Raw genomic sequence first — 72,089 nt, 5'->3', positions numbered from 1 at the left:
GCTGACTCAGATCTATGGTCGAAATGTTCAAGCCAAGAAGAATTAGAAGGACCAGAAAGTTTTCATGTGTGTTGAAAAGAAATCCAAATGGGCCGACAGCGATTCAGAGGAGTCTCCTGTTGAAAAAGAGACTGAAACTGTAACATGCTTGATGACAGACGATCAATCCAAGGTAAATGATGTTTCTACACCAGAATTTACAAACGAAGAGTTAACTACTGCACTCAATGAAATGACCATTGAGTACAAGAAGTTATCAGACTCATTTTATGAAATGAAAGTAAAATATGAGGCCAATATCTATTCTTCACATAAAACTTCTGAAACAAATGTTTTTGAAAAGAAAGTTGCAGAGATCTCATCTGAGAATGAGATACTCAAAGAACAGATTCAAACTCTTTCATCTGAAAACAAAAGATTAAACTATGTTGTTAGTGCTTGGACGAGGTCTGGAGAAGCTGTCAAACATCATATTAGTCTATTAAACCTGCTGAATCTAGATCCGATTTAGGATTTGATGGCAATGACCCAAACTAGTCCTACAAAGAGTCAAACTAAGCAAATGACAAGTTTAAACCTATAAACTTTGTCAAAGGGAGTTTAACTGACAATGAATCAGATCAAATTCATGATGAATTAGTTTTGAAGAATGAAATAACTTATGTTCCGCCGACGGTTAGCTGGCTGAAAAACAAGTTAGAAGCAACTAGCAAGTCTGACAATTTAAAACTTGACAAGAAGTCAAGAATTTCTAAGAGAATATCATCTTCAAAGACTAAAGGATCAGTGACTAGCAAGAAGGCGTCTGCTATGTCAAAATCATACGCATTAATCACAACACAAAATGGGAAATCCATCAGAATAACTCAAATATGGATTCCTAAGGGACTAATTGACCGAGGACCCAATTAAATGTGGATACCAAAAGATTGTAAATATTGTTTTGTGTAGGTACAAGTGAATGATGGTCTCAAGGAATCTGTGTGGTATCTGGATAGCGGTTGTTCGAGGCATATGATAGGAAACAGACGACTTCTCACTAAAATAGCAGATTGTTCTGGACCTAAGATCACTTTTGGTGATAACAAGAAGGGTAAGACCATGGGTAATGGTAAGATTATCCATGGTAATCTAACCATTAATGATGTATTACTTGTTGACAATCTGTGCTATAACTTGATTAATATTAGTCAGTTATGTGATAATAGTCTATCAGTTGATTTACAAACTCATGCATGCCTAGTTAAGGATCAACATGGCAATACTTTATTGACCGGTAGTAGAGTAGGAAATTCATATTAAATGAATTGACAAAAAGAATCATCTGATCTTATGTGCATGATTGTCAAGAATGACCAAAAATGATTATGGCATAAAAGATTAAACCATCAACAACATTTGTTCAAACAATTTAGTTATTGGTTTACCTAAATTACAGTTTTCTAAGGACAATGTATGTTCTTCTTGCCAGTTAGGCAAACATGGCAGATCATCGTTCAAAAGTAAAGGGAAATCTCAATCCAACCGTTGCTTAGAATTGTTACACATGGATCTGTTTGGTCCAATTCCTGTAAAGAGCTTAGGAGGAATGAAATTCACCCTAATTGTTATTGATGATTTTTCACGATTTACATGGGTAGCATTTTTTCCATCAAAGGATAAAACTGCTGAAAACTTAATTAGAATATTTAAAAGAATTCAGAATCAAAAATCTTTGAATATTGTTTTCATTAGAAGTGACCAGGGAACTGAGTTCACAAACATATACTTTTATATTATCTCGAGGAGTCTTGGATTAGGCACGAGTTGTCTAGTGCTAGAACTCCGCAGCAGAATGACATTGCTGAGAGAAGAGTGAGAACTCTGAAGGAAGAAGCGAGACTATGCTAGCTGAATCAGACGTACCTTAGAGGTTCTGGGCAGAAGCCATAAACACAGCTTGCTATACACAAAACCGGTCAATAATTAACAAACATTTTGATAAAACTCCCTATGAACAGTATTACGGGAGAATTCCCACAGTTTCATACTTCAAAGTATTTGGGTGTAAATATTTTATTCATAACAATGGACAGGTTTACTTGACCGCTTTTGATGCTAAAGCTGATGCTGGATTCATGCTGGGATATTCCTTAGTAAGCAAGGCTTACAGAGTATATAACAACAAAACACAAATTGTTGAGGAATCCCTTCATGTAGTCTATGATGAACCTGTTGAGAGCAAATCTATTGATCCCATTGACCTTGCTAACAGACTAGAAGCGACGAGTATTGAGTCTGTAAGTGAGGAAGAAGCTCTGGATAAACGGACTTTGTTGACTGACCTTGTGGCTGATCCGGTTGAAATTCAACTAGACGTACAAACTCCTATTCAACAAACTGTTAAGAGTTCGGACGTCGCGGAGTCACTTGTTCAGATGACCAATCCCTTTGGATCCAACTTCAAATGGAACAAGAATCATCCACCAGAATTGATCATCAGAAATCCTTTCTCTCCTCGAAGGACAAGACGTAAATTGATGGATGAAATGGCCAATTCCACCTTTATTTCTCAGATTGAACCTAAGAAAATTAGAGAAGCAGTGGTTGATCCAAATTGGATCAATGCCATGCAGGAGGAGTTAAACCAATTTGTGAGAAATAAAGTGTGGCATCTAATCCCTAGACCGACTAATTAGTCAGTTATAGGAACAAGATAGGTCTTTAGAAATAAGCTTAGTGAAGATGGCTTAGTTATTAGAAACAAAGTCTGTTTAGTTGCTCTAGGATACAGACAAGAAGAAGGTATCGACTTTGATATGTCTTTTGCACATGTAGCAAGACTTGAGGCAATTAGACACTTCTTGGCGTATGCATCATTTAAGAATTTTAAAGTTTTTCAAATGGATGTGAAAAGTGCATTTCTAAATGGTAAATTAAATGAAGATGTCTATGTTGAGCAACCTCCTGGTTTTGTAGATCATACTTTACCAAATCATATTTTTAAACTTGACAAAGCTTCGTATGGATTGAAACAAGCTCCTAGAGCTTGGTATGACACTTTAACTGAATTTCTGTTTGACCATGATTTTATTATTGGAACTGTGGATAAAACATTGTTTAGATTCACTAAAGACTCTCACATTCTGCTTGTTCAAATAAATGTTGATGATATTATATTTGGATCGACTAACCCCAAGTTGTGTGAGAAATTTGCCAAGCTGATGCAGGACAGATTTGAAATGAGTATGATGGGAGAATTAACTTTGTTCCTCGGCCTTCAAGTTCGTCAGCTGGAGAAAGGAACCTTCATCAATCAGGCAAAGTATACCAAAGAGTTACTAAAGAAGTTTGGGATGGAGAACTGCTCTGCTGCAGCCACTCCAATGAACTCCTCTAGTAAATTGGACAAAGATGATGGTGGCCAAAGTGTAGATGTCACGGCCTATAGAGGTCTAATTGGATCATTGCTCTATGTTACTTCCAGTAGACTAGATATCCAATTTGTTGTTGGTGTCTGTGGAAGATTTCAGACTAATCTTAAACTCTCTCACTTTATTGCTGCTAAACGCATTTTGAAGTATTTAAAGGGAACTCAAAATGTGGAACTATGGTATCCGAATGATTCCAGTTTCAATTTAACTAGTTTCTCATATGCAGATTATGCAAGATGAAAAATTGATAGAAAAAGCGCGAGTAGAACTTGCCAGTTCTTTGGAGATCGTCTTATCTCATGGTTTAGCAAGAAGCAGACGTCGGTTGTCACGTCTAAAGCTGAAGTAGAGTACCTTACTGCTGGCAGTTGTTGCTCTCAGCTCTTGTGGGTTCAACAACAGCTTAGGGACTATGGGATTGAGGCTGAAGAATCTCCAATTTTCTGCGACAACACAAGTGCTATCGCAATCACCTATAATTCAGTTCCGCATTCTCGGATAAAGCACATTGAAATCAGCCATCACTTTATCCGATAACATCTCAATCAGAAGAAGATTCGTCTTGAATACATCCCAACAGATCAAACAACAGACATATTCACGAAGCCTCTACCTAAAGCTAAGTTTTCTCATTTTAGAAACATTTTAGAACTTGTTGACCTTGATTGATGTTGTTATGTGCATAAATTGAGGGGGAACATGTTGTTCAAACGTAACTAGACAGACAAGAAGACAGTGGTCTTAATACGTCCAATGGACTAAAAGTTTAAGAAGCATAACTACTTAGAAGTACGTTTACTTAAGTAGTTTTTATCTTCTTTCGGGAACTCATGTCTTGGTCAATTAACCTGCACGGTTAGACGTATACGTCTAATAGACGTTAGACGTTCTTATGACAAGAACAAGTGGTAGCTCACGTCTAACCAAACACACGTGCATCACGTGGTGTTTATGCGTAATTAGACGTCTACTTCTAATAGACGTTAGATGTTTATAAGACAAACTTAATTAGACAACAACGTCTAATAGACGGATTTCCCAATTAGAAGTAAAGAATGTGAAAAGTAGAATAAACATCTAACTACTTGTGTACTTAGACTTTTCATCTTCTGGCTATCTGGACAGCTATCATCTGCATATGTATCTATCTATGTACCTTTTTACCGCCAAAAATAAACCAGTCACTTCTCAAATAAATTGAAGACAAGTGTCTATCAATTTGTCAAAAGTGACTAAAATTTCTGATCACTTTCTTCTATACGTCTAACATTAATTGTGCAGTTTCATGATTAATATTGATTGATAGTTGTGTCCCTTGGGAATCGGTTTCTGAGATTTTTGATGGTTGGTATAATCATTAAACATTTACTACTATACGTTAGCTTTCTATATTTAATGAATGGTGTCACTCAAATGGACGAGTACTCCTAAATCTTTGTCTCTCTCTCTAGAATTCGAATCGCCAAACTCTTGTGTTCGTTTGTTCATCTTGCCAAAATGTCTTTCTTCCCTGCAAAATCCCTGCAAATAGATTTCAAATTGATCTCTACTCTGACGAATCCTAGAATGGTTCAAATGTTTGAATCATTGAAAGCCTCTAGGTTGAAGAGATTCCTTCGCCCTCACTGCATTTATCACGAACAAGTTGTTCGTGAGTTTTTGAAACTGCTAGGTTTTACAACAACAAATACATTTGTGCGAATATTCTTGGCAAAATGATCTACTTCAATGAAGAAACATTCGGTTTGTTCTTCAGACTCCCAACTGAAGGAATCCATGAGTTTCCTTCTTCCTCTAATGAGATTCTGTCTGAAATGATGAATGTCTTTTCAGATGAGATCGTTGAAGGAGAAACCCTTCCTATTGAGTATCACGGAAAGAGTAACTACTTGAAAGTTGACTATGCCCTACTCAACGACATCATCTCGAAATCCCTCCTCGCAAAAGACTCCTCCTACATCTATTGTACGAAGGTCTTTGAAATAATGGTGGCCATCACAAGGGGTGTAGCCATCAATTGGTCAAAATTCCTTTTCAACAACTTAGTAAGAATGATCTCCGCCCGGAAGAAGATCTTCGGCTATGACGGTCCTCTTTGCACTTTCCTTTTCCGTATTTTTGATGAACCTGGTCACGGGTTCCATTCCTCTTCCAAAATCTTGAATAGCGAGAAGGTTCTCGATTACGTTCTTAGGGTAAACAGGCTCAAATTGAAGTAGAGAAACAGGGACGAGCTTAACTCGGCTTTAACTTTAGCCCTAGAGTCAGCTGTTGATTCTCTTCCTAGATGATGTTAAAAAGGGGGAAGAGAAAGGAGGAGGATAGGAATTTTTTTTGGGTTGTCTTGTGTTATTCTGAATTTATTTCTTGTTGTTTTTGAAAGGTGTTTTTGTATTTTCCTATTGAAAAACATTCCTGATTTTGCATTTATCTAATTATGGTATTGATTGCATCTCTCATATAATCTTATTTTATTACCTATGCAAAGTTTTAACATCATCATCAAAAAGGAGGAAATTGTTGGGTTAAATTATTTTGACTAAGTGTCAAAGTATGTTGACTATTGGAATTTTGATGATGAGTGTGTATAAAACTTAATTTATGTCGTCTAATCGTTTTCTGGTGAAGGTGTATCGAAAACAGGTTACATTAGACTAAGTCTGAATGAGGTTCATTAGACTAATTAGCCATTAGATACGTAGTTAGATGTGCAGTCTAACAGATACGTAGTTAAACGTGCAGTCTAACAAATACGTAGTTAGACGTGTAGTGTAACAAATACGGAGTTAGACGTGCAGTCTAACGGATACGTAGTTAGACGTACAGTCTAACAGATACGTAGTTAGACGTGCAGTCTAACGGAGACGTAGTTAGACGTGCAGTCTAATAGATACGTAGTTACACGTACAGTCTAACGGATACGTAGTTAGACGTGCAGTCTAATAGACGTAGTTAGACGTGCAGGCTAACAAACGAAGTTAGACGTGGAGTCTAACTGACTTAGTTAGACGTGCAGTCTAATAGATACGTAGTTAGACATACAGTCTAACGGATACATAGTTAGACGTGCAGTCTAACAGACGTAGTTAGACGTGCAGGCTAACAAACGTAGTTAGACGTGGAGTCTAACCGACTTAGTTAGACGTGCAGTCTAATAGATACGTAGTTAGACGTACAGTATAACAGATACGTAGTTAGACGTGCAGTCTAACAAATACGTAGTTAGAAGTGCAGTCTAACGGATACGTAGTTAGACGTGCAGTCTATCGGATACGTAGTTAGACGTGCAGTCTAACGGATACATAGTTAGACGTGCAGTCTAACAGATAAAAGTTAAACGTGTAGTCTAACTCCTCTAGATTAGTCTGAAGGGATGTGTAGGTAGACGTGTAGTCTAACGCATGAGAGTTAGACGTGCAGACTAACTTCTTCAGATTAGTCTGAAGGGAACCGTAATTAGACGTGTCGTCTAATCCCATTAGACCAGGTGGTCTAATGGATCCTACTATTAGACGTAGGCGTCTAATTTCATTAGACGAGGTTGTCTAAGTGAAATATGTCTAATGCCATGCTTAAGTAGTTGCTTGAAGCTAGCACCCGTTTACCCACGATCGACTAGTTGTACGCTACTCTTGCTCCACTTTCCAGTTAAGATCAGTACGACAGCCAGTTGTAACCAATTGATTAATGCCACGTAAGCAAATATTCTTCCCACTACTTGTTTTTGTAGGAATATCCTAGAAGAATATTTGGCGCACTACCAGATTGGTTCGGCCACGATCCTGGTGCTTAGAGTCTGTTGTGTACTATGGAGGAGTTCCAATAGAATTAGTCACATGTCATTATGGAAGATTCGACTGTTAGTACCTGCTTTTTGTTTAAAGATCCTCAAGGACAACAGAAGAACTACTGGAATTACAAATTAATCGATCTATCGATACTTAGAGAATCGTATGCAAACTTACAAACTGATATACGAAAGAGCTGCTTTCTTGCTTTACTGTGTGTTTATCAAGAGAGAGTTAGAATCAAAGCATCGTTTTAGCTGAGTGATATACTTCTATATTCTGTAAGTTGAACAGAGCATGTTCTGTTCAACAGTGAGCTATTCGTGCAACTGTATTTGATTCTAAGAAACGTATAGTGAATCCTTCCGGTGGTTGGAAGAAGGGGTGACGTAAGAGAGTTTGCTCCAAACATCCATAAACAAATTACTGTGTCATTTACATTTTGTCATATTCTCCTTCTTTGGTTCTTAGCTTCAAACCTGAGCAAACGTTTCCGCACTTGAATCGTTCAAGAGTTTGCAAAGGTTTGTGAAGAATAGAAAGTGATATTAATCCCTAATAGGATTTCTACAAACCGTTTTCCCGAAGCCGTCAACAATAGCCAGACCCCCGTCTCTATTGATTACGCCGATCTTATCACAACACACCCAAAATTCTCTCATTGATAGACTTGTTCATCCTCTCTACGACTCCATTCTGTTAAAGTGTTTTTGTCATAGTCTTCAAAAGCTTGATCCCATGAATTTTACCGTATTCCACAAATGGCCCTCTGTATTCGCCACCATTGTCCGAACGAACACATTTCAACTTTTTCCCAGTTTCTCTCTCCACTTCAGCATGAAACAACTTGAAGTAATCCAATGCTTGATTCTTAGTCTTCAAGCAATAGGCCCACACCTTCCTTGAGCAATCATTGATAAAAGTGATGTAATAATGAGCACCACCTAAAGTCAAGGAATCCATAGAACATATGTCCGTGTGAACCATATCTAAAATATTAGGCTTCCTAGATGGAAAGAAACTTTTGAAAGAAACTCTATGTTGCTTACCAACTAAGCAATCGGTGCATGTCTTCAAATCTGTGGACTTTAAGCCCTAAAGATCGATTGTCTTGGAGAGAACTCGCATGCCATTCTGACTTAAGTGACCAAGTCGCTTATGTCAAAGTTGTGTTGAACAATCATTAACTGCTTTTGCTTCTCCCCCGTAAGACTTAGTCTCTGTCACATAAAGAGAACTGACCTTCTTTCCTTTAGCTATCACCAAAGACACCTTAGTGAGTTTCCATTTTCCTTCACCAAAGTAACTATGATAGCCCTCATCATCAAGAATACTAGTAGAGATTAAATTCATCCGAATATCGGGAACATGTCGAACATTCTTTAAAAGTAGCTTGCACGAAGTGTTAGTATCCAAACAAACATCTCCTTTTCCAACAATCTTACACGTAACATAGTTTCCCAACGTCACTAAACCAAACTGTCCACTAGTGTAAGAAGCAAATATATCACAACGATTGGTGACATGATAAGAAGCACCCGAGTCTACCACCCATTGTTTATCTTGAGAAATAAGGTTGATACTATCATTGTCGTAAACAATATTGATGTCGTTACCACCCACATCTGCAACCTTACTACTTCCATCTTGCTTATTCTCCTTTTGTTTCCGCTTTAAAGATCTGTAATGATACTTCTTGTGTCCTGGCTTGCCACAATAATAACATGTAATCTCTTTTCTCGAGCTGAATGTTCCCCGTGACCTGTCTAAACTGCCACTGATTCTTTGGAGTTTTACTTTTACTTCTACCCCTTTTCTCAGTCACGAACACCTGACTTGGAGTCGAGAAGCTCTGTTCTTTTCTTCTAGCATCTTCATTCATCACGCTCTCTTTCATCATTTTTAAAGTGAGTTTACCTTGTGAAACATTAATAAAAAAAATTAAGAAAGTTAATTTTCAAACCGGCCATACATTACAAGTTTTGAATATTTATTCTAAATAATCAAAAAGGGAGAAATCGATAAGAAAAATTAAGTAAAGTTAGTTTTTGGATCCGGCTAGAAAAACTAAACAATTGTTAACTTCTATGTGCAGGAACAGATCAAATCGTATAAACCGGCTGGAGCCTCATGAACCGGCTGTTGAAACACTTCAAAGAAATCCAGTTCCAAGTGATCGAGTCAAGATCAGAGGAACCGGTTTTAACTCTCTCAAGAGACCGGCTAGCAAAGACAAAGTTTACAGTCCAGACGGACTATATTATGTAAGAAACAAACCGGAAACTACAATCTGCAGAAGTGACGTAATATGACGAAATAGACGTGTCTCGAAGGGATAAAAGAAGATAAGATCCGATCAGAAGCATGCGAGGAAAGCAATGATGATTTACTAATCCGATGTTGACAACCGGAAGGTGCATGCCTGACACGTGTTCGAATCTGCAAACCGGCAACGTCATATTTACCTGAGGAGTCCTTGCATGCTTGCCAAGTGTTGAGGAAGGTGAAACGTGCAAGTAACCTCCCTGCACCGGCGTGATGCTAGAGTAACCAATCCCACGGTGAGAGAAGAATATGACCGTTGGGATCGTCCTTACTATAAAAGGAAGACGAAGCGACCTCATTAATTACTACACACAAGTTACGAAAATCTTAGAGAGATAAAGAAATCTTACGAACGATCCAAAACCGGTGTGTCATAAACCGGAAGCTTTCTGTGTATATTTGTGTTGTGTTATTGTATTACATCAAGAGTGAGTTGGTGTAACCGGCGAGTAGTGAGTTGGGCTCGACCGACATTGTAATTGTTGTAACGTTGAAAGTTAGTGGAGATCCTTCTCATAACCTGAGAAGAAGGGGTGACGTAGGAGGGTTTGCTCCGAACATCGATAAAAAAATTTGTCTCGTGTTATTTCCTTCATTTTACTGCTTACTCACCTAACCTAACCAAAATAAATCTTACTCAGTAAACCGGTCCACTCATATCTCTAAAACAACTCCTTCTAAAACATCATCTAAGTCGCATACGTTGCTTCAGACTGAAACAGACATTTCCGCCCTTGAACCCGGTTCAAAAGTCTGTGACAGCTTGCGAAGTGCTAAGAACGGTCATAGTCTCTAACCGGACTATCACCAAAGTTCTGTGTGTGTTGTAAGAGGCCACCCTTCCTAAAATCGGAAACACCCCGGTCCTCCAAGGGCGTCCCCGATCCTAACAAGTGGTATCAGAGCAAGGTTCTTAGCACTCAAGCAACCGAAGAAGATGGGAAGCATGACCCACAACGACAAGCCGCCAATGCTAAACAGTGAAGCGTTTAGCAGTTGGAAGAAACAGATGTATCTACATCTGATCACGTTAGATGATGAGATGAGTCGAGTCCTGAAAGAGGGACCGATCAAGATAAACAAGGAGTTAGACCAATGGACAAATGAAGATCGAAGACGGAGTAACCTGGATAACCATTGCATGAGGCACATTTATAAGGCTATAGATGATAACACCTTGAACAAGATATTAGACTACGATAATGCAAAGGAAGCCTGGGAAACGATCATTCAGATCCATGAAGGAAACGAAAGAACAAAGGAGAACAAAATCTTGGTGCCTACACAGAAATATGAAAACATCAAGATGAAACCGGGAGAAAATATGAAAGAATTCAGTAACCGGTTCACCAGTGTGGTCAACGAGCTTCAAACACTCGGAAAGAAGTATGACAACCGAGAAGTAATCATCAAAGCCTTAAGATCATTGCCGAGCACTTGGGATATCAAGACCATGGTGATGAGGGAATCAAGCACCCTTGGGCAAATGAAGTTGCATGATGTATTTGAGGATCTAAAAGCCTGCGAGTTCGAGATTGAGTCTCGGATCGAAGATGAAGCATCCACGTCAACCGCAACCAGAGTTTTGGTTACATCGGTGGAACCGGCGGTCCAAGTATCAACCGTTCCGGCTCCAGTCAAAAGCACTGATCAGATCATTGAAGATGTGATGGCGATGCTAGCTCAGAAATTTGGGAGATTCATGAAGAATAGTCAGCCACCATCTAACAACGATTTTAATTATAATTATGTAGATAAATCAAATAAAAGATGCTATAACTGTGACGGTTTTGGACATTTCAGGTCAGAATGCAGAAAACCGAGGAGAGACGACAGAAAACCGGAAAGAAACTTTCAAGGTAATTATCAAGGCAACAACTATCAAAGCAACCGGTACTAGAGCAACAACTACCAAGGGAACAACTACCAGAGAAATGATAACCAACGGAACGACTATCAGAGAAACAATGACCAACATTTCGACGAGGGAAGGAGATTCAGAAAGCACTCATCGCATCCGACGGTGGAAGCGAATGGGCGTACTCCGACAACGAAGACAATGAAGAAAGGGTAACCTGTTTCATGGCAAACGACGAAGAGGTATTTGATTTCTCTTCTGATGAGTTTACTAAAGAAGATTTGATTTCTGCACTCAACGAAATGGTCGCTGAGTTCAGAAACATATCTGCATACATACCGACTCCAGTAGAACCTAAAACCGTAAAGTCAAGTAGTACCGCTGTTAAAACATGTGAAACCGCAATGTATGAACCGGATGAACTATCCTTAGACAATAAGGAGACAGTTCAACCGGTAACTGAAACAGATGAACAAGCATTGTATGTTACGGTTGTGTGGGAGAGATCTCGTCAAGCCGTAAAACAGATGTGCAATTATTAAAGACATCCTAAATGTAGATTTGGTATCGGCTACGAACCAAACAAACAAAACGAATCAAAGCAACCTAACGGGATGAAACTCACAAAAGACAATCTTCCATTTATAAGATTTGTCAAGAGTTCAACAAACGAAAATGATTTAAAACCGGAAGAAGAACTTAAGTATGTAAATCCTACTGAATCAGAAAATTGGCTTCATCCTGAGAGAAGGAAAGTCAACCAGAAACAAAATAAAACAAACAGATCTCGGTCTCAAAGAAACTCACCACAACATAAGGCATTTTTTAGCAACGGTCAAGAAATTAAGTCAAACATTATAAGAACAGATACCGGGAAAGTGATCCGACTTATTCAAGTCTGGATCCCAAAGGGACTAATCAACCATGGACTCAACTGAATGTGGGTACCAAAAAGGTGTAAATAATTTTCTTTTGCAGGTTAGGAGAAGCAACCGGCTAAAGAACTCGGAATGGTATCTGGACAGCGGATTTCAAGACATGACCGGCAACGATGAGCTACTAACCGACATCAAGTATGAAACCGGAGCAGTTATAACATTCAGTGACAACTCGAAAGGTAAAACCGTGGGCAAGGGTAAGATTGTCCATGGTAACCTATCCATAAATAATGTATTACTGGTAAAAGAACTGCGTTTTAATCTATTGAGTATAAGTTAAATGTGTGATGTGGGTTACGAAGTTGAATTTCATAAAAATGCATTTTAGTTAAGAATCAGGAAAATGATATCCTTTTGACCGGTAACCGAATGGGAAATATTTACAAAGTTAATTGGAAAACTGATTTTGAAAAACCCGTGTGCATGATAACCGGAAATGATCCAAACTGGCTGTGGCATAAACGGCTAAATCATTTGAACTTCAAAACAATTAACTTCATATGTTCCAAAGAACTAGTTCATGGTTTTCCAAATATTAAGTTTTCAAAAGACAAAGTATGTGCTGCATGTCAAATGGGTAAACAAATAAAATCATCTTTCAAAAGTAAAGGAAATTATCAATCTGAACGGTGTTTAGAACTTTTGCATATGGATTTGTTTGGTCCGGTTAAAGTAACTAGTTTAGGAGGCATGCATTATACTATGGTAGTTATTGATGACTATTCTAAATTTACTTGGGTAACATTTCTAGCTTCTAAAAACCAAGCAACTCCAAAACCTGATCAAATTGATTTTGAGAATACAAAATGAAAAATCTATTCGAGTAAACAAAATCAGAAGTGATAGAGGAACCGAGTTTATAAATAGCAATTTAACCACTTTTCTTAATGATTCCGGTATTAGACACGAGTTGTCTAGTGCCAGAACTCCTCAACAAAACGGCCTGGCTGAGAGAAGAAACCGAACTCTCAAGGAAGCCGCAAGGTCAATGATAGCTGATTCGGGTATTGCTCAAAAGTTTTGGGCTGAAGCTATCAATACCGCATGCTACACACAAAACCGATCTTTAGTAACTAAACGTTTTTCCAAAACCCCTTTTGAAATATACTATGATCGAATTCCAAGCATACGGTATTTTCGAATTTTTGGTAGCAAATGTTTTGTTCACAACAACGGCAAGAATTACTTGACCGCTTTTGATGCTAAATCCGATGAGGGAATAATGTTGGGATATTCAGCTGTAAGTAAAGCCTATAGGATATACAATACTAGGACTTTAACAGTTGAAGAAACAGCCCACGTTGTTTTCGATGAATCGGTTGAACGAAACACTGCATTACCCTTCGACCTTCACAACAGAATAGAAAACTTCGATATCTATTCTGATGATGAAGACGAGGTTCCGGTTTTTAGACGATTTGTCAATGACCAAGCGGTTGATGCTGAACCTCAGGCTGTTCAAGCTGCCTTACCGTAGAAAGTTGACTCTTCAGTTTCTACTGAAGAAATTGGTCGGTCTGACTCTGTTCAATCTACCGATCAGTATAACCTTGATCAGCTAACCGAAAACTTGATAGACACGTCTCGGATAAACCTCAGAAGGAACAAAAATCACCCTCTTGAACTAGTAATAGGTAACATATCCTCACCCATCCGAACTAGGCAACAAAATTTGGAACACTATGAAAACTCAGCTTTCATATCACAAATTGAGCCGTAAAAGGTGGATGAAGCATTGTCAGATCCCGATTGGATACTAGCAATGCAAGAGGAATTAAACGAGTTTGAGAGAAATAAAGTCTGGTACCTAGTCCCTAGACCGAAAAATAAACCGGTTATAGGAACACGATGGGTATTTAGAAATAAACTCAATGAAGACGGTTTAGTTACGAGAAACAAAGCCCGGTTAGTGGCTCAAAGCTATAAACAGGAAGAAGGCATTGATTTTGAAGAATCATTTGCCCCTGTAGCTAGACTCGAGGCCATCATAATATTTTTAGCATATGCAGCTTTCAAAAATTTCAAATTTTTTCAAATGGATGTTAAAAGCGCTTTTCTAAACGGTAAAGTAAATGAAGAGGTATATGTTAATCAACCTCCAGGTTTCAAAAACCCAGAACACGAAAACCATGTTTACCGGCTGAACAAAGCCCTTTACGGTTTGAATTAGGCTCCAAGAGCTTGGTACGATACATTAACACAATTCTTATTTGATCACAAATTCACAATAGGTTCAGTAGACAAAACACTTTTTAAATTTGAGAGAAAGGAACAGATATTACTCGTTCAAATTTATGTCGATAATATTATTTTCGGATCAACCGATCCAAAATTATGTGATAAGTTTTCAAAGATGATGACTGACAGATTTCAAATGAGTATGATGGGAGAACTGAGTTTCTTCCTAGGACTTCAGGTTAAGCAGATTGAAGCCGGAACCTTCATAAGCCAACCGAAGTATACAGCCGAATTATTGAAGAAGTTTGGAATGGATACATGCGCTGAAGTGACTACGCCAATGAGTCTTTCCGTAAAACTAGACAAAGATAAGGATGGTCAAGTCGTTGACATCACAGCATATCGAGGAATGATTGGATCATTGCTTTATCTAACAGCCAACCGACCTGACATTTTGTTTGCGGTCGGGGTATGCAGAAGATTCCAAGCCAATCCAAAGCAATCACATTATACTGCGGCCAAAAGAATATTAAAATATCTGAAGGGAACTCAAGAAGTGGGACTTTGGTATCCAAAAGACTCAAGTTTCAACCTCATAAGCTACTCAGACGCTGATTACGCAGGATGCAAGATTGATAGAAAGAGTACAAGTGGAACCTGCCAGTTCCTAGGTCACCGGTTAGTTACCTAGAGCAGCAAGAAACAGACCTCAGTTGTAACATCAACCGTAGAGGCAGAGTATATAGCAGCCGGAAGCTGCTGTGCACAACTCCTCTGGATCCAACAACAACTAAGGGACATCGGTGTAGAAGCCAAGGAATCTCCAATATTCTGTGACAACACCAGCGCTATAGCGATCACATACAATCCGGTGTTGCACTCAAGAACAAAGCACATTGATATAAGACACCATTTCATTCGGGAGCACGTTCAGGAAAAACACATCTAGTTAGAATACGTCTCGACCGAGCAACAAGTAGCAGACATCTTCACGAAACCGCTACAGGAAGCTAAGTTTTCTCATTTCAGAAATATTCTAGGAATTACTGATGTTAAGCAACTTATATCATGATCATGCATGCATATCGCTTACACGTAACACTGAAAAACCGGGATATGTGTTCAGGGAGAAGCTCTCGCTTCTCAAACCATATTCAAATAGGCCATTGAAAATTCAAGAATGCTAACTGGGAGGAAGTCTCCGGTTACGCCTGATCACTTCACGATGTCAAATCACGTGTATACTTACTATACGGTTGAAATGACCTGTTTAAAATTGGATATACTTAATCCAAAGTTGAACAAATGTTGATGTGACTCAACGTTTCTTCACAATCGGAACAAAATAACCGCTCAGTACAAATGCACTCTGGTTTTGATGGAATGAACTTTTCCGGTTAATCTGAGATAACTAACCGCGTTTTCATGCATACCTTGAGAAATGAAGCATGTAATAAACAAAAACAGTCTACCGCAATCGAGATGACGACATGTGTCCATCATCAAGAGAGGGAGACTCACATTTTGTCAATAGATTTTTGTCATCATGAATATCTTGGTAATAATTAGTTTTGCATTGGAAATAAACATTATACACTTCAACAAGTTAAAGCCTATTAACTAATTGATGACATCATCGAGCATGCTTAACTTACTGATCTAGCCGAACCCCTGGCTATATAAACCACCCTTAAATCCTCACAAATCTTCACAAAGTTCACTATTCACAAAAACAGTCTTGAGCTTAAACTATTTCAAGAACATGAACTCCAACTCTCTAGCAAAGAAAATTCTATTGGCTGATTTCAACTCAATCTACCAATACGAAGATCATGAGGTTAGAGAAATGTTCTTAGCCGTTGAAAGAAGCGGGCTAAAAGGATTTCTCGAAAACAAATTCATTCTCGACTACCTAGTAGTCGAAGAATTCTTCCAGACCGCAAAGGAGGTGCATCGAGACATAATCGTTGCACAAGTTTACGGTCAGTCATTTCTATTCAGCGAGACGGATTTCGCTGAATACTGCGGTTTGCCCACTGAAGGGGTAACCGATTTAACCTACTCTCCGGTGACCATGGAAGAAATGTGTCATCGGTTCTCCAACTCTGACATCCCGGTTAGACCCTGGGGTGCTAAAAGCCAACTCTATCACAAGTACCAGCTTCTTTGTGAGATTCTGGGAAAGTCAATCTTGGGCAGAGAGAAAAGCTATTACTACACCCAAAGCCTTTTCGAGATGATGATCGTTGTTACGGTTGGGACGCCGGTTAACTGGTCCTGGATCATCTTCAGCAACCTGAAGAAGATGCTCCTTTCAAACAAAACCGGCTACGCTCCTAAGCTAAGCGGTTTTTGTGCCAGTCTGGAGATCCACTCCAGACCCTTCGTAACTCTCTATCCAAAGCATGTGCTCACTAAGAAGAGAGTCCAAGAGCTGATCGACCGATGGGAAGCAGCCAAAGCAAAGAGGAATCAAGCGGCTGGGTCATCCAATGTTTAAATCATCTCTCGTCCTTTGTCTATTTCCCAAACCGGTAATTTTGTTGTACTACCGGTTTTGTACCATGAATTAATGAAGATGATCATTTCCTTCCATTTTAGTCTAAAATCAAAAATCATAAATGATCAACATTTAATGCGCCGTATCAAACCAAATCGAATCACTCTTGGAAACAGAAATCTTCATTTTCAAGAAGCATGCCTGATCCGATTTGACTAGACATGCCTTTATCCTCTTGAAAATTGATAAATTTATGACCAGACATAAACGGTCTGATTTTTTCAAAATATCCTCATTTAATGCATCCAACCGCTCAAGCTATAAAAAGGGACTCAATCCTACATCTTCAAAACACGCCTCCTTCACTTTTCTCTCTAAAGCTTGAAAATTCAAAAAGAACTCCTTTCGATTTCTCATTCTCATTCTTCCTCAAAAATGTCTGCTGAGCTAAGAAACACACTCATCGTCAACTTCGAAGAAGTAAAAGATAGCAGGTTTCACGATACCATCTTCCAACCGATCATAGAATCGGGGCTTCGAAAATTCCTTGAAGGCTCAAACACCATCCTCGTAGAGGAGGTGTGCGAGTTCTTCAACAATGGGCACATTCTTGATGATGGTAGTATAAGGACCATCGTTGACAGAAGATTTGTCTAGATTACCGAAGAGCACTTTGCTACTTTCTTCAACCTTCCAACCGAAGGGTTCTCTAACTTCCCAACGCCATTCTTTCCGGCTAAGGAAGACTTCGGCTTTATCTTCTCCTCTTCCATCGAACCGGTCGAAGACCACGGGAAGAAGGAAAAACTCGCCCTCACTACCAAATCTTTCATGATTTGGTTCAGCAGTCCATCATGGGCAAAATGCCAAATCAAAACTACAGCCGGGAGGCATTCGACATCATGATAGCCGTCATCCGCAAATCGACAATCAACTGATCCTCCTATCTCTTCAAAAACCTGAAGCAGCTCATAACCGCTTCAAGAGGAAGGGTCAGTTTCGCTCCACAAATCTCTCGGTTTCTGGAGGCTCAACGCCGTAACCTTGGACCCAGTGTTCCTGTCGGACCGGCCAACACTATGACTTTATCCATGCTAAATGGATGGATATCGAGGATTGAGGAACAGACACCCGACAACACCGTGGACAAGTGGCTTGACAGAATGGTGGAAGGGGATTTGGTCGATCTAAACTAAGTTGTGTGTCTTTCTTTCCGGTTTTTGGTCATTTTGATGTACGACCGAAAACCGCTTAATCTCATATTTCAGACTTATTTAATTTTCTAATTTTAAAGTCTCCGGTTTTTCTTTCCATATCCTTCTTTCCGGTTTTAAGTTTAAACATAAGACTTCATGTTAAACGAAACTTCCGGTTAACAAAGCTTCCAGTAAATCAAAATCTCAATCAAATAAAAAGTTTGAAAAACTTACCGCTCACGGTTTTACCGCACAAAATTTACCGCCCATTGTTTTCTCCGCATTTACCGCCGAAAGTTACTATAGTAACTTTTGGAGGGAAAATTGGTGCCAAAATACTATCAAGTGACGGTTCGTCTTCCAACCGTTCGAAACCGCCTCCTATATAAGTTCAGATCAGTTCACTTTCTACATACGCTTTCTCTCTCTAAAAACTCTCAAATCTTCAAAGGCTCTCTAACTTCCGTTCATCGTTGTTCTTCATCTTTCCTTCACAAATTTATCATGGCTCTAGGTAAAGCACCCTTTCATTGGATGTTGCGGGTCGATTTCAACGACATCGACGAACACGCTGGGGAGAAAAACAAGGTTGTGCTTCAATCTCTAAGAGATTCGGGATTGGAGGTGTTCTTGTCTGGTCCGTTCGTCGTGTATCCGACAGCAGTTATGGAGTTTCTGGCGACGACGACTTTGACGAAGAGGAAAGTCTCTGCCACCGTCAACGGCAAAGAAGTTCATATAACGGAGGAGCTTTTCTCTGAAGCCCTCAGTTTGTCTAACACCGATTTGGACTTCAAGACTGACCTAACCGCTGCAGAATCTAATGCGGTCTGGTTAGTGATATCGGCTGACGATCAGGATCTGGTGATTCACTCAAGCCGGAAGAACAAACTGAAACCGGAGTTCAAGTGACTGCTGAACATCATCTCTCGTTCGATTCAGGGTAGAGGAGTTAACTTCGATAACCTGACCAAACTTAAGCTTAAGATGATGATGGCTATTGTCCGGGGTGACAAGATAGATTGGGGAGCCATCATCTTCGAACAGTTCTGTGAAATGGTGATACAGAAGGATGGCGGGGTTCAGGCATTCACAATGCAGATCGTCAAAATTCTCAAGTTCCTTAAGATGGAACTTGGTGAAGGTGAACCGCTCCCACCCAACAACATTCTCAACTCCGAGCAAATGAGTGAGAAGACTGACAAAGCGGTTAAGCCGAAGTCTTCCAGAACGAAGTCTTCAAAAGGGACCAGTTCTTCCGCTTCGGCTGAAGAAAGTTCAAAACAAGAAAAACCGAAGAGGAAGGCGGTTCAAGTCGAGGCCTCACAGAAGAAGAAGGGAAGGAAGAAGTCTTCCGCAAAGAAGAGCTCCAACAAGCCGGCTGACTCCGAGAAAACTCTTTCCTCGGACAATTCACCGAAGAGAACCGGAAACGTCTTCCAGCCCATTCCCATCAACACCGTTCGTCCCATCAATGTTGACTCTCCACCATCAAGGCAAACCGAACCCTCGGGGAGCCACGAAACCGAGTCAGCATCAAAGGAGGAAGCAGAGGTTAGTATTAACTCTGAAAACTCCAAGTCCCCCAACAAACACATCGACGAGATCATGGCTGACGTAGGCTTAAATACCTCGGAAGTCATTGTGGACGTAGTCCAAAGCATTGCCAAGGAAACCGAAGACGACGTGTCAAGTCGTCTTAAGCCAGCTGATCAGGTTGAGAGACCAGGTCAGAGTAAAATTCATTCGGTCGAAGAAACGACCAAAACTGTGAACATCACCCCTCCGGCTCAGGAGGGAAATACTGAAGAACAGGAACCATCCGGTTCAGCAGGGAACAAGTCTGCTCCAAACGATACAATGATCCAATCGGCCCAAGATGGGCCAGCTGATTCAACAATCATACCTGAAGGGTCAGCTCGGGTTAACAAGGGCAAAGATGTTTTATTCGAAGATTCGACGGTAAAGGGAAAAGGTGTTCTGCAAACCGGCTCCCAACCTGAGATTATAACCGAGGCTAAGGTCGCCTTTTCCGCAGAAGAAGAGGAGGAGATGTTTGAGGGGCTCATTAGGGATATGAACAAAGATGCCAGTGAGTTAATATCACCATACCTCCTATGGGTACAACTCCGTTGTGAGACAAAGTTTTCAGATATGATCCTGGAGATGAACGGTAACAAACACTGGGAGAAACTTTTAGAATTAGAAGAATTGGCCCTCAAGCTGGCAAACACCAACATTATCCAAGCCGCATTCAGCAAAACCGCGGTAATTCACGAATACGCTCGGTTACAAGCAGTATAAGACGCATTACGGGAAGCAGAAGGAGCAGCGTTAACTTCGATTGAATCAAGTATGACTGAACGGTTTCACCCAGTACGGGAAAAGCTCCTTAAAAGTGTTGACCGACTCGATGCACAATGGAGGAACAACTACAGACATCAATTAATCAATGCCGACTTATATCAAAGCAAGCCTTTCTTTGCTGCCGGGGAGACATCCATGACAGCAGAAAACCGGGGAAGTGATCCTCCTCAAACTGATAAGGTTCCGGAACTTGAGCAGGTAAAGTAGGTGGTGATTGATATAATTGAATCTTGCCTTGGGAACTACAGCATTGCAACCGATGAGAAGATTGCAACAGCTGAAGCCAACCTGTCGAATACCATCCGGGGATCCGTTCAAACCGAAATGGCCAACACCGTTCAAACAACGATCAGGTCTATGATAGATGAAGTTGTGCAAACTTCTGTCAAATCATTGATCGCAGAATCCACTCAAACCGCAACCACTCCTCTGGTAGATATGTTGCAGGCTATGGCTGTTCAAATTGGGGAGTTGTCCAAACTCCAAGTGAGCAAAACTCAAGAGCAAATCAATTCTGACGCCGAAACCGCAAAGAAACTACAAGACGAAGAAATGAAAATGGAACGGTTAAGGAAGAAACTTGAAGACAAAGATCATGCGCTTGCCCAGCAGTGTAATGAGGAAGAACAGACAGCTATCCAGGAACCCATACCGGCTCAACCCTCGCACGCTATGAAGACAAGAAATAAGAACAAGATGAAGGCGGTTGCAGAGGTGATGAAGCGGGCAGAACAAAACAGTCAAAGAATGATCGAACCAGTCGGGCTGAACGTGCAACCTCTTGATGAAGAAGAAGAAGAGGACATCGAAGAACTCAACCGGCGTAAGAAGAAAGCAGTCAAAATCTCAACCGCAACCCCAAGTTCAAGACCGATTGTTGCTCAAACATCTCGACCACCAAAACCAGTCTGTGCCGGTTTTGGATTCGGCAAAAGAACTCCCGGCATAACAAGTATAGTTGACGGATGGAAAATTGACGCTGCAAGAAGAGCTAGGGAATGGAAGGCAAGGGAAGAGGAAGAAATAAGGCGACTGGAAAAAGAACTTGAAAAGGGGGACCATCCAAGCCTTAGTTTCCTTTTCTTTCCTTAAGAACAATTTATGTTTGATTTGGTTTCAGAACTCAGTCGTTTTATGATGTTTTGAATTTATTAGTCTCTACATATCCTTTGAAAAATCAACACATGTTTTGAAAATTTTCTTAAACAGAAAATAATCAAAAGGAAGAAATTGCTAAACAGATTTTTCAAACCGGCCATACATTACAAATTGCTAAATAGATTTTTCAAACCGGCCATACATTACAAGTTTTGAATATTTATTCTAAATAATCAAAAAGGGAGAAATTGATAAGAAAAATTAAGAAAGTTAATTTTCAAACCGGCCATACATTACAAGTTTTGAATATTTATTCTAAATAATCAAAAAGGGAGAAATTGATAAGAAAAATTAAGTAAAGTTAATTTTTGGATCCGGCTAGAAAAACTAAACAATTGTTAACTTCTATGTGCAGGAACAGATCAAATCGTATAAACCGGCTGGAGCCTCATTAACCGGCTGTTGAAACACTTCAAAGAAATTCAGTTCCAAGTGATCAAGTCAAGATCAGAGGAACCGGTTTTAACTCTCTCAAGAGACCGGCTAGCAAAGACAAAGTTTACAGTTCAGCCGGACTATATTATGTAAGAAACAAACCGAAAACTACAATCTGCAGAAGTGACGTAATATGACGAAATAGACGTGTCTCGAAGGGATAAAAGAAGATAAGATCCGATCAGAAGCATGCGAGGAAAGCAATGATGATTTACTAATCCGATGTTGACAACCGGAAGGTGCATGCCTGACACGTGTCCGAATCTGCAAACCGGCAACGTCATATTTACCTGAGGAGTCCCTGCATGCTTGCCAAGTGTTGAGGAAGGTGAAACGTGCAAGTAACCTCCCTGCACCGATGTGATGTTGGAGTAACCAATCCCACGGTGAGAGAAGAATATGACTGTTGGGATCGTCCTTACTATAAAAGGAAGACGAAGTGACCTCATTAATTACTACACACAAGTTACGAAAATCTTAGAGAGATAAAGAAATCTTACGAACGATCCAAAACCGGTGTGTCATAAACCGGAAGCTTTTTGTGTGTATTTGTGTTGTGTTATTGTATTACATCATATTGGATTTTAAATTTATTTTGAGTTCATTCCTATCATCATCATATTAATCAATTAAAATATCCAAATTTTACTTTCTTGATATTTCAACGAGCAAAGCTTCCTAAATAAAAATGCTCTGTTTTGAGTATTGTTCTTCTCATACAACTCACTCAAAATAGTCCACACTTTATGAACATTAACCTCAATAGCCACATGCTGATACACACTGTTGTCAACCCATTGCCTGATTTTACCAACTGCCTTTCTGTTCAGCTTCTTCCAATCTGCATCTGTCATAGCCTTTGGTTTGCCTTTATCACCCAAAATAGCGTCTTCATAATCATAATTACACAATAAGTCCTCCATTCGTGACTTCCAGATTGTGTAATTGGTAGCTGTAAGTTTGATCATTGTTCCATTACTATTCAACGATTCTTCCATTTGAATTATACAAGAATCACCACCAAACGAACTCATCTCTGATACTACTTGTTGGAGAAATCGAATAATAACACATGTTTAGCAATCCAGAAATAGACAAGCTATAACAAATGCCTAACAATTATTTTTCCCCTTCTGTATAATCAAATAGGCATTCAATTCAATTGAGCATCAAACAATCAAACAATCAAAGAAACAGAGAGCAAGACACTAAGATTTTATGTGGAAAACCCAAATTAGGTAAAACCACGGGACACTTCGGCCACTTAAATCATCCACTATATCAAATGGGTATACAATGTTGTTCAATACAAGCCTAGAGGTAATCTAATAAAAATATCAATTAACCTCATCCTAACTTGTCATTCACATACATTATCATCATCACTAAAGATGGCTAGCCAAATGGAGAAGAGATAAAGGAAATTAGAAGAAGAACCTACTGCTTCAATGGAGGAATTGCTGCTTCAATGGAGGAAGAGGGAGAGAGAACAAAAACTAAACTGTTGTGTTTTTTTCTTAATTAAATATGCCCTAATGGGCTTTATTAATTTGTCAGACCCAACTGCCAAATGAGCTGACCCAACACATCTCAGTACTAAATACACCAGCCAAAAATGCCAACAGAAGATATTATATGTATATTTTTTCGTCCTTAAATATTTATAGTTCAAATAATACTTTCAATCGTTCATGTGTCTTTTGTTGTTTATACCCTCCGATTGTGTTGGTGATCATTTCTTGAGTCTGTGTATCCGTCTCCTTCTTAGCAACAAATGAGACGAAATAATCGAATCTTAAGTTAATTTTCATTTTTTCAACAAAAAGTTATTCGATTTGATCTTTAATTTGGATAATCTCTTTATTTATATTGATTTCTCACTATTTCGGTCATATATGTAGATGGTGAATTTTCATTTGGCATGACTTTTTTCGATTTTGCTTACCAACCATCAGATAAGAATAATTATAATTGTCGCTCATAATCTTTGGTAGAGATTCTCCGGACACTGTTTCATTGGTTCTTTCGATTTACTCTACTATAACCGTCATCGTTTAAGAACTCAAATGAGTTCTTCTTTGAAGGAATACTCAATAAATCACATAATTAAATTATTTGTAATGGGAGCTTTATTTTCGTAATTTTTTATGTAATTTAATATATAGATCATTATTTATTGAGTTTGATTTTGTAGACGTTATTTGGTATTATTACTAATTAATTCACATGTAATTCTTATTTGTATTTAATGAGAATTATATCTTTATTAAAAAAACACATCAAGTTAATATATAAATCAATATTTTGAATGTTGAGTTATGGAGCCTATATTTATAATAAACTATACAATTGTTAATCAGAGTTTATTGAGTTTGTATTTGGTTTTGGGCTTAGACCTGACCAAGAGTCATTTAGATTTTATTACTTGAATGTTTATCCAATAAATATGTTATTATTAAGGGTTTATAAAAATAAGATAAAATTTTAGAGAGATAAAGTGTGAGGCAAAAACTTTGTATTCCTTCTTTTTCTTCATAGTGAAATCTGGTGACGACTGAAGTAAACGTAGCTCAATTTGAGTGAATCACTATAAATCTGTGTCTTCTTTTGTTCTTCTTTCTTGCGTTTTTACAGATTGTTTCAAGTAGGTTGGATTTGGGAGATACAAATCCTAACAACTGGTATCAGAACAGTTAGGCTAGATCTGAACATTGGAAACGATGGCAAGTGAGAGTAATATATGACATGTGATTGGAAGATTCGATGGGACAGATTATGCTTTCTGGAGAATGCAGATTGAAGATTATCTTTATGGAAAGAAACTTCATGTTCCTTGGAGTGAGAAACCAGAGAAGATGGATGAAGCTGAATGGAAACTCCTCGATAGACAAGTTTTGGGGGTTGTCCGATCGACGCTAGCCAAGACTGTTGCTCACAATATAGCAAAGGAGAAGACCACCATGGGTTTGATGAAATCTCTTTCTGATATGTATGAAAAACCATTTGCTAACATTAAGGTACACTTAATGAAAAGACTTTTTTACTTAAGAATGGTTGATGGTACTGTCACTACTCATTTGAATGAATTCAATACAATTGTGAATCAATTGCTATATGTTGAGATTGATTTTGGGGATGAAGTTAGTGCCCTGACTTTGTTAGCAAATCTACCAAATAGTTGGGAACCTATGAGAGCAGCAATTAGTAATTCAGTTGGGAATGCTAAACTGAAATTTGTTGAAGTTAGAGATCGTATTCTTGTTGAAATGGTTCGTAAATTTGATTTTGGTGAAACGTTCAAAGGTTCTATTCTAAATGTGGAAAATAGGGGCAGAAGTAATGATAGAAATGGTTTTCTGATTATCAGCACTATGGAGCATCAAAGGATCAATATTGTACTTCCTTTTCTAGTTTGCTTCCACTGTTCCGCTTCCAATTGTGCCTTCTCCTACAACTTCTCTTCCAGCCATGGTGAGTTTAGTTTCTCAATTAAAATATTTCACCAACGTGCTCTGATACCATGTTAAGCAATCAACAGAAATGTGAGAACTTTAGAGATTAGGTTTTGAGAGATTAAAAGAATAGTTGAGAACTTTAGAGATTAGGTTTTGAGAAATTAGAAAACCCATGTTTGCTCTGTGAGAGTTTTCTCATTATAAATAGTAACAAAATAAATAAACAAGTCCCTCAAGTTATGAGGTAAATACAAAATATAAATGATAAAAACAGTAATAATAAAACAATAATAATTCTTTACATTCTCAAACCAACCCTGAACATTAATTGCCAAGAAAAGTAAAAACTTATATTCATAAAATAAGGAATAGCTAAGTCCACGGTCACAGCCATATTATTATATATTATTTATTTTCTCTATCTAGATCTGTGGCGGCTATTTGCAGAGTTCTATGCAAACACATTGTTGCAAGCAAGGCGACGATCCATACCTTTTTATCGGGTATACAACATGAAATTGATCCGATTCTACGCTGTATTAGCAGTAATTTGTTTCTTAACTCCCGGTGCATATGTTGGTGCCGTAGTTTTGCCTCCCGAAGAAGGTAAATCCCTCTTTCTCTCTCATACCGACCGTGTCTGTGTTTTTCTTTACGCCTAGCATTGGGTATGCGATATACACGGAGTTGATTTAGAAATTACATGCAATCTTACTACTTTTAATGATTTTACAGTGGAGATTATGAAGCAAATTGGAACTACGTTATTGAAGAATTGGAACTTTAGCGTAGACCCTTGTAGTGGAGAATCCGGTTGGAGAACCCTAGCCGTTGCCGGAGAGCTCGATTCCGATAATGAAGTCACGTGTGACTGCGCCATCTTTAACTATACCGGCTGTCACGTCACCAGAATGTAATAATTCTCTCTCTCTACTCAAATTTAGGTGAACTTTTAAAAATAATAATAATTGTATTTACTGGATTAGCTTGTTTTTCTTTATTTTTTTATAAAACAATGTTGTTTGATAAAATGGATAATTTAGGAATTTTTTAAATTGAATTATTAAAATAGTATTTACGACATAACTATATAACCAATATACCCGTTCAATACAATTTATCCCTCTATTCTATCAATTCTAACATGTTATCAAACCAAAATATAACAAACCAAAATTTTGTTCTAAAGGCTCTAATAAAGCTCTAATAGTTTATTCTTATATTTTTAATTAATGTCTATTTTATAAAAGAAAAATTGTATTGAATTCAGGATTCGGTGGTGGGATGAGCTTAAAATTTTTTTATATTGGGAATTAAATAAATAACGAGAAAATTTTGAATAAAATAAGTAAATAAAGGTGAGTTTTACTATTTTTTTAATAATTTATTAAACAAAATAGTGAATTATATTTAAAAAAATTAAAAAATTTAAAAATTAGGGAGTAATGTCAAATTTTAACCGTAAAAAAAATTCAAGATGGGCTTCAGCCCAACCAGCCTCTACATAGATCCATTCTTATATAGAGTTACATATATTATGTCTAATATATAGACATTAAATTAGACTTATAAAAAACTAATATAATAATATTTTACAAATATATTATCTTTATATTATAACAACGATAAATGATGGGTGAAACACTTGAAAATAAAATTTATCCTAACAAACGGATGTCTAAGAATGTTAGGGGTGATCATATCTTGGGTTGACCCAAACCCCAACTCAAACCCAAAATATTAATTTGGGTAAGTTAATTTGGGTTGGGTTGAGTATGGGTTGGGTTAGAGTTACCCAAATTACCTAAATTAAATAAATTTAATTTAATTATTTCTTATTAATTCAATATAAACTAATCATCTTCCAATTCTAATATATTTTCTTGATTTTTACTACGTTGATCTTCGTTTTAGTCAAATAAAAAATAATTGAAAATTATAAAACTCATTAATAATATATTTATTAATTATAGTTTAGACATACAGAACTAACATATCACTATTATTCTAAAAATCTTTAATAAATTAATTTATTTTTGAAAATTAATAGAGTTTATCATATTTAAGATTTTATTTAGTAAGACTTTATTTAGTATGAATGATTTAAATATTATTTAAATAATCCATATTAAATTCATCTATTATTTTTTCAACTAATTTAGTAATTAAAATATCAAAATAAATTCAAAAAAATCATAATTATGTTAAACAGATAAAAAAACGTATAATAATATCACATGTTAAACGTATAATATTCTTAATCATAACAAATTAAACGGACTGAAAATGTTAAATATATCTCAAGTGTGTTAAACGGGCCAAAACATGTTAAACATGTCAAAAACGTGTGTTTTTTGGGGGGAAATGTCAAAAACGTGTTAAACGTGCCAAAACGTGCTAAAAACGTGTCAAACCGTATTAAATGTGCAAAATTTGTTAAATTTGTCAAAAACGTGTTAAACTTGTCAAAAATGTGTTAAATGTGCCCAAAACGTGTTAAACGTCCCAAAATGTATTAGATATGTCAAAAACATGTTAAACGTGTCAAGAACGTGAAAACGTGTGAAAATATGTTAAACATGTCAAAAACGTGTTAAACGTGCCAAAAATATGTTAAACATATCAAAAACATGTTAAATGTGTTAAATGTGTCAAAAATGTGAAATGTATTAAAACGAGTTACATACTTATTAAAATCTAAAAATGTATTAAGCGAGTCAAAACATGTTAAATGAATAAAATATTTGTTAAACGAGTTAAAAACGTGTTGAATAAGTCAAAGACGTATTAAATTAGGTAAAAACGAATTAAATAATTGTTAAACTGATCAAAATGTATTAACCGGAACAAAAACGTGTTAAATATTAAACGAGTAAAAAAAATGTGTTACAAACTAAAATTTAGTTTGGATTATCCAACCCATACCCCCAACCCATATTATTCATTAATATGAATTGAATAATGGGTTGACCAAATTTAATTTGAGTTGAATATGAGCTGACTTTACCCATTTGCACACCTTTAAAAATGTCAGTGTTGACTAAATAATCATTAAAGAAGCACATGTGATTGGGTTAAGACCAAGAAAAATATCTTATGAGGATTTTTTAAGTGGATTTTGAAGAATAAGATCTTGCGTTAAGTTAAACGAGTCTTCAGTATATATTATTGTCCGTCTATTTTCGGAACCTTTTTGAGATATCTAGTAAAAAGGAAACTAATCGGGACCTTTTTGAGATATCTAGTAAAAAGGAAACTAAAGTGGTATACTACTTTCGTCTCATATCTAATCAAATTATTTAGAGAATTCTTTTATATAGACAATTTTCTATCAAAGGGAGGGTAGACGGGATCTCCTCGTGGATGCTCTTACCTATGTTTCAATTGAACTAGAGACCGACGACAAGTTTCCTCGAACTGACTCTCCCAATTTCAAGATTAACTACAATTAACATGCATCTCTCCAAAGGACTCCATCCCGGTTTCCTTGGAAAGATGTGTGAAAATAAAAAAAAGTTCATCAAAAATCTCGTTTGAAGAATGAAGAATGCATTAATCATATTCTTCTTCATTGCAACCTTCCAAGTGTATGTAGGCTCTTCTGCAGAACCTCCTTCATTTTCAATGGGATTCAGTAACAAATGTCGCCGACTTTTGGGTTAAATTGATTGAATAGAGTTCTAACAACATGTCACATCTTAAAAATACATTTTTTTCTGACCGAACATCTTCGGTCCTGGCTGAGACCTTGGACCGAGGAAATTATAATCCAGGACAGAGAGGTCCGACCGATGATCCTTCAATTAGGACCGAAAGGTCCGACCGAGGATTATATGCTTAACCCACCTCATACTCAGCCAACCTTTAGAAGCAATTGAAGAACAACCATTCGTAGCAGTTCGAAATATAAGGCAAACAATCTTTCTTAAACATCTTTAGAAACCCACACAATACTATATATTCATGTATTTTATATAAATTATGCATATTATTTTTAAGCATGATTTCATTGCATGTATATGATTTTTAAAGTATGATGTTTTTATAGAACTTTAATGTTAAGGGTAATGGAATCATAGTGATAAAGTACTGATGAAGGAATTGACGGATGAATATGGAAGGAGGGACCGAGAATGTACGACCGTAGTTTTGTAGGAACATGTAGTGAACGATCATGTAGTGAACGATCGACTTTTATAGCGCCATTTTGCTAGTTCTGATAAAAGACACCACTTAGCTTCCGCATATGTGACTGAATTGATTATGTTTCACCCTCTCTATCCTAGTAAATAATTTAAGATTTTAGAGTGTCACACAACAATATCGCGGACGACTGGAAACCAATTATGTTCATCATGTGGTGGACGATTTGAAAAGAAAGAAATATAATTGTTTTTGAAGGGAATAATTATGGGTACGATCGTCCCAATAGATTTATTTTAAACGCGTTCGCTTCAATCCGAAAAGAGGAACTTGTACGGTATAAGAATTTTTTTTTATCTTCTTGACATTTAATACCCTTAGGTTATTTTTTATTTCTCGTTTTTGCTTTTCTCTTTTCCTTTGTAACGTTTGAACGTATCTTGCATAAAAAAACGAATAAACATACAAAAACAATCCTTACAAAAAAAAAATTGCTTTTGTTTTTGGTGATATTCAAATAATTGGTTTAAAGTAAATATTATTATAGATTTAGTATAAACACTTGATTCGGAATTTTTAGGTAATAATTGAAAAATATTAATTTATTTTGAGAATCATATATATTATTGACATAAAGTGTTATTGATTATGATGTCATTAAAAAGCACATTTTATATAGTAGAAATGTGATGTTTGTTATGTGATTAATGGGGGAGATATACCTGGGTCATTTTTGGTAAATCACTTTTTGTGATATATAAAATTAAAAACTTAAATGGATAAACTGGTGTTTGTAATGTAAGCTACAATCCGATATCCAAAAGATTATTCAGCTTTTAATAGAGTAAGTATTTATGTGACAAAAAAATGAGATCAAACCGAGTAAATAAATCATTTGACAATCCCATCCAACAACACCTGAATCACCAAAAGTAAAATGAAAAATCTCTTGCAACTAAAATTTTAATGATCTTTCTATGAGTTCTAGATACAACCAATAAATTATGATAAATCTCATTTTGGAAATTGGAAATGAACATAACCTTTTGCCTATGTTAACTGCAGAGTTCTTAGAAGACAAAATTTGCAAGGCATGATTCCGCATCAGATTTCCCAGCTTCCTTTTATTCAGGAAATGTGAGTAACTTCCTTTCTTTTCCTAACAGCTAATGGATTCTACCTTTTATTTTATTTTTGCCTCATCCCCTAAAATATATATATATATATATTCAGAGATGAAAATAAGAGATTGTTTGATTCAAGTTATTTGAAAATCTCTAATTAGTGTCAACTCTTAAATAAGTTCACATCTTGTGTTATCACCATTCACCAGTGGCTATAAACCTGTACACCTGATATTTGAAGCTAACTGGTTCATATCATGACATGAAAAGCTTCTAAATTCCTATCATATGTTCAGTTTCTGCCAAGCTTAAATAATCCACGACGACCATGACACATCTGATTTAAAATTCTCTTTTTCATTTTTCTAGAGATATTTTCATTCTTTTTATAGACCAGATTCTTAATTCACTCAAAACACAGCAAACTCACCACAGAAAAAGGATATATTCATATTATTATTAAAAAAAACTCAAATATAACTCATTATCTAAGCATACCTGATCCTGCTAATGCCTAATGCTAATGTTGTTTTGTCATTCTTACAGTGACCTTTCTAGAAACCTCTTGGGCGGAAATATTCCTGAAGTGTGGGGCACCACCCAACTCAGAAAAATGTATTACTCTTTCCTTCTATCTCTTTCTCTCATTCAAAAAAATATTGGTGTGATGTTTTTCTTTGGCTAAAAGAATTGGTGTGATTTAAATTTGTTCTAGATAGACTTGTTTTAAATTTAAACTCTATTTAGCTTTATTGAAAGCAAGTCTTAGTAGAAGGCTAATCCCCAAAATGTGCACCAACTGATCCATTGGACCATGCAGTCCACAACTGAATATGGCATATTTCAATGAAAGTTAAGAATGTGTTTTGAAAAAGTGAAATTTTCACTAAACACTCTGCCGAGAAGATTTGATTATTGTTAAGTTGTTGGAAGGATACTCCTTTACAAGTGACAAACAATGGAACAAACAACTGGCCTTCCCGAACTCTTATTTGGATGATTTCGTGGTGTTGGAATCTCGGGGTGTTTGGGTTGATTCGGTTCGAATTTTTCAACCAAAACATGCATCCAATGGAACCCTCTTACAGATCTTCAATTTGACATATGATGAATTGATGATGTTTCTTTAATAACTCAAAATTTTGTGTTTATTGAGTCCATTTCTTGCGTAGTGTTGAGATGGTTCCCAAATTATGGAGGAATGAGTGTTTACAACATGATCAAGGGCTTTCTGAATATCAAGCATGTAAACACATCTAAATCCTTTTTCTATCTTGCAACTAAATCGGTGCATTCCCAAAACCTGCAATGACAAGAAAATTGACTTTTGGAAAGACCCATTGGCAGTTTGGCACCCTGTTAATTCTTTTCAATATAATTTTGATATCTCCAATAAAAATGAAGCTAGAGTGGCGAACTGTTATACAACCATCTGATGACTGAAAGTTTACTTTCCCTTGCTGTCTCTCTTGTGAGGAGGAAGTTGACTTGCCAGTCTTCTTTGTATGACGAGCGAAGAGATTATCGATCACATCCTCCTGCATTGCAACCAAACTAGGGACATGTGGACGCTCCTGTATAATTTTCTTCATTTACATTGGAAAGTTTCAGATTTTTGGGATCAATGGATTTGCCTGGTGTTCCGGGATCAGTTTCTATTAACTACGTCTGCAAATCAACTCCCTCATCATGTGATGAACGATTTAGAAGGAAAGGAACAAAAAAAACATTTGAAAGGAAAAACTACGTTTTTTTAGAAGAATCAAAGGCTTTATGTTACACATGTTTGTATCAATCTAAAAAGCAAGAAAGAGGGGCGTGCACGGGATGAAAACTTTTTGATCTTATTGACATCTAACATTTTCTTGCTCTGATTTTTTTTTTCTCCTCACCCCCACCACTTGTAATATTGAATGCCCCTCGCGTTCTTTATTTTTAGTGAAAAGTTGTCATTTTTCAATAACTAACCTATGCTTTCATTTGTGATGAGTAAGGTGTCTAAATTTGTCTACCTTGTACAAAGATCATCTGGTATAGTGAAATAAGTTGTGATGGGAAAACTTTAAGCATATTTGCTAGTGTTGTTTTGAACACATAGGTATAAAGTGTCTGATATTCTTTGCGCTCTAAATCTTCCTAACTATAATAATATAATTAGAGTTCCAACTTCTTCCAATAGATTTTCAGATGGAAGTGGTTGAAGGATTCAAAGAAATCCTTCTTAAGGATGTACCATGATTCCTTAATGATATGGTGTGTGTAGTCTTAGTTCCCTTGAGCTTTATTGTTGGTACTGTACTCGATAATGTTGCATATTTCTCATCCGAAAAATCCCACTCAGTAGAATCATTATGATGCAAAGAAATATTGAATTAGATGGAAGTCCAATTATGAAATAGTGTCTACGTGGAGTAAATTTAACTGCTGTATTAATATCCATTTAAAGAAATGGTAACTTTTGTTTCAAACTCGATGATAATGCATAATAGATTTTGTTCAGGGATATGGATGCATGTCTCGCACAACCTTAGTCATAAATTTGGAAATTCTTAACATTACACAATTCTTAAGACAAAAGTTCAAGTTGGTCGATTTCAAATCCTTCAAAATCCATAAACTTGGGTGACTAAAGGTTTGTACATTTGTAAATTATCAAAGAAGAATAAAACTGTGAAAGTATTCTGATAGAATTGATTACAATTAATATGCTTTATATAGCATCAGTTTAAAACTAAATCTAACTAACTGATATTAACAAAACTAACAGCTACTAAAACTAATAAACACCACTAGGCAGTTACTTTCAGGGATTTATTGAAGATGAAAAGTAAGATCTCTCCTTTTTTTTATTTTTTTATTCATACCAAATTTCAGGGGCATATATTAAAGATTCAAAATAAAAAACTCTGGGCTTATATCAAAACCAGGAAATCATCAGAGACTTATTTATGGGTTTTCAAAATTCTTATGATGGACAATGTAATTGTTTATGCAGCATGCTATCTGTAAATCGAATAGTCGGGCAAATCCCAAAGGAATTGGGAAACATCAGCACACTCAAATGGCTGTAACATCTCGATTACCCAATTCTCTATCTGTAAATTAAGTTCACAAGTCCTCTATTTTGCTTTTCATTTAATTTTGTGTTCTTTGATGATGATGATTTTAGATTGGTGGGAGGTAACCAGCTGTCAGGACACATTCCTACAGAACTCGGAAATCTTATCAGCATTGAGCGCTTGTAAGAGCGGTCATGTTTTATAATTGTCAATTTTCCTCAATGAATAATTGGAAGGATCATTTTTATTTATTAAAATGAATGTTATCTTCTTCATGATGACTTCTTCTATCCATTTTCCTTCCAATAAGTATTAGTCCCATGCATGCATAAGAACTGAGTAATGCAAATTAGAATTTGATTGTATTATGAAACTTCAGTATTTATGGGTGACATTGTATCAATAATTTGAAAAGGTTACTGTCATCAAACTTATTTGTGGGGGAATTACCGGTAGAACTTGGAAGATTGACCAATTTGAACGACTTGTAAGTTCTGAATTCGTTCTCGTTGTTGTTGTTGTTGTTGTTGTTGCCTTAACCTTCCATATGACGTTGACAAACTTCACGTTGTTGCTTTTTATTTTTTAATTTACATGACCATTTATTTGCTTGGTTGCAGTCGAATTAGTGACAATAGCTTCACTGGAAAGATACCAGATTTCATCCAAAATTGGACTAATCTTAATAAACTGTAAGATATTTTTATTATTATTTTTGCTTCTGTATCAATTATATTGAGTCAACAAGGACACCAAGACATGGAAGAAAATTCTTATTCTCCAAATTTTACGACGTTTTGAAACATGAAACTTGGTAATGCAGAGTACTTGTGGCAAGTGGCTTGGAGAGTCCCATCCCTAGTGGCATCTCTGCATTGACAAACCTAACTGATTTGTAATTTCTTTGAAATTCTACTATTTCATCATTGTTTCAAGATAAGAATAACACTAATATCTACACACAAATAAACTGCAGGAGAATAAGTGACTTAAATGGAGCAGAAGGTTTATTTTCATTTCCACCCATCAGTGATTTGAGAAAGCTGCAAAGACTGTAAGTCCTTTGAAAGTGTAACTTACCACAGCTGATAAAACCCACATAGAAAAATCTTGTGTAATTGAAGCATTATGTATATGACAATCTTACAGAATTCTGAGGAGTTGCAATCTTGTTGGATCATTACCGGATTATCTTGGTGAAATGACATCATTGAAAACCCTGTTAGTATATCTCAAGATTTTATATTTAGTAGATTTTGTTAGTGCCCATGAATGATATTTATTGAGACAAAAGAGCTCCTAGATTTGTTTGATTTTAAATGACTAGGGATACTTAAACATACAAAAAAATATTGCATTCATCATCTATACTATTCATAAAAGTGGTCCACACTCCATGTACCTTCTTATACAACTCATATTTTTCAAATAGTAAAACTAGGTTTATTTTGTTCTCTAATTTTTTCCATATATATTAAAATAAATTAGTTGAGATAGTTTAGGAATTTCAATTTACCTTATTTGAGAAAATTAAAATAAAGTAGTTCTGATGTTTTAGTGATTCTGACTTACTCTAATTGAGGAAATCATCTCCTACACATGGTAGCAGGTTTTATTTGACATTTGAGGAAACATATATCAGACTTTATATATAGATAGGGAATTGACATGGTATCATATATAGTATGTTTTATTCTGATTTGAATTTTTAGATGGAGAAGAAAGCAATATAATTTGAAAATCCTCATTTGACATGTCCAGAATAGCCATTTGGCAGGGAGCTTTTAATAGTCACCTTATTTTGTCACTTAGGCAGATTCAAAGCATGAACCTCAGGGTCAGAATTAACAGCCCATTCAGTCTTTAGGCCAACTTATTAACAACTAAATATTTGACATCAGCTTCGAATCTCTAATTAAGCGGCCGCCACTTTGCAGACACTTCACGACGCTTATTTGCGAGAGTCTCGACATTTACCTACTATTTAGCGATTTTTCCTTAAAGATACACTTTTTCAGTTAGAATCAAGTACTTTCAAACATCTTCATTTGGTCTGATTTAATTTAATGGATTGAATGTAGTTTTAGCAACAACATCGCGGACGACTGAAAACCAATTCCCCCCATCATGTTGTGGTGGACGATCTGGAAAGAAAGAAACAAAGGAGTTTTCGAACGGAAAAGTTATGAATTCGAGCGTCTTAAATGATTCATGTTACACGTTCCTTTAATCTGAAAAAGGGGAGCTTGTACTGATAAATTTTTGATCTTATTAACATTTAATTCTTACGTTGTTTTCTTATTTATTGTTTTGATTACACTATTTTTAATAAAAGTTGACAATTATAAAAATATATAATAATGGGTATAAATTTAAAAGCGGTTTTGAATACTTGAATTAGAAGTAGCTTTTTGCTGAAATTAACTTTTAAAAGAGAAATGGATGTGTATATGGTTAAAGGTATAGTATAAGTTGTATGAGTTATCATTTTTCTCAAACCATAATTTTATTGTATTTCAGAGATCTCAGCTTCAACAAATTCAGTGGGGAGATTCCCGTCACCTATTCGAGTTTATTAACAAATACAGATTTTATGTACGAATTCTTATACCTTTCGCAGTTTCTCTTAGTTTGCAAATATATTGAGAACTTATTAATGTTCTTATAATTCTTCTTGATAGAATTACTGAAGCTTTAATGCTTATTGATGTAGGTATTTTACAGGAAACTTACTAAGTGGAGTTGTACCTGACTGGATTTTGAATAAGGGAAACATAGTGTAAGTCATCTTCCAATCCTCTTTCCATATATTTGAAATCCTTTAAGAACCTATGTTATGAAATGAATGAGAAATTAAAGATATGCCTTTGAAATTGATAGACTAGTTTAGACAAAAACCGAAAAATAGCAATACTAGATGTAAATAAAAGTAAAAAATTTACATTCGTAACAAAAAATAGTTCCTAATTGAAACAACAGCATGAATTTTTTGAATTTTCCAATGCCTTATAAGCTTTTCTCTTGGAAAGTTCTACTTTGTTTCTGATACAAGATGATGGAACGCGAAAAAAATATGACAAAGGACCACTTTATTGATGTAATCCCGGAATGGAGACAAGAAGTACAACCAAAGAGTGAAATAGTCAAATTAGCTTGATTGTTCTTCCTTTCAAACAACCACTCAGTTCTTCATCTTCAAATATGCTAACTCATGTTGAGAATGACTGCCAAATAATTTTTTCGTTTCCCCAATATAGTTTTCTTCAAATAATTGCTAACTCATGTACTTCTTAATTGCACTTAATAAAACTCCTATAAAAAGGAGGATTGTAATAGTTTGAGTCAATCATTTCAATAATAATAATTCCAAGTATACCTATTCTTCTTCAAGATTTTAACACCTATCTATCTTTTTATCTCGCAAGTGATCCATCAACTTCCTACTTTAATTTAAATTTTCACTTGCACAATATTTTGAATTTATATGTATGAAATTTGAAGAACTAATTGTGTTAAATTATATGCAGTGATCTTTCTTACAACAACTTTACAGTTAATAATACCTTAGGATGTCAAGATCATTCAGTGTAAGAATCTATTCTAGTGTTTGGGACTATCATAGTTTTTTTGAGATGACACACATCACACACAAAGCTAAACAACTCTTTATGTTGTCTGCTACAGGAACTTGTTTGCAAGCAATTCAGTCAATTTAACGTAAGTTCTAATCATGACAATATAGTTCATCCTTTTTCATTATAACGTCAAAAGTCTTGGATATTGAGCCTATCTTGAAAAAGATATTTTGTCCATCGTTAAATAGTTGACAATTAAATTTAAAATGAATTTTTGTTTCATATAAGATTGTTTTATGGATATAGATTATAGTGTGGTTTTTGGTTTCATTTATTATAACATTATTGTTTTTAGATCATGATCCACTTTATTTGGTAAAAAAATATCATTACAAATTTTTGACAAAATAACAAATATGTTATTTTCATGATCTATGATAATGAATAGGACCAATTTCTTATATATGAATCAGAATTGGTGATTGAGTTTTTATCTCATATTCCTTTTTCAGAGACACTGCTTCATGCTTGAAAATATCTTCATGTCCTCAAGGTAAACTAGAAAAAATAGTTTTTATTATTTATTTCATTCTCTGATTGGATTTGAAATTAATGGTCCAAAAACTCCTTTTACATATTGTTGATTGAGTCCATTACCCTTTTTTTCTTTCTAAAACTGTATTATCATTGATATTGGATCCTGACTCATAATTTGGTAATCATCTACTCTGCACAGGAAATGCCCAAAGCAAATCCCATGGCTTCATTTTATTTTATTGAGCCCGAAACAAAAGTTGTGCTCGAGAGAGACCAAAATAGAATAACAAATGTTGATTATATTAAAAATTGTTTTAGATCCAATTAAAAAATGAGAAGGATTCATAATGCGGTTCTCCTCAAATACTAGTCTCCTAATAAGAGATGTCCTCTTGGAGAATACAAATAATCTCGACATTGGATTTACCCCAGTTTCGTTTCAACTTTGAAGTTTTAACAAGATTAGAAACAACATGAGCTAGTCTATGATCTCCTCACCTTACAAAAGAAAATCTAACACTAGAGAATTTTGTCTGATAACATGTGCATTTGCTGAGGCTGTGCACTGGAAAACTGAAGATAACTGACTTAACTACCTTAGTGTGTTGTATTATTGTGAGGCTGCACACACTTGATCACCTCCGGCTCAATGACCATGCATACACGTGGAATTGGAAAATCCATTCACACACATGGTTGCGTAACAAACTTCTGAATAGGATTTGTAAATAAATTAAATTTCTGTATATACCATTCTTGTACAAACCCAAGATTCTAGAATTCTTTTGTAAATATTATATATAAATATACTCATGAAATTTCAATCCATTCTGTCTCTGTTTTTCTCTAGTTGTTGAATGTTCTTCTCGATAATAGATTTTGAAGGTGAACAATATCTGATTGTTTCTTATGAACAATGGAAATTAACTTCCATACAATCTGACTTCATTGGTTCTGAATTTCATGACTTTTCTTTTTTTGTTGCAGATTACAACTCATTCCATATAAACTGTGGAGGCAAAGATGTAACTATTGGAAATACCAAGTATGAAGGTGATGAAGATCCTGCTGGTCCAGCAAGATTCTACGCGAGTAAAAGTAACTGGGTGTTTAGTAACACTGGCCACTTCTTGTATGGTGAAGAAAGGCCTAAAGACTCTTATAATGGTTTAATAAATACAACAAAGCTAGCTAGCGATGCTTCTCCCTTAAACAAGGATGCGCGGCTTACTCCCTTGTCACTGACATATTATGCGTATTGTCTAAGAAACGGAAACTACACTGTAAAGCTTCACTTTGCAGAAATTGTGTTTACCAATACTCAGACATATAGCAGCCTGGGAAGGCGCATCTTTGATGTTTACATTCAGGTAGTCCCAATAACTCTCTGTAAGGACTTTCTTTTTGATTGTAGCCATTGTTACTGCTTCAGAGGATATGATTCATGAACATGATGGCTAGGAATTCAATGCAATTTCTTTTTTGTTTCAATATTTTATGTTTGTTTTTGTTTTTCACCTGGGTTTATCTATGTTTTTTCACTTGAATACTTTTAAAACAACTGGACTGGTTTAGATGTAGTTTGTCTTAATTTGTTTGAATATTTTATGCTTGTTTTAGCTTCTCACTTGGGTTTATCTGTGTTTTCCATTGGTTTATTTTCTTGTTTGTTGCAGTCATCTAACTTTCCATGGGTTCATCATTCTCTACATGCATGGTTAGCTGCTTACCATTATATTTTCTAGTTCGTGTCTATCGTTTGTAATGTCTCTTCTTTGTGAAGTTACTCGCAATTCTCTACAGATGCAGTTCATCTTAACCTGATAATGTTGACTATTATTTAATATAATTGGTTTTTAAGATACATTTCTACTTAAGAAAGTTGTATTTATTAACTTAACATTTTTAAGACGAACTCCCTTTATTTGTCTTGGCTTCTTAAACGTGCAATGAAAAAGGTTACTCAAGACAAATTTATAACTTTAAGAAACTAATTAAGTAATTGCAGGGAAAGCTGGTGGAGAAGGACTTCAACATTAAGGAGAAAGCTGGTGGAGCTGGCATTGAAATCAGTCCGTCTTTTGAAACAGTTGTAACCAACAGAACATTAGAGATTCGGTTCCAATGGTCAGGAAAAGGAACAACAAATGTCCCTACTGGAGGAGTATACGGTCCTCTGGTTTCAGCTATTTCTGCAGAACTAGGTATTCTCTTTTCTCTAGATGTTAGTTATGGAATTAATAAATATTGGGAGTAATCATTTTGGAGTATTATAAAGATAAACTACAATAATAATGTGATTTTAATCAGAATATGGCCAACAAGGTTGACATTGTACTCCTAATATTGGCTTGCCATTCGTCAAATAAACTTATCCAGAGCGGTTGTTTGTTCTATTCTTTTAGCAGATTTTGTTCAACCGTTGGGAAATGGATCAAGTGCCATCTCTTCTAGTACCATTGTTGGAATTGTGATCTCTGTAGCTTTTGTTGTTATCTTGATCTTTCTTGGGTGGAAAAGATATATAGGACGCAAGAAAACTCTCGATCAAGGTATATATAACCAAAATCCTTTTAATGTTTTGTCAAGCGTTTTTATATTCATGTTAGCTATCTGCAAGTCCAATCATAACTTTGTTATCAGATTTACTTCTTCTTCCAATGATAGCAATGTTTCTTATAGGTCTGAAGAGCCTGGATTTTCATATTGGTTTATTCTCATTGAGCCAAATTAAAGCTGCTACAAACAATTTTGATGCTACTAACAAGATTGGAGAAGGTGGTTTTGGTCCTGTATACAAGGTAATTCTTTCTGAGATTTTGCTACCATAGTGATCATGATAATAATTTCTCCTTTATTAATCTTTTGAATACTTAGATATAGAATTAAATGCACCATAATTCGTAGGGAGTTCTATTAGATGGCACTACAATCGCGGTAAAGCAACTATCTTCTAGGTCAAAGCAAGGGGACCGCGAATTCATGAATGAAATTGGAATGATTTCTACACTGCGACATCCTTATCTTGTGAGGCTGTACGGATGTTGTATTGAAGGAAATCAGTTATTGTTGGTATACGAGTACATGGAAAATAACAGTCTTGCTAGTGCTTTATTTGGTAATTAAGATGTATAAGACTTATTTCATCAATATACTTTTAGGTACAATTTTTTGTAATCACACGTTTTGATCTGGTGATGTGAAGGTCCTGATGATAGCCGATTATTCTTGGATTGGTCAACAAGGTATAAGATCTGTATTGGCATAGCTCGTGGTCTAGCTTTTCTCCATGAAGAATCAAGACTGAAGATTGTCCATAGAGACATCAAGGCTACAAATGTGTTGCTTGATAAGGATCTTAATCCCAAGATATCTGATTTTGGTCTTGCCAAACTTAATGAAGAGGAGAATACCCTGATAAGCAGTAGAGTTGCCGGAACTTAGTTAGTTTTCTAATCAACAAACTTATTTTACACGTAAATACATTAGTATGGGTTTTGAATAAGAAGACAAACTTCCTTTGAGATGAAGAACCTAATACCCTAAACTTCCTTTTTGTTGAAGAACCTCTAAGGCATATGGTAATTGTTTTAGATTATTTATGCAGCGGTTACATGGCACCAGAGTATGCAATGCATGGTTATTTGACGGACAAAGCAGATGTTTACAGTTTCGGAATTGTTGCTTTAGAAATTGTCAGTGGGATATGTAATACAGCTTATAGACCAGAGGAGGATTATTTCTGCCTTCTTGATTATGTAAGTGAAGTATGCGTGTCCTTTATTTAACTAAATTAGTTTGATGGATAAATTTGTTTTTTATTCTCAATAGGCACACATGTTGAGAGAAAATGAAACTCTTACAAATCTAGTAGATCGGAAATTAGCTTTAGATTTCAAGCAAGACGAGGCGATGGTGATGACCAATATAGCTCTGATTTGCACAAATGTTGCAGTTGCTTACAGACCAACCATGTCTTCAGTTGTAAGCATGCTCGAGGACAGAAGAGTTCCTCAAAAGTTGCTCATGGACTTGGACTCGGTTGCATTAACTCGCAAGTTGAAGATGATGGACATGATGAATCAACAGCAACAATCTTACGTGGAAACGGAGGAACTAAGGGTGAAATCATGTACTGAAAGTGGACGGTTTCTTCCCCATGGCTTCGAGATTGATGCAAAACACAGAAATACATGTTAAATATGATGGTGCCTTTCATTACAAGAATTTCATTTCATTTAGACTATGTTGCAGAAGTTGGGTTTATTTGATTGTGGATAAAAATCAGAAGGAGAAGAATATTAAAAATGTGGCTTCCAAATAAGCTAAGTGTGGCTAGCCAAATATTTTGTGTATAAATTAGAGTCTTAAATTCTCTTATTCTTAAAGTATTGTTGTTGATAATTATGGAGAAAAAAGTAATATGCTTCTTTTGCTGCAAAATAAACTATTGTTGTTGATACTAATGAAACTCAGCTTAAAGTGTTATTATCGTATTCAAATAGATATATTAATTGAGGAATGATAGAGAGCACGACTTTGAGGGAACGATTCGTACAGCGAAAGTGACTTCGTTGTTATATAAAAGAGATATTGTCCCTTTTGTATAACAACGAGGTCTCTTTTGTATAACAGCGAGGTCAATTTCATATAACAGCGATGTCACTTTCGCTGTACGAGTCGCTCCCTCAAAGTCGTGCTCCCAATCATTTTTCATATTAATTAAAGATGAGAAACCAATGAAAGTTAAGTACAATTGTCTTAATGAAAAAAATAGGGTACAAGAGTTTGAGTAGTAGTACAAAGGTATTGGGCAAATAAAAAAAGCCCAACAATAACATATTATTTTTTGTACACATTCTTGATGATAGTTCGGATTCAAATTATAGGTAGTTCATTTCATCATTTTCTTGGTGTTTGTTGTCTAATTCTTTTTAGTCTTTACTTAATACGGTAAATATCGAGGTTAATTTTGTTTTGACCCGGGTTAAATTCCTTGCACAAGCCTACAATTGTATATGCTGCATAATATTGGTTCAATTTTTTTTTTTGTGACTCGAGTTTTTTTCGGAGGGACTATATTCATTAATCATCCCTAACATCACATCCTTGTAAACTTGTTTAATCAAAGTGTTGTTAATGATAATCGAATCAAATGTTCTTAGTGTGAATTTAAATTCATTGATTTTTTAGGTTTGATTTTTTTCCCACTTAATTAGGGAGAACCTTATTGATTTTCATGAATACCTTTCAAGTTAAGTAATTTTTTTCAGTATTTACTTTTTACTTTTTAGTTATGAACTCTTTTTTTTATTATAACTTTAGTCGTGTTGTGCTTACAATAATATTTTATTAAATGAATCATTTGCAAATAAAAAATAAAACTATAGAGTTAATGTACTCATCTTCTTGACAACCTATCATGTTTATGATTACATAGAAATGAAAAAACAAAATTAAAACTTAACGTAGAAGTATATTCACCACCTAACTGATGAAATCATCATTACTGTGTCTGAATTAGAAACAAGAATTGGTTGAATCATGATCTTTGGAATTTTGAAATCTTATTATTAAGAAAAAAAAAGTAATTTTTCAACTATGGAAAAGACCTGGAAGCAATGCATGATTTCAGTGTGTCACAACACAATCCCTTTATTGTTACTTACTTCAATATTATTTTTAAGTCAAGACTAGTGTAAACTTCGATTGCTACGAAATTTTGATAGTTTTTAAGTGAGAATTGAATATTAAATATTTTATTTTTATTTTTGTTAAGAAAGAAATTTCAAACTTATTATTGGATCCAGGAGAGGGGATAAATCCCCTATTACAAAACCAATTATGTGTCTTCTTGTCCAAGTTGGCCTATATATATATTTTCTAACCAACCAGTTCATGATCATCTTAAACCTATAAAATATTCTATTAGCCTGTTTTTTTCTCTCTCTAGAACGCAAACGCGCGATGGTAGTTCATCACATGAGTAATTCATGCAGTAGTTTAGTGATATTCTTGGTATTGTGTTTTAACCAATCATATGGGGTGATAATAGAGAGATATGTCCATGGGAAACATGGAAGAGAATCCCATGATCAATCAAACGGCTGTGATTTCTTCCAAGGAAGTTGGGTGTATGATCAGAATACAATCACTCCTTACAACTCTTCCATCTGTCCGTTCATCTTGCAGCAATTTGACTGCCAGGGAAATAAACGGTCAGATAAGCTCCATCTCAAGTATAAATGGAAGCCCAAGTCATGTGAACTGCCAAGGTAATCTCTCTACCTTTCTGTTCATCAGATTCATTGAAGAAAAATTGAAGTAATGTTATTTTTTTCAGATTTGATGGTGAGGATTTGTTAAAGAGATTGAAGGGGAAGAAGATAATGTTTGTGGGAGATTCATTAAGCCTTAATATGTGGCAATCTCTAACCTGCATGCTTCATATTGCAATCCCTAATTCAAACTTTGTTATTCAAAGGAAATCTGAGGTCTCAATCTTCACATTTCTGGTGAGTAATTGTTTTGGTATAATTTTTGTGTAACTTGCTCAAAATACAATGAAATTTATGTTTTGTCAACTTCTAACTGAAAATTGACACCTTTCAATGTGATTGAGGGAGTTAAGTTTGATCAATATAATTAAACATCTTTAAATTAAAATATTAAGTAACAATTTACATCCATCCTTGTTAGTAATCGTGATTTAATGTTTGTAAATTGCAGGATTATAATGTCTCGATATTATTCTCAAGAAATGCGTTCCTAATTGACCTAGTGAGCGAAGAAATTGGAAGAGTTCTCAAGCTAGACTCAATTGAAAATGGCAATTCATGGAAAGGATTTGATATGCTTATATTTAATACATGGCATTGGTGGTTACACAAAGGAAGAAAGCAAGTGTAAGTTCTTTCTACTCATTTGCATATTACATATACATGTCTCATTTTGTTAATATCATATGTGAAAAATAATGTTCTTAACACTAGCTAAGTAACAAAAGTTTAAACAAACATATTAACCAAATAAACAAATATTTGAATTCAAACTCTTTTAAGTATTACTAAGAGCATCTCCAACCGACCCTCAAAACGCAAATTCATACCCAATTTTCCTCCAACCGGCCCTCAAAACGCAAACTCATACTCATTTCTTATTCTCTTTCTAAAATAAAAATGCATATTTGGGGTTGTACTGTTTATTTCGCAAAAAGATTTCTAAATTTTTAAATGAGTCCTTCAAATTTATAAACTCTTTAATTTAAATATTAAACTTGTTTATATAAATCATTTAAAACATTTTATTTGGTGTTTTAATTTTTAATTTTAAAATAAAAAGTTATAATATTTTTTAAATTTATAATTAAATTATATTTTACTTAAAATTTTATATATATATATATATTTTATTTTACGTTATATTTTGCCTAACTTAAATGTTAATATAGTATGTTTGTTTATTTAAATATATTATTGAATTATTTTGTTATGTATTAATTATTGATATATAATTAATTTTATTTTAATTTATTAAAGGAATAAGAAAAGTTTAGGATTAAATATATAAAATTGATAAATATATAGATAATATTAATAGGATTAAAAAATTAGTGTAAGAAAGGAATATTCTAAGAATATTCTTTTGAGTTTGGAAATGAGTTTTTGGGTTGTAGATGAATTAGTATTGATGTGACGTTTACTGCATTTTGGGTTTAAGAATGAGTTTGTGGATGGAAGATAGTCTAAAGGCTGAATTCTATGATGTGTGTTTCAGATGGGATTATATTCAAGAAGGGAATAAGATATATCGAGATATGGACCGTTTGGTTGCATTTGAGAAAGGCATTACAACTTGGTCAAAATGGGTAGATTCCAATATCAATCCAAACATCACTCAAGTTTTCTTTCAAGGCATCTCTCCTACACATTATGAGTACTTAAATTCCTCTTGTTCTTATTATTTATAGCTTAAATTACTTTAATAATCATGCACAAAATTCATGATTTTTGAATTTAACTAACATAAATTGTTACATCTATTAGCGACGGAGAATGGAAAATGAGTATAAATGGAACATGCAATGGACAAACACAACCAATTCACGGATCATTATATCCTGGAGGTCCACATCCTTCGGTTTTTGTAATGAAGGAAGTGCTTAGAAAGATGTCGAAACCGGTGACTTTACTTGACATAACAACTTTGTCACAAATGAGGATTGACGGACACCCTTCGAGTTATGGAAGTAATGGTGGCAAAGGAAATGATTGTAGCCATTGGTGTCTTCCTGGTGTTCCAGATACTTGGAATCAACTCTTGTATGCAATTCTTGTTTCTAAATGGAGACCTAAAAATATTTTGTGATTTCTATATATACATGCATCTAAGTCAGAAAAAATCTTACGATTTAAAAAACATATCAATTCTGGTTTTATTTTTGTAGGTAACTTTTAAATTAGTTAAACTAATATGATTTTAAATATAGGATTTTACGATTCTATTCCATTTTAAATATAAATAAAGTGAATTTATATTTACTTATTAGAAAAAGTATTAATTATTCATCAAATAAATAAACTTGTTAAATTGAACTTTTAATTATAACTTCTTTTCATGTTATTTATTTATTATTATTTAAATTAATTTTATATTTAATTATATAATAATAAAAATATATAACTAATATTAAAATTTTACAATTTGAAGTTGACTCAATTTTAGGTATTCTATGACTTTATTTGAAGTTGATTGGAAACATTTAGATTCGATGTGTTTGAACTAACACTTCTTTTATTTAAATTAAAATGATGTTTTAGAGATAATTATATATATTAACAAATTTAAACAAGTTTCACTCTAGTTAGAAAATTTTAAAATAGGGACACTATAATAGAATAATGACAGGAAGCAACGTTGGAGCAACGATTCCTGCGACGCTCCACTGACAGCTACAGCCACCGTGGAAAAAAAAAGTCACAGTGATCTAATTAAAATAAAACATTTTTTTAATTTTTTTAATCTCCCTTTCCATTCCATCTCTTTCTCACCCTTTCCATTTTTAATTTCTGAGTTTCGAACAGTTAATCTTCCTTCCTCCTCCGTGACTTTTGCTTTCTTCTTCCCTTTTCTTATACGACTTCAGGTTTTGACGATTTCTTCTTTTGCGACTTCGGACTTTGGTGATTTCTTCTTTCTTTCGAGCTTTGAAAATGGTAAGCCTTTAAATCAATGGCGAACAACAATGTTAGCAAACAACTAAAACCCTAAAATCGTTTTACTTATACTTTTAGGAGAAACAGTTTTTTCAACTACATCCAATTCCAAAACTTACAGAAAGTAAGTTCCCGAACATGATTATCCTATAGTTAGAGTTTTTTTTGAACATTTCCATGTTCGGGAACTTGATTTAATATTTGAAAACTGTTTTTATTTCTTTTTCTGATTTATATTTCTGGTTTTGTATCCGAGTTAGGAGATTTAAGGACATGATATAATAAAGACAGCTAGTAGAGTGTCATAGTAAACCCCATTTAAAAATTAGGTTTAGGGTTTAGAGAATTTTGAACTGTTTCCTAGTAAAAATAAGAAATTATTGAATTTGTGGGGTACTATAATTTTTTATTTGATTAAAAATTAAAGTGTGTAATTACAGGTTAATGATAGTAACAAAACAAAGTTATAGTGGAATAAACTAAGTTTAAGATTCTCCACTATTACTATCATTTACAAATCTGGCCAAAATTATATTTTATAGTATGGAATTAAATGTTAATGATAGTAACAAAACTGAGTTATAGTGGAATAAACTGAGTTTAAGATTTTCTACTGTAACTGAGTTGCAAAAGATGTATGTGAAGAATGTGTTGGTGTAGAAGATGTATGTGAAGAAAGTGTTGGTGCAAAATGTGCATGTGCAAAATGTGTTGGTGTAGAAGAGGATGTTGTGGAATATGCAATAAACTTTTCCTTCACTTCTTTCACCACTTCAGCCAAAAAAGAAGTATTATGATCAAATTGTGCTGCACTTTGTTGTAGCTCTTGCATCATTAGAGTAAGATAGTTATACCGATTTCTTTTAATGTCACTCATATCATAATCATAAATGTTATTGATACTTTGATAACCTCTTTTCAAATCTTTACGGCATTTGTCCAAGATATAATTAGTCGGCACCATATTCACCTTCATTCTTCTCAAAACTACCAACATATGTCTACACAGGAGTCCTCTGAACTCAAACAGTTGACATTGACAGTTTACAAAATATGTCTCCGTCGGTGTGAAGTTTACCTTTACAAAAATATATCTCCAATATTCTCCATCATTACCTTGTATGATCTCCACCACTCCAAATGTAGTTTTTGTTCCATCGTCTTCAAGTATAGAGGTGTCGCAGAACATCAACCATTTCACCTCATTTTGGAACAGCTTAAAAATGTCGTTAGTATATACACTCTGAAATTGCTTTTCCAATGAATACCCACTCACAATTGGAATGATCGAATTATTATAATGAAAATCCAAATATTTTTCCTTCTCTATGTTCCTCTTAAGGGCCTTATCATATTGCTCTACAAATTGTTTTAGAGATGTTTTAGAATTAACAAAGTCATAAAAAAAAAATACATTCATAGATTCACTTCTTTGAGATGTTGACATGCATGCCCAGAAGTGACATTTAACATACACATGAATCCATTTTTCACGTTCTAAGTGCAAGGAGTTCAGCCAATAAATGTTTTGCAACTGAAACTCATCTATCATTTTCAGCCAATTATCTTCACACTGCTCGATTGTGATTAAGTTATAGACAATGTTCTTGAATGTCTTTTTTATACTTTTATAATGAGCATGTGTAGAGAATTTGGTGGGGAGTTTCTTCATTATATGCCAAAGACAAAAGCGATGATGGGTGTTCAGAAAGACCTTTTCAATTTCCATGGCCAATGATCAACATTGGTTAGTGATTATTCCTTTGGAGCACGCCCGTTCATACATGTCAACCATGCTTTGAAAAGTCAGATAAATGATTTTGAATAATCACTAGAAATTAATCTGCATCCTATCAAAATTGATTGTCCATGATAATTAACACTAACAAAAAGAGCAAATGGCATATCATATCAGTTTGTCAAATATGTTGTGTCAAATGTGATGACATCCGAGAAGTACTCGTGTGCAGCCCTATATCTTCCATCAGTCCAAAAGACATTCTTTATTTGATTTTCCTCGTCCACATCCTATACATTAAAAAAATTTAAATATATGTTTTGTATTCAGTAGAAATACTAACATAGCGCTTCAGTATCACCATTTTTTAACCGCAACCTCCTAGCTTATGAAATATAGTTTCTGCAACTTCTCTTATCAAAAGTCATATTATCATATCCACCAGCTTCAACTACAAGTGATTGATATGTTTTTGTCAAAGTAATTACAGCTTCTCCGTTTAAATCCAATCTTCTCTTCGCATTGGGCTCTAGAACCTTGTGAGATCTAAGATGTCTTGACTTTTTTTAGGCTCAAAATATCGTTATACTGATGGAAGACACTAGTAATCTCAACAATACCTTCATTATTATCCGCAACGTTTATTTTTTCCTTACAGTTTGTCTTGGTGGAAGGTTTACATTGTAAAATAAATTTCCCTTTTGTAGAACATACCACTTTTGGAACAAGCGATAAAGAACCACTTTTGTTTGCCATCTGCATCGTTTCTTGTTCCTACATTATAATGCCAAAACCCTTTGATTAAGCATATGCGCTATAAAATTCGCAAAGCTCCTTTTAGGAAGGAAAAGTCATTCCAATATTGGGGATTTGAACATTGTGTATTTCAACTTCAGGATACATGAAGTTAAAGAATAAGAGAGAAACTATATTAATAAAAATAATAATGACCATGACCATGTTAAGGACCAATTGGGTCCCAAACATGGTCATGTTAAGGACCGAAATGGTCTTGAACATGTTCATGTTGGGGACGAAATGGTCCTGAACATGGTCATGTTCAAGACCATTTCGTTCTTAACATGGTCATGTTCATAACCAATTAGTCCATATTATGACCATGCTTATGACCAAATGGTCTCTAACATGACCATGTTCGGGACCAAATGGTCCCTATCATTGTCATGTTTAGGACAAATTGGTCATTAATATGGTCATGTTCGGGACCAATTGATCCATAACATGACCATGTTCGGGAGCAATTGGTCTCTAACATGGTCATGTTCTGGACCAATCGGTCCCCAACATGACCATATTAGGGACCATTTTGTCTCCAATATGTAAATGTTCTGGACTATTTCGTCTCCAACATAAAAATGTTCTAGATCAATTGGTCCCCAACATGACCATGTTAGGGACCATTTCGTCTCCAACATATAAATGTTCTGGACCATTTCATCCCCAACATGGCCATTCTAGACCATTTCGGTCCAACATGGAATGTTCTGTACGATTTCGTCTAAAACAGACCAATATTACCAATATTTCACCTCGGTTTATCAGACATTACACTTTAATTTAAAAAATAACATTAAATTTTAGACATTACACTTCACCTTAAAAGAACATTTCAGTTTACATTACAGTTTAAGTTAAAAATAATATTATAGTTTAGTTCCGTGGTCGTCTTCTTCACGATCATTTTATTCGCGGTAGTCGTTTTCTTGGTACTAGAATTCATGGTGGTCTTCTTCTCGGTGGTCTTCATCGCAGTAGTCGTCTTCTAAGTCGTCGTTTGCTTCGATTTTGGTTTCTCATTGACAAAGAAATCTAAAGCTCGTACTTTTGAGATCTTTTCGATATGTGAAGGCTATGATTTGATCATAGTCTGGCTATGATTTTATCAAAATTGAAGAAGAGCACGCCCTTTTATTTTTTTCTCTCTCATCCACCGTGGCTTTTTTTTCCACGGTGACTTCCAAGTGGGGCGTCGCTTCCCCAACATCGCTCTCTCTATCATTCCTCCACTATAATATTACTAATATGCATCAAATTAATTTGAATATAAGAATCTTACTTGTGAGTATTATCTAACTCTTGAATACAAATAGAATTTAAGATTATGTGCACAAGAGTCGAGACTCATCAAATAAAAGTAGTACAGTAATTTATGTCTAAATACTAAAACTTCACCTACCCAATTTATAAATTTTAAGATAATTATTTTAAATAAAAAATTTAAGATAATTAAAATCAAAGCCAAATCAAGATTAAATAATTAATTGAAATAATTATTGTATTAATTCAATCTCAATTAATTAGGATAAAGGCCAAGGAAAATAAAATAAAATAATTTGAGATAAATGTTGTATTCATTATATCCCAAATTAATTTTAAAGACAAAAAGAGATTCAAATAAATAATTTGGGATAAGTATTGTATTCATTTTATCCAAAATTATTTTTTTATAAACCCCCAGAATATGTAGAAAAATATAATAAATAGACAAAATAAATAATATGCCTATTTAGAAATATTTTGTGTATTTTGTAAGTTGAAAATGGAGCAAAAGGGAGTTGAAATAAATTAATTTCAAACAATCCCTAAGGTTGAAAAAAGATTGTGATCTGTTGCAACTGTAAATAAAAGAAATTAGTGTAGTAGACCCTACAATCATCGGATGAACATTGTATTCTCATCCAACGCCCAATAGTTAGCCGCGTTGCCCGTTGCAACGGAAGAAAGACGCGTCCGCGAAGTAGCGGATCGACTAATACGCACATCAACACTGTTAGCCCGAGCGCAAACAAAACGCCCATATGCAACGAACCGACTTAAAGAGGCTATAAATATCTCTCCTTAGACAAAATGAAGGCACATATTAGAATCATAAGTCCTCAATCCACTTCACATAATATCCACCACTAAAATTTTCAAACTTTTCTTAAAATTTTTTAAATATTATGTAAGGCTTAATGCTCGATTATGGGTAGTCACAAAGTTTCTAAAATAGTTCATGAGTGTTCTCCAACTCAATGTAAGTTTTCATTAATGTTTTAATTCAACTTATGAATTCAAATTGAAATTTTTATATTTTAGTTCAGTTAGTCTTGATTATTGTTTGATTATTTAATTTCTTGATTTAAAAACGATCCTAAGATTATTTCTAAGCTTTCTGTTGAATTTAATTCAAGTGAATCAAGCTAAATCGAAAATACCCGAATTTAGTTTCAAATTCGGATGTTTGTTCTTGAGTTGTAGCTTTAGGATTCTAGTTCGAAAGCTTTCCTAACATGATCTAAATTATGTTAGGAATGGTTATAGATCAATTTCAATCAATTTTAAGCATGTTTACTTAAAAACTAATAGAATGCTTCCATTATCTAAAATAAAGTCAAGATCTTCGAAAATCTTAAAAAATCTAATTCTTGAATCAGCCAAAACTCAAACAGAGTGTTCTTATTTTGGTTCCATTTGATCCTATAAGTACAAGGAAACTATTGGTAAACTACTTACACACTATTAAATCCTAAAAATTGAAATCCCGATTTTTTTCCTGAAAACTGTTTGAATTAAATGAAACATCATCCCGATCTAATGATGCATCAAGATGATGTTATAAATGATCATTGATACTTGTAGTTTTATGTTCTTGATGACCGATCGAGAGATCTCGGTCCGACCGAGGATCCTCTACACCCGACCGAGCATTCCTAGCATCTGACCGAGAAACTCTACACCCGACCGGGAGATTTTTAGCTTGGGCTTAATTTTCGACCGAGAAAGCAAGCCCTCCATGGTTTTTGACCGAGGAATTCTAGCTCCGACAGAGAAATCCTTGCACCTAAAACCCCCGGAAAATCCTTGTCCTGAAAAAGCTCGAGGTTCGAGAAATTTCAACCTTGATTTGCATGTCAAGAATCTTTTTAGAATAAAACATTATTTTAAAAGATTAAAATAAATCCTAACAATTTGAAATTAATTATAAAAATATTTAATTTGAGTTCAAATTTAAATAATCTTTTAGATTTGAAATAATCAAATTAAAATTTGATTTTAGAAATCTGTCTTTAAATTAATTAAAAATAATTAATTTAAAAGATTTTTCATTTGAAATAGTATCGCCAATTGATTTTTTAAATCAATAAAAAAAAGGTGTACGTGTACAAACATATTTTTCACTAGAGTTTATTTTAGTTCGATGTTTGGTGTACTCGGGAAAGGGCTTATGCGCTTCATCCTTCGTACCCGTTTTGAAAACGGTCTTTACTTTATAAAGTGTTGGCTTATGAAAATCTCTTGTATAACTTTTTGTTTTAAAAATTATTATTATGGTCATAGGCATGTACATGTTTTTGTGTATTTAAAATTATAACAACAATATTTAAAAGCTGATACTTCTTGTCGATGATGATGACTAGGGAGGAAAACACAGGAAGAACTAATGTATTTAAAGATAAATCCCAAACGAGCCCTCTTCAAAATTGTTTTTTGTGCAAATATCCCAAAAATATTTTGAAATCATTTTCATTTTTTGGAATTTTTAGAAAATGATTTGAGATTACGAAATTACAAAAATAATTTTGGAATTCGAATAATGCAACTAAACAGGCCCAGAACCGGTGTCCTCGGTCCTAAGTGTGTTTTTATTGGTTGGGGCTAAAAAGCCCATGGTCCTAGGTCGGGACTCCATCGGTCATGGATTAGGATTCTTGGTCGGGGTGCTAAAGCCTCCCGATTCTTGGATAGAATTCTCGGTCGGGTGCAAAAATTCTCGGTATGACCTCTCCGTCCTAGCTAAAATTTCTCAATTGGACGCCTCGGCCCTGTTCGAAATTTCTCGGTCGGACGAGTTGCTCCTGGTTGCAATTTCTTGATCCTGATCGAAGATCCTCGGTCCTTAAGAACATAACAACTACAAATTTTACAGTTTTGATTAAGGCTTAGATTCTTTGATCCAAGGGCCTAGGTTTCTTCACAAAGCTCTTAGGAACATCAAGAACATCATCTCAATGTTTGATTCAACTTGTATTAAGTTTGATTTCATCAAAACAATTTAGGAACCAAAATCGGGTTTTTGGTTTTTTAGTTGCAATGAAGTGTAAAGGAGCTTTGGAATAGCTTCCTTATACTTCATATGATTGATTGCTACCAAAACATGAACACTAACTATTCATTTGGAGTCAATCAAAACTTGAAAATTTTATTTTTTATGAAAATTTTTATTTTGATAAAAAATGATTAGGATGGATCAAACATGATCAAAACATCATTAGAAACATGTTGGGAAGCTTTTTGGGCTGCTGTTCTTGATAATTAGCTCAAGAACTATAAAACCCAATTTTAAGATTTTCCAAATTCAAATTTGGAATTTTTTGTTTTAGATTGATTGATCTATTTTAACCTTGATAGAAAGTTTGCAAATAATCATAGGATCGTTTTGCACTCGAAAAAATCATCAACAAAAATATTACAAACTTATGAAAACTGAAATATAAAAATTCAATTTCAAATTAGAAGATTGAATTAGAGGGTGATTGAAAGTTTACCAAGGATTGGAGAATACTCCTCGGAGCTTAAGGAAACTTTTAGGATGTTTGAATCCAAACTTTAAGGCTTTACACATAAATTTAAAAAATCCAGAAAGCTTGAGCTTCAGTGGCAGATTTTTTAAATTTTCCAATCGAGGACTGGAGAGGTGATCTATTGCCTTTGAATTGATAAAGGGAGGCTATTTATAGCCTTCCGAAGTCGGTTGATCAGCCAATTGGGATTCAATTAGTCAGAATTCATTCATGGTATTTCGGTTGTTCTTCTAGCCAATTGTCAGTGTATACCATCATGGAGATCGTAGACTTAGAAGAAATGGTCACTAAAGTAGGATAATCATTTAACTTTTTGAATCAAGTCACATGATCAAGAAATGACGAAATTCCATCTTTGAGAAGTCAAAGATGATTGCGGATGATTATTCATCCAACGTCTCAATGAAGACGATGATCCAGGAGGAAACGATGTCGTTTCAGGCGAAATTGACAAACGCGAGATGCTTTGTTCGCGTTCTGTCACCGTTCGGGAATTCCGTCTGCGTTAGAGGAGACGACGTTGTAGTAGTCTCGTTTGCAGCTTTGTTTCTTCGTGCATGTGTCATCTTCTATTGCAACGGGCGACGCAGTGCATTCCTATGCGTTGGATGAGAATCCAACGCCTATCTGAAGGCTGCAATTTCGGCTTTAACAATCTTTTTGGATTTCGGCGACACCCGATTACAAATTTATTTTTTTATTTTAAACCTTAAGGGTTTATTTGAAATTTATTTTTCTTTCACCCTTTTGGATTTATTTTAAATCTTTCAAAATATACAAAATATTTAAAATAAATATGACACATATTTTTCCAATTTATTTTATTTTTGTATATTTTTGGAGTTAAATAAATAATTTATTTGGAATGAAATGGATACAACATTCACCTTAAATTATTTATTTCAATCCCTTTGATTTTTCTAAAATTAATGTGAGATAAAATTGGTATAACATTTATATCAAATTATTTTATTTATTTCCTTTGCCATTATTCTTAATTAATTAATTATGATTTAATTATCATAATAATTAATCCAATTAATTGTTTAATTAGGTTTTGGACTTAGAGTTAATTATTTTGATTTTATTTACTCGAAAATAATCAAAATTGGGTATGTAGATTTTTAGTGCTTACCGAACCCGACTGAGTACTCCTCGCACCCGACCAAGGGTTTTCCGCATCCGACCGATGAATCTTAGCCTTGACCCATAACTCCAAATAAGCGTTTGAAAACATTCACGTAGAAGCTATCGCTCTTAGTCTTTTTTCTTTACAATCTTTATGATTTCGTTCCATGTACCTGGAGAGTTAGTGATATTCATGTTCTAAGAAAAATTGATCCACAACTTGGATACATACGTGCACTCCCCAAATAGGTGATCAATGTTTTCCTCTTTTACTGCGCAAATTGGGTAATTGACGTCTGGAATATTCATATACTTTTTAATTATGCCTCTTGTCGCCAATCGTTTCTTGAATGTCAGCCAAATGATGAATTGGTGTCGAGGTATAACCTTTGAAGATTAGACTACTTTATGCCAATTGATCACCACCTCCTTTGTTTTAATGATCTTCCATATTTTTCCTACCATATACTTTCCATTCATAATAGTATCCTAACTCTTTGTATTAGTGTTTCCATTTAATTGTATTTTATTGATCAGATTCAGAATTTTGACTCCTTTTGGAATACTCCTTAGAATACATCTGTATTTTCTTTCTTAAATATCTCTAGCTAAGTTTAAGAGCCAATTTCTTCTAATTTTGATTATGATAGATTATAATTCCTCCTAAAGAATTATAGGATTATTCTCTAGCCATGGATCGTGCCAGAATAATATTCCCCTTCCATTATCGATTATGAACTTCATCATCTGATATGCCTCTTCAAGGACCATACCATTTCATTTTCTCAAGTATATTTATTATTGAGAATAAGTCTGTTTGTAATAAAGTATGGGTATAAGATACTAGATGTGGCTCACATTTTTGTGTTAACATTCATGAACTTAAAAATAGGAGGCTAGTAAGGAAAGGAGAAATCGACCTACGAGTTGGAAATGGAGCAAAAGTTTTTGCCTTGGCTGTGGGAACTTACTCTTTGTCTTTACCTAATGGTCTTGTTTTTGATTTGGATAATTGTTATTTTGTTCACAAAGTTATTAAGAATATTATATTTATTTCAACCTTAATTTTAAGTGGATTAAAATTATTGATTTCCGATAAAAAATAGTTGTAGTTTGCTTGATAATATTCTTTATGGTATTGGTTGGATATATAATGGTGTATTATTATAGGAACTTACCAATGACATACCTCAATTGAAACAATTGACACAAAGAGTGTCAGAATAGATAATAGTTAACTTCCTATATGTGGCATTGAATATTGGGCCACATAGGAGAAAAACACATGCTTAAACTTCATAATGATGCATGTTTTGGATCATTTAATTATGAATCAGGTGATACTTGTATTTCATGCCTTAAAAGAAAAATGACGAAACTCCCTTTTAGTAGAAAAGGAAAACGTTCTTTAGAGTTATTGAGACTAGGAGTGTACAAATGGATAAACTCAACTCATATTCAACCCAAATTAAATTTGGTCAACCCATTATCCAACCCATATTAATGAATAATATGAGTTGGGTATGGATTGGGTAACACAAACTAAATTTTAGTTTGTAACATATTTATTATGTTTTTTACTCGTTTAATATTTAACACGTTTTTGTACTCGTTAACACATTTTAATCCGTTTAACAATTATTTGGTTCATTTTACCTAATTTAATACGTTTTTGACTTATTCAACACATTTTTAACTCGTTTAACTAATATTTGATTCATTTGACCTATTTTGACTCGCTTAATATATTTTTAGTTTTAATAAGTATGAAACTTGTTTTAATTCATTTGATACGTTTTTGGAACGTTTAACATGTTTTTGCACGCTTAACACTTTTTGACACGTTTAACACATTTTTGACATTTTAACACGTTTTTGACACTTTTAACACATTTTTGACATGTTTAACACATTTATCACACGTTTAACATGTTTTTCACATGTTTAACACATTTTATACGTTTTGTCACATTTAATACGTTTTTGACATGTTTAGCACATTTAACATGTTTTGGCGCATTTAATATGTTTTTGACATGTTTAACATGTTTTGGCACGTTTAACATATTTTTAACAAGTTTAACATGTTTTTTTTGTATATTTAGCACGTGTTTAGCACGTTTAATACATTTTTAGCACATATAACATGTTTTGGCACATATAACATGTTTGACATATTTAACACGTTTTGGCATATTTAACACATTTTGGCACATTTGACATTTTTTTGCACATTTAACACGTTTTTGACATGTTTAACACATTTTGGCCTGTTTAACACACTTGTGACATATTTAACATTTTCGGTCCGTTTAATTTGTTTTTTGCTCCATCTAATATGTCTTTGATATTATTATACATTTTTTTGACCCGTTTAACATAATTTTGTTTTGTTTGAAATTATTTTGATATTTTAATTACTAAATTAGCTGAAGAAATAATATGTGAGAATAATATGAATTATTTAAATAATATTTAAATCATTCATAATAAATAAAGTCTTGAATATGGTAAACTCTATTAATTTTTAGAAATAAATTAATTTATTAAAGAGTTTTAGAATATTAGTGATATGTTAGTTCTGTATGACTAAACTATAATAATAAATATAATATTAATGTGTTTTAAAATTTTCAATTATTTTCTATTTGTCTGTAATGGAGATCAACGTAATAAAAATCAAGAAAATATATTTGAGTTGGAAGATGGTTAGTTTATATTGGATTGATAAGAGAGAATTAAATTGAATTTATTTAATTTGGGTAATTTGGATAACCCTAACCTAACCTAAATTAACTTACCCAAATTAATATTTTGGGTTTGAGTCAACCCAAGATATGCTCACCCCTAATTGAAACAGATACATACTAATATATGTGATCCTATGTCAACTGAAACACGTGGAGGTTATAACTACTTCATTACCTTTATAGATAATTATTCAAGGTTCGAATATGTTTATTTGATGAAACACAAATATGAAAGCTTTGAAAAGTTCAAAGAGTTTAAAAATAAAGTAGAAAATAACTAAATAAAATTATTAAAACTATTCAATCTGATCGAGGTGGTGAATACTTGAGTAAAGAGTTTCAATATTATCTTAAAGATAATGGTATATTATCTCAACAAACTCCACCTTACACACCACAATATAATGGTGTAGTAAAAAGACAAAATTGTACTCTGTTAGACATGGTTCGATCAATGATGAGCTTTGCAGTACTCTCAAAGTCCTTTTGGGTTATTCACTTCAAATAACTATTCATTTGTTAAATAGTGTACCCACAAGAGCATTTAAAGTTACTCCAATTGAGAAATAGAGCAACAAACAACCTAGTATGTCTTATTTGATAATTTGGGGGTTGTCCCACTTATGTAAAGAAAATAATATTAGATAAATTATAACATAAATCTGAAATAATTTGTTTGTGGGATATCCTGGAGAAACCAGAGGGTATAGTTTTTATGACCCACTAGATCAAAAAAGATATTCATCTCTAGTAATACTTCTTTTCGGAGAAAGAGTTTCTTATAAGAAAAGATAGTGGGAGTAACTTTGAACTTAATGAATTTCAAGATACTGAAACAAACACAATTCAACTACAAAATGAAGAAGTGAAGACTTCTCCAATTAAACCACATGAATATGCAGATAATAATGTGGTTCAACATAAAACTACACAAGGTGCTCGTAGATCAAAAAGAACAATGTTTGCACCTATAAGATATGGATTTCTTATAGATGAAGGAGGTTTGCCTCACATAGAAGATGATGAGCCTATGAACTACAATGAAGTTCTGAAATGTCCAGAACATGATGGATGACTTGAAGCCATGAAATAAAAAATGGATTCCATAAAAATTAACCAAGTTTGGACTTTGGTTGATCCTCCAAAAGGGATGAAACCCATTGGCTACAAATGAGTTCTTAAGAAGAAACCTAAAATGGAAGGTAAAAGGTTTACCTTTAAAGCAAGATTGGCAGAAAAGGGTATCGTCAAAAATAATATATTGATTATGATGAGACTTTCTTTTCAGTTGCTATGCTTAAATCCATAAGAATACTCCTAGTTGTTGCTACTCATTATGATTATAATTTGGAAAATGAATGTCAAGACAACATTCTTGAATTAAAATCTTTTTGAGGATGTATAAATGATACAACATGAAGGTTTTATTTCCAAAGATAGCACAAAGGTTTACAAATTACAATGATCTATTTATGGATTGAAGTAGACCTCTAGGATTTAGAATATCATATTCGATGAAACAATTAAAGAATTTAATTTCATTCTGAATCTTGATGAACCTTGTGCATATAAGAATGTGAATGGAAGTTCAATTAAGTTTCTTATATTATATGCGGATGACATATTAATAATAAGAAATGAAATTCCAATGTTATACTCTACAAAAATTTGGTTATCACAAAAATTCTCCATGAAAAAATTATTGGAAGCAAGCTATATATATTGGGCATTAGGATCTATAGAAATAGATCAAGAAGATTTCTTGATATTTCACAAATAATATACATAGACAAAGTGAGAAGAAAGTTTAGCATGGAAGAATCTAAAAAGGGATATGTCCCAATGATTCACAGGGAATATATCTCTAAATCAATATGCCCAAAAACTCATGAAGAAATGATTTGCATGAATGAGATTCTATAGGCTTCGGAAATTGGATCCATTATGTATGTTATGTTATGCACAAGACCTGATGTCTCGTATGCATTAAGTGCTACAAGTAGATATCAGTCAATACTGGTGAAAGTCATTGGATTGCAATAAAGAATATCCTAAAGTACTTACGATGAACTAAGGAAAAATTCTTGATATATGGAGGACATGAACTTGAAGTAAATGGGTATATTGATGCCAGCTTTAAAACGGATAAAGATGATTCAAAATCCCAATCGCGTTTTGTATTTATGCTTAATGGAGGAGCAGTCAACTGGAAGAGTTCAAAACAAACAATAACGGCGGATTTGACAATTGAAAACGGAGTATATTGCAGTCTTAGAGGCTGCAAAAGAAGTTGTATGGATAAGAAAGTTTATTACCGAACCAAGAGTGGTTTCAAGTGTCATAAATCCAGTACGAATGTATTGTGATAATAATGGAGCTATTGCACAAACAAATAAACCATGATCTCATCAAAGATCTAAACACGTACTGCATAAATATCATATAATTAGAGAGATTGTCTCTAATGGAGATATCTATATCGAAAGGGTTGACACTGATCATAATATATATGATTCATTCACTAAATTACTACCCCAAGCTAGTTTTGAGAAATATGTTAATTCTTGTGGTATTAAATACCAAAGTGAATGGCTGTAAAGAAAGTGAGAGATTGTTAGATAGGGTGCTCAATGCCATCACTTTGGCATTTAAGGTATTTTAATCTAATATTATTAATTTCAGTTAATAAAGGCATCTTCCATGTTTTATACTTTTTGTCTTTAATGAGAATATGAATAAAATGAAGTCCATGATATGTTATTAGTATAAAAGTGTTTATGATAGTGATCATAAATATAGGTCGCTTATTATGCTACATAACGTTCATATCAAAATAATCTCTAGTCGTAGGTTTATTGAGATAGGATATCATTAAACCGGTAAGACTAGTGTGTGTTATATTGCTTGATATGATCAAGTGAGTGTCCCTATAACTCGAGATTATAGTTGATAAATCTGAATGAACATACAAGGGGTTGTTAATGAGTTAACAACGCACTAGAGTGTCCCGCACGAGACCCCTCATGGTGGTAATATATATATATATGTATATATATATATATATGTATATATAATATATATATATATATATTATATATACATATATATATATATATATATGTATTTATATATATATATATATTTATATATGTATATAATTCTGTATTAGTGGTGTGTCACGTAGCTGCTATAGTGAACCGTCCTTAGACTTGAGGTGCTCAAGTAAAATCATATGTGTGGATCATGTATTTTGATGTTAGTTACGATCAATTAGTAAAAAGGGTGATCAAGAGCTGATGGTTAGGTATATGTGAAATATACAGTGATACTGTGAGTAGCCAATAAATAAGTCACAACTCTTGCATCAAAAACAAGAGTGTATATACTTAAAGGGCTTTTGTCGAAACGCTACTTTATAGGCCATGATATTATCTCGGGTTGATGGTCTCTCGAGAATAGACGTAAGAGAGGAGTGAATTTCATAATGGAAAGAAGAAAAATAGGCTTAAATTGGATGCGATGTTTCGGTCTAGTGGGAGTTGACAGTAAGTAACCATACTCATATAACTGAGCCGAGTATAAGATGTGACGAGATAAATATTCAATTATAAGTGATAGCGGACAGGTTCGATATTTTGTCAAGATTAATACTAGTTAACTTTCTAGAGCATTAGAAGTCACGAACAATTTTCTAGAAATAACTTCTTGACTGAATTATAGTTAAAATGTTAATTGTAATTGACTAAAAACTATGGGGTCTAATGGGTCACATGGAATAGAGGAATCTAAATTGATGTGTAAAATGATAATGAATTTTGAATTCATTAATGAATGTTGTTTATTTATAATGATAAATAAAATGAGATAATAATTTATAATTGTTAGAAATGTTATTTACAAAAGATGTATAATATATTATTGAATTATTAAAATTCTAATTCTTAGAATTTTATATTATAGATATTTCATAATCATATGATTTATAAGAATATGAAAGATCAAATTAATTGTGTATTTGTACGAATGGTGATTAGTGATTAGTAATTGATACATTTGGTTATGAGAATTTGTGGGGTCATTTCTCTCAAGATATATCAATGCATTTTTTTCATCTTCAACATAACGTAAGTAAAATTGTTTTTCTTCTTTTTAGAAAGAAGCTATTTTTCAATCATCCATTTTATGAACAATATTGAACAATAGCATGTTCTATTCTTTTATAAATCCTTTCTAGAAAAGGTGTTTTCTAGTTTCATCGATTTATTCTTCACGTGGATCAACATTATAGGCGTTGATAAAATGCTTGGTGAACAATAAGACGAAATGTCGTTCGTGTCTTGATCATGATGTACGTGAAGATTCTTGATCTTTGATCGCGTTGTTCGTGAGCATATTATATTGTGGGGTGTTCGTGCTAGATTGTTGTATTCTTGCAAACGGTTTTTGATCGTCTTCATTGTACAATAGGTTATTTTGATAACATTTTATGAAAGTTATATGAAACTTATAAACGGTAAATCATGTTACAATTTTCTAAAATACATTTTCTAAGTAAGCATGATAATATATTTTAAATTGATTAAAATGATTTCCGCAATTTTATTATTCGTATATGTGATATATGATTATGAGAACCAAACATATACAACCAAGTAAAAGTGGATTTATCATTAGGATAGGTCATCTTCAATATAGAGAAGAAATGAAAAGTGATTATCTCTAATATGTGTAAAAGTCAATGGGCTTAAAAATGCCTTTAAATCTTTACTTTTCTGTATTACTTCTATCCCCAAAAAAATTTTAAAATTTTTATCATTTAAAATCCATTCGTCATAGTAATCTTGTACGGCAGCATCATTAAATAGAAATGTGTCGTCAATTCCGCCTTCGTAGAGATAGCTCTCTACGCTTTCGTCGTCGTCATCATATGTTGGGTCACCTAGGCATACCATGTATTTCAGAAACAAGCTCCTACATTTTTGGGGAAAGGTGGGTCCAGCACTTGGTTAGAAATTTCTAATCAAACAGACTCAGTTGCCCGAGTCAACTTAGTATTATCGTAATGGTACAATGGAGACACCGATGATAACGTTGGTTTACCTCCATGGCAACTATTACGACCTTAACCAGTCAACCTCGATTTTTTTATGATTGCGGAGTGTCAGGACCAAGAGGTGCCGAAGAAGAGTCGCAGGCGTACGACATAGGCACCAGAATTGACGGAGTGCATAATTAGCCTGCCTCGATCAAGAGGTGTCGAAGAAGGGTCGTGTGTGTGCGACATAGACACCTGAGTGATAAGTGCTAATTAATTGGGCATCGGCGTAGCATGATTGCGGAGTTCTTGGACCTAGAGAATGCCGAAGAAGGGTCTTGTGCGTGGGACATAGACATAAAAGTAGACAAAGGTCAATGCATTGAGAGAATGCGTGCATGGAGTGTCGAAGAAATGGAGTTGTTTGGTCACGGTTATGAGAAGGCCGGTGGTGACCAAATGGAGACAAAGGAGTGTCAACATCATGAGGAGAAGACCGAAAATATCGGCATGATGGGGCGAGGACCAGAAATGTCAGTATGATAGGGAGAAGACCGGAAATGTCAGTATGATGGGGCGAAGACCGAAAATATCGGTATGATGGAGGGAAGACCGGAAATGTTGGTATGATGGCGGGAAGACAAGAAATGTCGGCATGATGGGAAGATGTGGCGTACTGGGTCTAAAGTAGTGGGCAACGTCGTGATCCACGTCGAACATCAATTTCTTGACGGTTTCCCCACTCCCTTAGTTGGTTATTTCCTAGGAACTTGTCTATTTGGCTATATATATCCTATGAGATGCACAAGACGTTTTTTTGGATTTTTTGGGTAGAAAAATATCATCCACAAGCGAGAGTCTTTTGTGTGCAAGCCTTGAGAGATTATAGCCCTTTGTAATTTGTATTTGTGAGTGAATATAAATTTCAGAGTTGGGTTCGCCCGTAAATTTTGTGCGTTTCTCTTATCTTCATACTTCATAGACTATTGTCCAGGCTGATTGTTTCGATGCGCAAAGCAAGAAACACTTGGGGTGAAAAAGTTGAATGCTTTCCGTTGCGTAATAACCTCTCGTGACAAGTGGTATCAGAGCCAAATTTCCGGATATCAACCCAAAAATGACCGAACCTAGGACTACCAAAAGTCTAATCCATGAGATAGAAACAAGGTTGCGATGCCTTGAAGACCTGGTTGGTGCCCCTACCTCTGTTTGAGATGACTCTTTATTTGTTCGAATAGATGACCTAAATTCAGACTAAGTGTCCGCGCAGGAGACCATTGCTAAAGTTTCAGAATCTATTGGACAAAAGGTGGTTATAAAAGAGGAAGACCTTGAGTCCAGACTAGAGCAGTTTGATATTGAGATCAAACTTTTGAAGAAGGTTATTGGCACTGGAACGACAACATCATCCATTTCTTCAACACGGTTCAAGATGCCTAAATTGAAACCCTTTGGTGGTGTGAGAAGTACCAAATAATTAGAGAACTTTCTGTGGGATATGGAGACCTATTTCACAACATCAAAAATCCTTGTGGAGGAAAGGGTTTTGATAACAAGCATGTACCTTGTGGGTGATGCAAAACTCTGGTGGAGAGCTTGCTTATCAGACGATGCGAGTGTGAAACGTGAGAAGATTAACTCGTAGGAAGTCTTAAAAGTGCTAACTGAAAGAAAAATTTCTTCCTCGCAACTCTTCGTGGAGGGAGAGAGAGAGTTCCTATGAAATTTGAGACATTCCGAATCAACTAAGGACTATGTGAGGGATTTTAGTTCTTTGATGTTGGATGTGAGGCAAATGTTCAAGCCAAAATCTTGCAGTCGTGGGCGCAAGCCAAAATGAGAAGGAAAGACATAAAGAACTTTCCATCGGCCATTGTTGTTGCAGATCACTTAGTGGACTACAAAGAAATCGGGGAGGAGAATCCTGATGCCAAGAAGCACACGCAAAGGGACGAGGGGAAGACGAAATCCTATGAGACGAATGTAGTCAAGTCCGAGGGATCGAGAAACAAGAAGGAAATAAAAGCGAGTTTTGTTTCCTGAGACCGTGCCATCCAGGGTTGCTTCATTTGTGATGGAGATGTAAGCGGGAATGCCCAAAGTGTGGAATTTGTCGGCACTGTTAACCGAAAAAGAGGAGGAGCATAGAGAAGATGTTCATGTGAGGATGAATCTAATGCAACTAATAAATACTTTGCATACGGATAGATCAATTATAGAGAAGGGATGGATGTATATCAATGTCTGCATCAATAAGAGAGAAGTGATCGCATTGGTCGATTTGGGGGCACACATAATTTTGTTGCAGAACGAGGGATTCAAAAGCTGGGATTGGAGGTGTTCCAACATAAATGCCGAGTGAAGGCCGTGAATTTTGAAGCATGTAGACACTCATTTTTGTTCTCTCAAATTTATATTTTTAAATAAATCTGTAGCCTACAAAATGATTTTTGTTTAAAAATATAAAATTACTTTTTGAGGAAGAATATTGTATCTTGCAAATAAAATAAGTAATAGTTTTAGAAACATGTTGGATTTTAAATGATTTAATTTATTATTAAAAATTTTATTTCATTTCATATGCTAAAATAAATAAGCAAATAAATATGCATATATATATATATATTAATATTATTTTATTTGTGTAAATAATAGGATAAATAAAATTAATTTTGATTTATTTATTATTTTGCAGGGATTAAAGGAAGATAATGAGAGAAAATGAGAGATTATTTACAACCACAAAAACCTAAATGACGGGAGTTCTTAAATGACCGTGTGTTGTGCAAAATTCTTTCTAGAAGCAAGAAAAAAAGGAAAATAGAGAGAAAAAAAGACAAAGCTGAAATAATATTTTTAACTTTTAATTTTTGAGCTTTTGTCTAAATTTTTTATTTTAGGTGTGTGAGGTTGTTTGAGTGTTAGTTAACTGTTCAAGTTATTTCTAGCATTTTATTTGTTGTCTTAATTCAATTTATAAATTATTTAAGCTCTCATTTTCTCTTAATTCAATTTATAAAAATAAATTTTTGGATTTATTTTTTTAAAATATTTATTTTAATTTTTGTGTCCCAATTATAAAACTCCAAAACTCGCGGGTTAATTTATTTATAATCATAAAATTAATTTATGAATATAATAAATTTTAATTCCCTTTGTTTTCTCATTTCTTTATTCGGTTTATTTATTTATTTGTGAATAATAATAATTATTATTATTCGGTATTATATTTTAGATCGGATATGAATTGACAAATAAATGGATAAAATAAGTATAATTTTCTAAAAATGGCTAAAATATTAGAAGTAGAGACTGTTTTTTTAACGGGCATGTGAGACATAGCGCCAAAAAACCCTTTTCACATTTAACCAAACACCGAACCCTTAAAAAATATCTTTTCAAAGGCGTTATTGTTTTACATGTCAATAATTTATTTTCCCTAATTTTATAAGAAAATTTAGGTGGCGACTCTTTAGTCACAAACTGATTTTTAAACAATTTTCCAATTTGATTTAGTTTTATTTCAAAATTTTCAAAGAGATATATATATTATATTTATTTCTTAAAAGTCGAAAAATCTTTTTTCGGGACGGACTTTTTTAAACACGTACAGTTTTCTGGCGATTCTGTTGGGGACTTTTGATGTTTAACTTGAAAATAATATTTTGGCCATCCATTTTTAGAAAAATATATTTTACACTTACACAGATATTAAAGACCCGGCTTTTTATTTTCTTAATGTGCATGAGCTTTGGGGCTCCGATGTGAAGATAGTATAAGGTATACGTCGTTGGACAAAGCCTATACATCTATTGATTACGTGCTAGGATTGTCAATGAGGAATGACAATCTCAATCCGCCTTTGAGGCTTTGTATGATTTGTGAGTTGAGGAAAACAATAGGAAAAAACCTAGATTAACCCATCTCTCTCCTTTTCAAATACCCCTACTATTGAAATTAGGGATTTTGAAATAGAGGTGAGGAGTACGTCCAATTGAGAGCTCCTTTTACATTGAGAGATCCCTTTTGGGATAGTGTCCTTGTCGGTGGAAAAACTCTATCTTAAGACACTCCTAACTTTATAACAAAAAGCCAAAAAGCCAATTCTGCCAAATTGTTGCCTCGTCTCGTCATGTCGAGCAACAAAGCAACGTCACGAAACTTTCAAACTTATGTGTTTACATTTTACATGTGCTTGCATATAGAGTCTTAGGCGCTCACGTTATCCACTTCGAATTTAGAAAATGTAAAAAGGCGAAAAGATTAAGTTCAAAGTTAAAAGATTCTAGAGAAATAGACTAAGTCAAACTTTAAGAAAAGATTAAGTCTAAACTTAGAAAAATCTAGAAAAGAGGAGAAGTTAAGAAAGACTAAGTCTAACTTTGGAAAATTCTAAAAAATCTTAAAAGAGAAAAATCTAGAAAATCTAGAAATCAAAAGAGAAAAATCTAATATAACTAGTTCTTGTCTCTGTGTCTTTACTACTCACGATTATAGGCGTAAACATGATCAAGAAAGACGCGTGAGGCGCAAAGAAGATACAGAAAGACGTGTGAGTCGCAAAGACAATAAAAAAACGTGTGAGACATAAAGACGATCAAGAGAGATGCGTAAAACGAAGAGATGATCAAGAAAGACGAGAAGATTTTAAGGCTTAGACTAGATTTCTATATACTTAAAAATGTAAATCTCTTTATGAAGATACAAGAGTGACATTGTAATGAAAGGATGAGGGGTGCATGTTTGCGACTGTTTGTGTTTTATCCACAAGCATAGGAAAATCAATTTAATTCCTTTTATACACACATCTTTTCTTCACAAAACTAGTTCTAGGAATGAGCGTCTATTGCATACTAGGGTTTATGTGCATACAAGCAACGCATTGCTTATTTTTTATTTGATAAAGGTTCAAACTTACTTTGTTCTCTTGAACGCAACATATTCATATTCATCATCGTTCGCAATGACTAACCCACTAAGAAGGTTCACAGTAGAAATCAAAACTTATCCGACAATCGAACCCCTCAGACTGAAAAGCTTGCGATAAGAAATGAACTACGTCGGGCCTGATTTTCTCATATTTTTGAGAGTACGTAGGCAACCTCTCACGAGGTTCAGTCCCAAATAAAAAGTTCTCTTTTACAATGGAACTACGTTGGACCTGAATTCCCTTAACTGTGGGATACGTAGGAAGCTTGTATGAGCTCGGTCCTAAACTTTTTCATAAAAACACAAAACCTTATTTCAACACTAGGGGAATTTTTATTAAAATTAAAATGATGGTTAAAATGATGAACTTTTAGCTTAGGTAAAAAGCTAATCTTCACCAGGTTAAATGTCAAAATCCAACATCGAAATTAGGGGCATTGAAAATGATCAAATGCTTTTACGCAATTGATTATGATCACAATGTGAGACGATTGTTGACCTTTTGATCCCTCTAAACGAATGATGGATAAATAAATTAACATAAAAAGTGAAACGAGGATTTGGAAAACAAGTAAGGATAAGGAAAGGTCAATCGTTTCCTTGACTATCTCAAAAGGAGCCAAAGTAAATCTTGAAATTCGAATAGAGTATTAACTGATTGAACTCGCTCAAAAGTCTTAACGGAGTGCCTGAAACCTTGTTGGAAAAGCTCGTAGAAAAGCCAAAATGCTCAAACTCGGAATCATTGTTGCCAATAGAGGTGTTTAATCTCTAAAGGAGGTCAATGTCTCCAAAAAATATGAAAATACAAGAAGTTATATTAAACAAAATTGTGTTGGTTGAGATATTGAAATCACCACTTGTTGTTCAACCTAGACTCTTGTCTGGATTATTAAATGTAAGAACAAAAGTGTATCGATTCTATCAGATATACCTCGGTCATAGAAAAAGAAATGGTGAAAAAGACACTCATAATTGTTGAGATATTGAAATCGCCACTTGTTGTTCACCTAGACTTTTGTCAAATTTTCTAAAGAAAAGAATAAGAGTGTATCGATTCTATCATATATACCTCGAGTATGTCTAAGGAAATACACTTTAAGACTTAGAGTTTGAAGCACATAACTTCCTAAATAGAAACGAGATCTAACCTCATGGTACGTGGTTGAAAGATTAAGTTTGACGTGAGCTTCATCTACTGATGTTCGAGCATTGGGATCCTTCAAGAAAAATAGACGTTATCGTTCGTACTAGAGTTTGAATTGGTAATTGATAAACTTTGTGTTGAAGAAATGCACTTACGATTGGTCTCCTTCTGAGTAGTTAAAGAGAAAATGTACAAAACCGATTCTTGAAGATGTTTTGATCCAACATCACCAAAATGTGAGAACGTAGAGGCGCTCAAATACCTAGAAGGTTAAGAAGGCGTACATTTCATTTCTCAAGTGTGGTTGACTAATCAAGTGATAAAAAAGTAAGGAACCCTCTATACTAGGGGCATTTTTATTAAAATAAAAATGAAAAATAGTTAGTTACTTAGCTTCAGTGGACAAGCTAAAGCCTTAGCTTAAGTGAACAAGCTATTTTGAATAACGAATATTTATGTTTCATAGTTTAAGTAAACAAGTTAAGTCAAACATAGAAGATTTTAGCTTTATTGGAAAAGCTAAACACGAAAGATTTTAGCTTTAGTGAACAGGCTAAGCATAAAAGATACTTAGCTTAAGTGGACAAGCTAAGTCAAACATGTTATATTTTGCTTAAGTGGACAAGATAATCACAAAATATTTTAGCTTAAGTAGACAAGCTAAACATAAAAGGTACTTAGCTTAAGTGGACAAACTAAGTCAAACATGTTATATTTAACTTAAGTGGAAAAACTAAGTAATTTAAAGTGTCTTATATAGTTTAAATGAACAAGCTAAATACAGAATAATTTAGCTTAAGTGGACAAGATAAAAGACCTTTCTTAGTTTAAGTTAACAAACTAAGTAATAGTCGGGTCAAAAGTATAAACACTTCAAGGTTCTTAGTTTAAGTGAACAAACTAAGTCAAACGTAAGGTTTTCGTTTCTTAGCTAAAGTGAACAAGTTAAGTCAAACACAATAACATTTTCAGTTCTTAGTTTAAGTGGAAAAACTAAGTAATAGTCGGTTCAAAAGTAGAACACTTCAGGGTTCATAGTTTAAGTGAACAAACTAAGTCAAACGTAATATTTTTGTTTCTTAGCTAAAGTGCACAAGTTAAGTCAAACACCATAACGTTTTTAATTCTTAGTTTAAGTGAACAAATTAAGCATAGTCAGGTCAAAACCAATAATTATCAAGTTTCTAGATGAACCAAATAGATAGCCATTGCATTTCGAATTCTCCAACAAACGTCATAGGAGCATCAAGTGAACATGGACATCATCATGTTTTATCTCTCTATCTTTTAATTATTTTCAGTAAATAAATCCGAGAAAAATAATAAATTTGGTAGATTAAAATGAGGTGCCTATTACTCAAGCTTGGACATACGTTCTATTAAAATCAAAATTTTCATTCAAACTTCGTCCAAGAAGGGCATTCTATAGACACTCATTTTTGTTCTCCCAAATTTATATTTTTAAATAAATTTGGAGCCTACCAAATGATTTTTTTTTTAAATATAAAATTAATTTTTGAGGAAGAATATCGTATCTTGCAAATAAAATATATAATATTTTTATAAATAGATTGAATTTTAAATGATTTCATTTATTATTTTATTTATTAATATTAGTTTATTTGTGCAAATAAATTAGATAAATAAATATTTGTTTTGATTTTTTTTCCGGAGATTAAGGAACATAATGAGAAAAAAATGAGAGACTATTTACAACCACAAAAAATCATAAATGACCGGACGTTCCTAAATGACCGAGAGTGGTGTAAAATTCTTTCCGCAAATTACATTGTAGAGAGGATAATAGACCACTATAAATATCAGACAACCAAGCAGCACAAGAAGAAAAAGAGAGAGAAAAAGAAGACGAAAACTAAAATAATATTCTCAACTTTTAATTTTTGAGCTTTTGTCTAAAATTTTCATTTTGTGCCTGTGAGGTTATTTAAGTGTTAGTTAAATGTTCAAAAAGTTTTTAGCATTTTATGAAGTATTTAAAACTCACTCTAAGCTCTCATTTTGTCTTAATTCAATTTATAAATTTTGTAAGCTCTCATTTTCCTGTTAATTCAATTTATAAATTTCAATTTGATACATTTGAGTTTGATATTTTTGATTTACAATTTAATTTCTTTAAATTAAAATTATTGACTGAGAATCACTACTAATCTAATTTAAAAACTTTTTTTGAATTAAATTTATTCTATTAACTTTATATTATAAATATTCAACTTTAAATTGTGAAATTGGAAAAACGGGTTTGTCATTTTTGAGCTCTTTGCTCAAGAACGACAGCCCTAAATATATCACAAGAAACCGCATGATTTGCCAAGAATTTGCTAAAAATGGGAAGGTTGAAGATGAAGTTCGTTGACCAACTCACAACTCACGGTTTGTTTCTGTTTTTTTCATTTAAATGACTTTGGACCATTTTATAAAAACTCAAAAAATAAACATAATATTTTTAATAAAAAATAAATTTTTGGATTAATTTTTAAAAAATATTTGTTTTA

At 34.2% G+C, this 72,089-nt stretch overlaps 2 protein-coding genes across 2 annotated transcripts; both read left to right on the top strand.

Annotated features, from left to right (window-relative positions):
• Positions 1-26,339: 26,339 nt before the first annotated feature.
• On the top strand, positions 26,340-42,565 carry LOC124913967 (probable leucine-rich repeat receptor-like serine/threonine-protein kinase At3g14840). The gene is made up of 23 exons (XM_047454419.1): positions 26,340-26,524; positions 30,820-30,891; positions 31,425-31,493; positions 33,874-33,945; positions 34,048-34,119; positions 34,353-34,424; positions 34,558-34,629; positions 34,761-34,832; positions 34,914-34,991; positions 35,087-35,158; positions 36,458-36,532; positions 36,651-36,716; positions 37,465-37,524; positions 37,622-37,654; positions 38,025-38,065; positions 39,037-39,419; positions 40,058-40,253; positions 40,455-40,601; positions 40,732-40,850; positions 40,957-41,167; positions 41,255-41,492; positions 41,657-41,807; positions 41,881-42,565. The coding sequence occupies exons 1-23, from the start codon at positions 26,355-26,357 to the stop codon at positions 42,247-42,249; spliced, it is 2,910 nt and encodes a 969-aa protein (XP_047310375.1). The 5' UTR covers positions 26,340-26,354; the 3' UTR covers positions 42,250-42,565.
• Positions 42,566-43,951: 1,386 nt separating this feature from the next.
• Positions 43,952-46,435, top strand: LOC124915430 (protein trichome birefringence-like 41). The gene is made up of 5 exons (XM_047456143.1): positions 43,952-44,324; positions 44,393-44,564; positions 44,779-44,954; positions 45,826-45,984; positions 46,095-46,435. The coding sequence occupies exons 1-5, from the start codon at positions 44,017-44,019 to the stop codon at positions 46,414-46,416; spliced, it is 1,137 nt and encodes a 378-aa protein (XP_047312099.1). The 5' UTR covers positions 43,952-44,016; the 3' UTR covers positions 46,417-46,435.
• The last annotated feature ends 25,654 nt before the right edge of the window (positions 46,436-72,089 follow it).

This window comes from Impatiens glandulifera, chromosome 9 (assembly GCF_907164915.1).
Source record: "Impatiens glandulifera chromosome 9, dImpGla2.1, whole genome shotgun sequence".
Classification (NCBI taxonomy): Eukaryota; Viridiplantae; Streptophyta; class Magnoliopsida; order Ericales; family Balsaminaceae; genus Impatiens; species Impatiens glandulifera.
This window is presented reverse-complemented; position numbering and strand designations above follow the sequence as displayed.

Excerpts from the sequence above, each read along its gene's own strand:
- LOC124913967 (XM_047454419.1), top strand. The coding sequence starts at position 26,355 with ATGAAGCAAATTGGAACTACGTTATTGAAGAATTGGAACTTTAGCGTA. Across the intron at positions 38,066-39,036 it reads AATATCTTCATGTCCTCAAG|ATTACAACTCATTCCATATA; the intron begins GTAAACTAGAAA and ends TTTTTGTTGCAG. Across the intron at positions 41,808-41,880 it reads ATTTCTGCCTTCTTGATTAT|GCACACATGTTGAGAGAAAA; the intron begins GTAAGTGAAGTA and ends TATTCTCAATAG.
- LOC124915430 (XM_047456143.1), top strand. The coding sequence starts at position 44,017 with ATGGTAGTTCATCACATGAGTAATTCATGCAGTAGTTTAGTGATATTC. Across the intron at positions 44,325-44,392 it reads AAGTCATGTGAACTGCCAAG|ATTTGATGGTGAGGATTTGT; the intron begins GTAATCTCTCTA and ends TATTTTTTTCAG. Across the intron at positions 44,565-44,778 it reads TCTCAATCTTCACATTTCTG|GATTATAATGTCTCGATATT; the intron begins GTGAGTAATTGT and ends TGTAAATTGCAG.